Below are 72,089 nucleotides of genomic sequence, written 5' to 3' on the forward strand. Positions count from 1 at the left end.
CAGTGAGCACTTCCTGCCTTGAGTTTGGGCCTAACGACTCCAGAGTCGTCCTTAAACCAAGGCATGGGTATGTACCTAAATTGCTCTCCACTCCGTTCAGAGCACAGGTCATTTCGCTATCTGCTCTTCCTTTGTCTGAGGATGAAGGAGACGAGAATCTACTCTGTCCAGTCAGGGCTCTTAGAGTTTACATATATAAATTTACGATAATTTTGGCTTCAGTATTCTCGAGAAAAGGAGTTTTCCCATAGCGCAAGCTAGCCTTACGCAATACTCGTTCTCTTCTCTCAGGGAACCGAGGTTACGTTTAGTAACCAAGACTTTTTTTGCTGCTAATTTATATGAATTATAATATCATAATGTCTTAAATTTAATTGTCAGTTAATATTAAACTTTGCATTAAAATTTATATAAATGTATACATGTAAATACAAGCTTTAATACATAATATTTTATATATATTAATTGACCAAGCTTGCATGTTTTCTTCTGAGCTCTTTGTGAACCTATATAAGTTAAATTCAGTTGATTCATTTGCACTGAAATTGTAGATATTTTCAGCTGCCTTCTCAAACTTTTGCTGCCGCAGCAGTATTTCTTCCTCCTTTGTAAATGTTTGTAAAAAGTTCATGCTACACTTTAAAATGATCTCCTCTTCTTCAATTGAGCCAGTTCTTGTGAGAAGTGAATCTTGTGGAAAAGTGCCACATTTAATTTGGGTTGGAGCCCAACAGGGCCGAGCTCTCCCTCTCTCCGACATCCAAATGGCACCCTCATGGAGATTAGATATTTCAGTTTCACAGTGTTGACAAATCTGCCACTTCTGGCTTGAAACATCCAACTCCTTCATTTTTGATCTACCTCAACATCTCTTTTCAGAATCAAAGTGCTTTTTGATAAACAATACCAGGAGCACACATCCTTGTTGAGCATCAGTGCTGTAGGTGTTGGAAGTGAATTTTCCCAGCATCACGAGCTGCTGCCTGTCTGTCAGGAAGTTGATTATCAAATGATATGGAGTTGTGTACAGAGAGCTGGCTTATTTTTTGTCAGGATATCAGTTTCAGACTTGCTTCCCCAACACTGTTCATCCACGGGTCATTGACATGTTCTTACTATATCAGTTATATCAATATAGCCTGATGTCACATTAAAAGGAAGTAAAGACTATTTGCTGCAACCTTTTATTAATTGGAATAATGATTAATTTCTCACACTGCACTTTTACTCTCCTGTTTATTTTCTATTTAACTCTTTTAAAGTGTTTTTAAATGTATTCTTATATAGTCTTTTTATATTGCCCTAAGTTGCTTTGTCAATAATGAGCTCTGCTCCAGGGTCTCTGCTGCATCCCTTTCGCTCAGGATGTATGATGAGATGCGCTCCGGTTCACTTGCAATGCAATTGACCGCGCGGGCGCCTCCATGATTATTATTGTCTGTTATATTTGCTTCTTATTTATTTAACTTAATTGGTTGATGAAAAATGTATTAAAATTAAGATACAATTTATACAAAACGAAATTCACTTTAAAGAAAGGCTTTCTACAAAACAAAACGTAATGAAGTGGTCAAAATCATGTCTGACTCGCTCCATGTCTCTCGATATATATTGCGCATCCTATCTTACTCGTGCTGTTCACTTTTCATAAATCAACATAAATGGAAAAAAAATAACATTAATATTTAAACAAATATGAAACTAAATGCGCTTACCTATTTAATGGCTACAACAGTATAGTAGGCCTACAGACTCTATTTGTACAAATTGCTGCACATTCATTTAATTCTGAATTTTGCACACACAAGTTGAAAGGCATTTGTTCAAATCAAGTTCACGGATAATTGTGCATGCATTTATTAATCATTATGATACTAAAATCATAACAAAGTAGGCTATGCTATGTACAAAAAATCAGATGAGCACAGAATATGAATGCAACGTTTAATTACACGTTAAGACTTCGCACGACGGTGTAATTTACTTCCGGGTAAAGATAGGATCAGTCAAATGAAATACAATAAACGTACAAATAAATATTACAAATTAAAAAACGATCGGAAATGTCGTCCATTTTTCTAATAGGCTAGGCTACTATTATTTGATGACAACAACATTTGGAAAACAAAATACAGCCATTTCTGCTTTTTTTCTTTTAAACAAAAAACCAAGCTGCACCGGTCCGTGTACTTTTTGTTCATTTCATTTCCTGTTTGGAATGGAATAATGAGAAATGAAAACCAGCTTGTTTATTCGTTTTTTAGTTTAGTTTAAAAAACGAAAAATTAGATTTTGGCTCGATTTTTCATTTTTCGTTTGTGGTTTACAAATCGGTTTATGGGTTCAATATTTCATTTGCACATGTGGGCGGTGCTTAAACGGCCCTTTCATCTGATTGGTCAAAACGCTCCGCCTTCAGTAAGCTACCAGCTTTTTTTTCTGTCAGGCAGAATAAGAGTCAGTACGAGTGCGGCACTGACAAATGCACTTTAATAAAATAATGTCTGAAACCACCACTCACTGTTAACTACGCACAATATTTGAAGCAGAAATATGTTGCTGGTCACGTAATTCGTGCTGCTGCAAGCAACCCCAATAATGTGAGCCACGGTATAGCCTATGACAGATTATTTTAGCATAATGTATTTCCCATTGATAAATACAGCGCAAATAGATCCGTCTTTTTGGATAAAAGGGAAGTGGAAATAAAAATCAATAATAGGCTGAACTGTACCATGATAATAGCCTATGTCCGTAACATGTAGCCTACCACTCTCGTCTTTTATATAGCCTAGGCTATAAATAATTTTGAAAATTGAATAGAAATAAAATTTATATTTATGAATGTAAGCATGTGTAGCCTACTCAGTTCACATGAAAAGAAAGAGACAGAAAATAGAGAAGCTAGAATCAGTGAACGTAGGCCTACATTAATACTGACAAAAATTACCAGGTTTGGGATTAATTAAAATCATGTAAATTGAAGAGCACGGCATAGGCTACCTTTAAAATGTTATTAGTTTTATTATAAAACTAATACAATTTTATTACATACTGAGTTTTCTTTATTATGTTGGCTTAAGAAAGCCAGCATATTTGAACATTATTATTATTATTTATTATTATTATGAGAAATTGACTCCACCTAGAACTTTAATGCTTCACCAAATTCAGCTCAGACCTTCAGACTGGTCTGACTCGCTTATATCTTTTCTAACTGGTCAGACTTACTTTCCCAAAAAATCCCTTGACTTGCGTTATCTGAGCAGTGAAGGCCGTAATACTTAATGCTGTCCACTAGAGGGGGCGACAGGATAATAAGTGTTTTCTACTCTCTCCCTGTTTGCATCAGTTTAAATGACAAATAAATGCATGAATTTCATTCATAAATAGGCCATATCTGTGTATCCGCTCTCTAGTTTATTTTAAGATATTGTTATTCACACTGGTTTTTGCATTTAATGTTTGTCCATCTGGAACTTTTATTTGCCATGAGCTCTATATTTTAAGATGTAGCCTACTAAAAAATAAAAATAAAAACATTTTTTTATTATTGTTGCATTGTTGTGTGTAATACTTACAGTAGGCTACCTTATGCCTCTGAATCTATGCCTGCCTTTCTACCCTCATATCAATATCAAATTTATTTCTAGAACACAGTTCCAGAGGGATTTAATGTTTTTTGGCTTTTAGTATGAATATGTTTGCCTTACTGTTATCCATAAGCTACTGTAGTGTGCACCAAAACAAGGGCAAAATTCACATTTAGAAGACCAAACCCAACGTTGAAAATGAAAATCAGTTTCAAGTACAGTAAAATCAGATACTCAGTGAAGTAAAGTACAGATACTCAGAAAGTGTACTTAAGTACAGTACTCAAGTAAATGTACTTTGTTACTGTCCACCTCTGGATGTTTTACACAATAAGGATTGGGTTGTTGGGTTTTCATGTTTAATGGGAACTTTAGACATAATGATTTCTATACTGTACAAACTGTGTTATCCCCTAACTCTAATGTAACAGTTATGGGTATGTCATCTACGGACATCTAATATTATGGACATATTATCATGGTACAGTTCAGCCTATTACTGATTTTTATTTCCACTTCCTTTTTATCCAAAGAGATATCTGAACTATTTGCACTGTATTTATCAATGGGAAATACATCATGCTAAAATAATCTGTCATAGGCTATACCGTGGCTCACATTATTGGGGTTGCTTGCAGCAGCACGAATTACGTGACCAGCAACATATTTCTGCTTCAAATATTGTGCGTAGTTAACAGTGAGTGGTGGTTTCAGACATTGTTTTATTAAAGTGCATTTGTCAGTGCCGCACTCATACTGACTCTTATTCTGCCTGACAGAAAGAAAAGCTCGTAGCCTACTGAAAGCGGAGCGTTTTGACCAATCAGATGAAAGGGGCGTTTCAGCACCGCCCACATGTGCAAATGAAATATTGAACCCATAAACCGATTTGTAAACCACAAACGAAAAATGAAAAATCGAGCCAAAATCTAATTTTTCGTTTTTGAAACTAAACTAAAAAACGAATAAACGAGCTGGTTTTCATTTCTCGTTATTCCATTCCAAACAGGAAATGAAATGAACAAAAAGTACACAGACCTGCACCCTTTTTTATTTATTTCATCTTTCATTCCGAAATAGAATAATGAATGAACGAAAAAGTACACGGACCCGATGTGCATTTGAAATCAGGGTATCTTCCGTCCATTTAATTTACTATTTGAAATGAAATAAGCAGAAACGAGAAGCGGCGCCTTTATTCGTTTTTCCGTTTTTTCCAAAAAACGAAAAAACGAGATTTCGGCTTGATTTTTCGTTTTTTAGTTCACAGGCTTCAAAATTCGTTTTGCACATGTGGACGGTCATGAAATTGCATTTGAGCATTTGAATTATCATTTGTGCAGCCATTTTGAGAGTTTGATTTATTATTTAATATTTTGACTATTTAATTTATCATTTGAACAGTTGTTTTGAGACTTTGATTTATTATTTGATCTTTTTAAGCATTTTAATTGTAATTTTAATTATGTTAGGAAAAAACTTCCATACAGCCGTGCGTGATTTTTCCAAACCAGTTAAGCGCAAACCACGCCCTGCAGCGTGGACTCGCGTCGCTTTTGGATTGGCAATATGACGTCATAAGGCGGCGCCACGCTCCTGTATCTGATGCGAGTCGCCTAAAAGAAAGGTATGTGGCTTTTATGGTTTTAAAACGTTTTAAAATAAATGTAACCCCCTTAGACAACTTAGTATTTTTTTCCAATAACTGTGAGAAATGAATAAATTCCTTTACAAATGAGTGAATGCATATTATTGAGCGTTATTTTTATTAGTAAAGCCCATAGGCACAACAAGAGAAAAGGTGCGTCTCAATTTGCTCTCTATATCCTGAATCAGCTGTCACTGGCAAGAAGTGATGGAGCAACAGAGCTTTTGAAACTCCAAGTTAGTGGAATGACTTGTTTTCACCTTTTATACATACTTAACTGCAGACACTGAAATGACACACTGTGTGGTACAGTACAAATATTGTAAGTGTCCTTTATTTTACAGTAAAGAACCACAATTGTCTCTTATGAGTCCTTGTTGGCAACCCTTAAAATGATTCACCCACTAATTGTCTACTAAATGTGATCCACTAATCATTAAACACCAAATGAAAATCATAAGGAACAAAGTTAAGTTTCTGTACAGTTTGTCTTTATTAATTGTTAATGTTCAAAAAAGTTTTCAGGCCATTATCTATCACCCTTACTGACTCCCTTACCAGTGCGCTGACTATTGAACTAGGGACCTGATTGAGACGCACCCAGAGGTTTAGTCTGGATTTATTTTTCTTGCTGTTAATTATTTTTATCTTTAACATGACAGATTGTCCAAACACACAGAAAAACTCCTGTTGAAGCGACTGAGATCCATGTGACACACTATTATAACGATGGCGTTCATTAAAGAGGAGAGTGAAGATATAAAGATTGAAGAAATATTCAGAGTGAAACATGAAGATACTGAGGAACAATCAGGTTGGTTTCATTCTCAAAGCAGTGGGTTACAAACAATGTTGGCAAATAGCTAGAGGGCTTTTCTCGTGTCTGTGTTTACCTTAATTTAATTTAATGTAAGAGCAGATACAGCCATTTGTAACTTAAATGTGTCAAGGCTTCTGGCCTCATCCACTTCCGAATATTGTAGCTGTACAAAAACCCACCGTTATGCTGATTGATAATTGTTATTTGTTTTCATATTTAAATTATTATCATAATCATAAACGCACTGGTTTGTAGTGCATTTGGTTATTCTTCCAGTTGTTTACCTATTTGGCTAATGAATCAAGTTCACGCATTTTCACAGAAAATAGCTTATTTCTGTGTTGCGAAATAAGGCCCTAATTATACTTCAGCTGCCCATGTTCCACAACGGTGCGTGTACAACAGCGTATGCACAAGGTGAATGTTGAAAAAAACAGTTGTACTGCGCATCCATGCTCATTCAAACAGTTTTCTTTTGAAAGCTGTGCGGTTACGACTGTGTGCGAGACGAAGAGGAACGCAGTAAATGAAGAATACCTGGGCATTAAGATGGATTGTGAAGCTGAGACGATGCTAGACATTAAATGTAGAATTTTTATTGTTCTTTTTTCTTATGGAACAGTGTTTGAGAAAAAAGCTTAACGTGGCTTAATGTTCTAAAACAACAACCAGTTCCAATGAAAATACACACCTTATTAATAAAGCATACTTTGTACAGACAAGCAGAAGCCCAGAATATGAACACAGTGAGCTAAATTGCACATTAAGCATTTTCTCTGAACCAGTGGTGTAGAGTAACAAAGTACGAATAAGTTTTCGTATTTTTCTTTTTTTTCTAACTTATTTTTACTTTGAGTATTTTAATTTTGGAGCTTTTACTTCACTACATTTTCAAATCAAATGAATACTTTTTATTCTGACAAATCTCCTATTGTTTCTCATGTCACTAACATGCGCAACACTGCACACACACTCAAGCTCACACACTGTAAATGTTAAAATAGTGGCTAAATTACTCTCTTTTGTGTTTCGCCTCCCTCCGCCATTTTACACTAGTGCGAGTAGCAGGTATGTGACGAATGACATCAGAGAAACGTCAGTAGGCTGTTACAATTATGGTCTATTACTGCATAGATGTTGAATCGTCCACGTCCTCATCGTGATGCAATGATGCAACGATTAGTTTCAACACCCTTCACAGTAAATTTCCCGGTGTTAAATTAAAACCGCTCGGTGTTCATATGGGAACCACCAGCAGGGTGTTAAAAGTAACACTGAAGCAGTGTTAGAGTTAATTAGATAATTAAGTGATTAATTGAGTGATGATTGTTCGATTATTGAAGGCAACTGATGATAACAAGTAGGGGTGGGAATCTCTAGTAACTCACGATTCGATTCGATTACGATTCAGAGGGTAACGATTATCGATGCATTTTTTGTTGTTGTGACTACTTGGTACTTTTAAAGCAAAGTATTTATGATGACCCATAAAGAATTTACTTCCAATACTTCCTATATTCATTTTATTAATAAAATAAATAGAAAGGATTTGGCAAGTCAACTGTAAAGGTTACATTTGCCAGCATATGTCTCAACATTGCAAAGAACCAACAGGAAAATAAATGTGTGCCTGTACTAGCAGCATACTTGTAGCAAACTCATAAACAGTTTTCGTTAAAAAATATAGAAGTATGTACCAGCAGCTCTCATACAAACATAATGCTTGTGGACTTGCGCATATTCTGAATAATTAGTAACATACAAATCCACTTTTATACACAACTAAATAATAAAGAGTTATGACTTGAAATGTTTGCTGTATACAACAATCAAAAACAGCTTATACAAAAAAGTGAATGAACATCTGCAGAGAGCACAGTCAAAATGTAACTTTTTGTGACTGGCATTGCACTGATACACACTGTGACTGTAGGGCAGTATAACGTACGTATAACAGATCAGTTTACAGCATATTGATGTGAAAACTAAACAATACAGAAAGCAGCTCTCATACAAAAAATACTAAATAGGTCACAATGAAATTGGCAATTTTTCATACGTTAGCTTTTAACGAAGAGGGTGCCGTTCGAATTTGGCGCTCAGACATCATGCATCTCTGTTATGTGCGCGTCTCTGTTATGTGCACGCCACAGACTGTCCGCGCACTGCACGTCCGCTTTAGAGTTACGCCTTTTGCGTTCTGTCAATATTAAGTTATTAGAGAAAAAAACTGAAAATAGATTTTTGACATTTGTGAATCGATTCAGAATCGTCCACGCCTGCATCGCGATGCATCTAAGAATCGATTTTTTCCCCCCACACTAACAAGCAGAATCACTGAAGGAAAGAGAAACAAAAGAACTACAACTGACTTACAGACACAGCCTTTAGATGAAAGCAACTGAAGACATGAAATCTCTCTTATTACAAACCAGTTTGACCTTATTTCTGCCATTCATCTACAGAAGATGTTTTTGAGAATTAACAGTTTTAGATGTCGATGTTTTATTGAAAATGTTTGGTCATCATTATGGTGATCAGTGTTCCTTTAGTTGGGCAGTTTGACTCTTTTATATTTATTTATGTTAGTCATTGTCTTTGTAACAGTGTTTACCAAAACACTTTATTTGTTGCAAAGGAAGCCATAAACAAAGATTATCAGGTGATATATATATATCATCATCATAAAGAAAAACGTTTGACAAATGCCATCACTGACCAAAAGAGATCACTTGTTATTAATAGATTTTTACCACTTATAGTTTTTTTTGCCAAAGATTCTGAATTTTAATTGCTAAATACATTGCGAAAAAAGAAAATGTAGAGACACACACACTAACATCAAGAATCAGCTTATGAATCTCAACAATGGTGACATGCTTCATGCTGCAATGCATGCTGGGACAATTAGTTTATAATATGGTGGCTCCCAGCATGCATTGTCTATTAAAATGTCTATTGTTAAAATAGGCAGGTGTATGTAATCTTAGGATCTCAACTGTATATTTTGGTCTGTATTATTGCAGTATTATTATTTTTCCATGTATGTAGCACTAATATCAATAATAATCGCTGCAAACTGCTATGTTGTGCAGTTTGGTCCTGTTGTGAGGAAATGTAAAACCGAATGTCATTAGCATAGTGTGAAATTGAATGATAATGTTCATATAATAATCATACTTTTGTTTGATGAGATGTCTCATCGTTTACACAAGCAAGGTGGTTAAGATCAGAGAAATGAGACCTAAACCATGCAAATGTTTGTCGACAAATGCCTATGTTGTCGAAAGATCCAATAGCATGTTGTTGATTGCATGTTTGATGGTAAACAGGGGTTAACTTGTCTTTTTTTTTTGCTTTAGACCTGATGACACTGAAAGAGGAGAGTCAAGAACTGAATGAAATCGAAGAGAAATATCAATATGAGAAGAATGATGTCAAAAATAGAGAAAAATCCATACAGACTAAAATGAGTTTCTCACAAGAAAGAGCTCCGAAGACAGGAACTGGAAGCTTTTTCACCTGCTTTCAGTGTGGAAAGAGTTTCAAACAACATGACAGCCTTCGAGCCCACATGGGAATTCACAATGGAGAGAAGCCTTACAAATGCCAACAGTGTGAAAAGAGTTACAAACAAAAATATAACCTTCTACTCCACATGAGAATTCACAGTGGAGAGAAGCTTTTCACCTGCCAACAGTGTGGAAAGAGTTACAATCAAAAATATAACCTTCTACTCCACATGAGAATTCACAATGGAGAGAAGCTTTTCACCTGCCAAAAGTGTGGAAAGAGTTTCAATCAAGAACATGACCTTGGACTCCACATGAGAATTCACAATGCAGAGAAGCCTTACAAATGTGAACAGTGTGAAAAAAGTTACAAACAAAAAAATAACCTTGTACTCCACATGAGAATTCACAATGGAGAGAAGCTTTTCACCTGCCAACAGTGTGGAAAGAGTTACAATCAAAAACAAGACCTTGGACTCCACATGATAATTCACAATGGAGAGAAGCCTTACAAATGTGAACAGTGTGAAAAAAGTTTTACTTACAAAGGACGCCTTAATTCCCACATGAGAACTCACACTAGAGAGAAGCCTTTCGCATGTGACCAGTGTGGAAAGAGTTTCAAAATTAAAGTAAGCCTGGAAAACCACATGAGGATTCACTCAGGGGACAACCGTTTTACATGTAAACAGTGTGAAAAGAGTTTCTGCAATAAAAATAGCCTAACGGGGCACATGATGCTTCACACTGGAGAGAAGCCTTACGAATGCAAAGAGTGCGGCAAAAGTTTCACACATAAATCATCCCTTGTTTTTCACATGAGAAGACACACTGGAGAAAGCCCGTTCACCTGCGAACAGTGTGGGAAGAGCTTTGCACAAAAAGGAACTCTTCAGATTCACATGAGAATTCACACTGGAGAAACACCGTTCACATGTGATCAGTGTGGGAAGAGTTTCAATAATAAATCATCCTTTCTTACACACATGAGAGTTCACACTGGCGAAGCACCATTCACATGTGATCAGTGTGGAAAGGGTTTTAATTATAAATCAACCCTTAATGCACACATTACAGTTCACACTCGAGAGAAGCCTTACACCTGCGAACTGTGTGGGAAGAGCTTCAGACGAAAACAAAATCTTAAGAATCACATGACAATTCACACAGGAGAGAAGCCATTCATATGTGTTGAGTGTGGAAAACGTTTTATGTATTACCGTGGCCTTAATTTACATATGGAGATTCACTCAGGAGAGCAATGTTCTCATTGTGAAAGAAGATTCCCAGACAAGAAACGCCTTGACAAGCACATAATAATTCACACTGGTGAGAAGTGCCAGCAGTGTGGAAAGACTTTCAGATTTAAAGGATACCTTAAGGTTCACATGAGAATTCACACTGGAGAGAAGCCTTTCACATGCTCTCACTGTGGAAAGAGTTTCAATCAGAACACAAGCCTTCAGGTTCACATGAGACGTCACACTGGAGAGAAACCTTATAGATGTGTTCAGTGCAAGAAGAGTTTCACATATCAAGTATACCTGAAGCGCCATTTGCAAACTCATTCTAGAAAGAAATCGCAAGGCTCTAAATGTGACAAAAAGTCTACAAAAGTCTACAAAAGTCTGAAGTCTACAAAAAGGAGCAATTTCAAAAATCACCTGCACATTCACTCTGAAGAAAGACTATTTGAATGTGATAAGTGTAATAAAAATTTTTTGCCATCACACTTACAGATACATCTGAAAAGTCATGCAGATGTCAGACGTTATTTTTGTTCTTTGTGTGGAAAGAGATTTAAATGGCTTGGTCATTTAAAATGGCACCAGAAAACACGTATCTGTGTGAAACTAAGGCTACGTTCACGTAACAGCTGAATGAGGGACAGATATAATAGTGTACATTCATGACCATTTGCATTCTTCACCTCTTTATAACTTTGCCTTGAGACTTTTTTTTGGTCTTGTATATATGAACTCCTGTGGCTGCACCTCATCATCTACTTTAATATAGTTTAGTTGCTCTGAAACTTTTTTTATCCTAAGGCACACAATTGTGAATCTTTTGACTGTCTAGAGAGTCCGCAAATATTTATGCCTAGTTAATTTTTCTTTATAAATCCCTGTGTGTAGAAAATTGCATACACACATTTCTATGCCCGTTTTGTGCATATGTAATGTTTATACATCAGGCCCCTGCACCAGAGCAGATTTTATTCTGGGTTAAAGATCGCAAACCAAAACTGGACCAATCAGCTGTGAGCAAAGTGACAAATCTGATGCAGTAAAGACCCTACCCCTGTTTCTCCCGCTCCAAATTAAAAACAGTTTCTAGTGAAAGAATTTAGAGACAAAATTGTTAGTTTTTGCTGCTGATTTATATGAATTGTAATATCATAATGTCTTTAGAATTAATTTAATTGTCAGTTAATATTAAACTTTGCATTAAAATTTATATAAATGTATACATGTAAATACAAGCTTTAATACATAATATTATATATATATATTAATTGACCAAGCTTGCATGTTTTCTTCTGAGCTCTTTGTGAACCTATATGTTAAATTCAGTTGATTCATTTGCACTGAAATTGTAGATATTTTCAGTTGCCTTCTCAAACTTTTGCTGCCGTAGCAGTATTTCTCCCTCATTTGTACTGTAAATGTTTGTAAAAAGTTCATGCTACACTTTAAAATGATCTCCTCTTCTTCAATTGAGCCAGTTTTTGTGAGAATTGAATCTTGGTTGGAGCCCAACAGGGCCGAGCTCTCCCTCTCTCCGACATCCAAATGGCACCCTCATGGAGATTAGATATTTCAGTTTCACAGTGTTGACAAATCTGCCACTTCTGGCTTGAAACATCCAACTCCTTCATTTTTGATCTACTTCAACATCTCTTTTCAGAATCAAAGTGTTTTTTGATAAACCATACCAGGAGCACACATCCTTGTTGAGCGCCAGTGATGTAGGTGTTGGAAGTGAATTTTCCCAGCATCACGAGCTGCTGCCTGTCTGTCAGGAAGTTGATTATCAAATGATATGGAGTTGTGTACAGAGAGCTGGCTTATTTTTTGTCAGGATATCAGTTTCAGACTTGCTTCCCCAACACTGTTCATCCACGGGTCATTGACATGTTTTTATCAGTATATCAATATAGCCTGATGTCACATTAAAAGAAAGTACTATTTGCTGCAACCTTTCGTTAATTGGAATAATGATTAATTTCTTACACTGCACATTTACTCTCCTGTTTATTTTCTATTTAACTCTTTTAAAGTGTTTTTAAATGTCTTCTTATACAGTATAGTCTTTTTATATTGCCCTATGTTGCTTTTATGTTTTATGTAAAGCACTTTGAATTGCCTTGTTGTTGAAATGTGCTATACAAATAAACTCGCCTTGCGAGTCAAGTCCAAGTCAAAAACTCATATTTTCATATCATAATAATGATCTAAAGAGTAAAAGATATTTGCGGCTTTAATACCAAACTATAAGGTTGCACGTTTCATGTTTACCCCCTTGAATTCAGATATTTAAGAGTTTAAGGGCACAGAGAAACATTTGCTATGGATCTTTAATTAAAAATAAAATAAAAAAATTCTGACTGCTGATGTAGTTTCTGCACCCATTAGACAGAATCCCACTCACAAAGAATTCAACTCTGAAATCATCTAACATGTTTTATTTTATTGTATTATGTGTATGTCTATGCACGGTCTATGCAGCCGTATGTGTTTTTGGATTGCCTGATTTTCCAAACCAGTTAAGCGCAAACCACGCCCCGCAGCGATGACTCGCGTCGCTCGCGTCGCTTTTGGATTGGCAATATGACGTCATAAGGCGGTGCCACGCTCCTGCATCTAAAGCGAGTTGCCTAAAAGAAAGGTCTGTGGCTTTTATGGTTTTAAAACGTTTTAAAATAAATGTAACCCCCTCAGACAATATAGTATGTTTTTACAATAACTGTGAGGAATGAATCAATTCCTTTACAAATGAGTGAATAAATATTGAACATTATTGAGCTTATTTTTATTAGTAAAGCGCATAGGCACAATAAGAGAAAAGGTGCGTCTCAATTTGCTCTCTATATTCTGAATCAGTTTATCGTGAACGTGAATCAAGACACTGGCAAGTAGTGATGGAGCAACAGAGCTTTTGAAACTCCAAGTTAGTGGAATGACTTGTTTTCACCATTTAAACATACTTAACTGCAGACACTGAAATGACACTGTGTGGTACAGTACAGATATTGTAAGTGTCCTTTATTTTACAATAAAGAACCACAATTGTCTCTTATGAGTCCTTGGCAGCCCTTAAAATGATTCACTCAATAATTATCTATTAAATGTGATCCACTAATCATTAAATACCAAATGAAAATCATAAGGAACAAAGTTAAGTGTCTGTACAGTTTGTCTTTATTAATTGTTAATGCTAGTTTTCAGGCCATTATCTTTCACCCTGACTGACTCCCTTACCAGTGCGCTGACTATTGAACTAGGGACCTGATTGAGACGCACCCAGAGGTTTAGTTTGGATTTATTTTTCTTGCTGTTAATTATTTTCATCTTTAACATGACAGATTGTCCAAACACACAGAAAAACTCCTGTTGAAGCGACTGAGATCCATGTGACACACTATTATAACGATGGCGTTCATTAAAGAGGAGAGTGAAGATATAAAGATTGAAGAAATATTCAGAGTGAAACATGAAGGTACTGAGGAACAATCAGGTTGGTTTCATTCTCAAAGCAGTGGGTTACAAACAATGTTGGCAAATAGACGCTAGAGGGCTTTTCTCGTGTCTGTATTTACCTTATTTTTAACGTAAGAGCAGATACTGCCATTTGTAACTTAAATGTGTCAAGGCTTCTGGTCTCATCCACTTCCGAATATTGTAGCTGTACAAAAACCCGCCGTTGTGCTGATTGATATTACAAACTGTTATTTGTTTTCATAAACACACTGGTTTGTAGTGCAAATTATTTTACCATTTACTGCATTCAGTTATTCTTCCAGTTGTTTACCTATTTGGCTAATGAATTAAAAGTTCACTCATTTTCACAGAAAATAGCTTATTTCTGTGTTGCGAAATAAGGCCCTATTTATATTTCAACTGTCCATGTTCCACAACGGTGCATGTACAACAGCGTATGCACAAGGTGAATGTTGAAAAAAACAGTTGTACTGCGCATCCTTGCTCATTCAAACAGTTTTCTTTTGAAAGCTGTGCGGATACAACTGTGTGCGAGACGAAGAGGAACGCAGTAAATGATGAATACCTGGGCATTAAGATGGATTGTGAAGCTGAGACGATGCTAGACATTAAATGTAGAATTTTTATTGTTCTTTTTTCTTATGGAACAGTGTTATCAAAAAATCAATTCTGCTTGTATTAATGAGTGAAAACATTATGTATCTGATGCTTTTCTAAGACATTCTATGAATTTTAATGTGAAAAAAGCTTAACGTGGCTTAATGTTCTAAAACAACAACCAGTTCCAATGAAAATACACACCTTATTAATAAAGCATACTTTGTACAGACAAGCAGAAGCCCAGAATATGAACACAGTGAGCTAAATTGCACATTAAGCATTTTCTCTGAACCAGTGGTGTAGAGTAACAAAGTACGAATATATAATTACTAAGTAGCTTTTTTTTCTAACTTATTTTTACTTTGAGTATTTTAGTTTTGGAGCTTTTACTTCACTACATTTTCAAATCAAATGAATACTTTTTATTCTGACAAATCTCCTCTTGTTTCTCATGTCACTAATATGCGCAAGACACACTCAAGCTCACACACTGTAAATGTTAAAATAGTGGCTAAATTACTCTCTTTTTTGTTTCGCCTCCCTCCACCATTTTACACTAGTGCGAGTAGCAGGTATGTGACGAATGAAGAATTTATTAGAGTTAATTAGATAATTAAGTGATTAATTGAGTGATGATTGTTTGATTATTGAAGACACCTGATGATAACAAGCAGAATCACTGAAGGAAAGAGAAACAAAAGAACTACAACTGACTTCCAGATACAGCCTTAGATGAAAGCAACTGGAAAGACATGAAATCTCTCTTATTACAAACCAGTTTGACCTATGTTGAACTAGTTTGCTATGTTGTGCAGTTTGGTCCTGTTGTGAGGAAATGTAAAACCGAATGTCATTAGCATAGTGTGAAATTTAATGATAATGTTCATATAATAATCATACTTTTGTTTTATGAGATGTCTTATTGTTTACACAAGCAAGGTGGTTAAGATCAGAGAAATGAGACCTCAACCATGCTAATGTTTGTCGACAAATGCCTATGTTGTCGAAAGATCCAATAGCATGTTGTTGATTTTGATGGTAAACTGGGGTTAACTTGTCTTTTTTTTGCTTTAGACCTGATGACACTGAAAGAGGAGAGTCAAGAACTGAATGAAATCGAAGAGAAATATCAATATCAGCAGCATGATGTCAAAAATAGAGAAAAATCCATAGAGACTAAAATGAGTTTCTCACAAGAAAGAGCTCCGAAGACAGGAACTGGAAGCTTTTTCTCCTGCTTTCAGTGTGGAAAGAGTTTCAAACAACATGACAGCCTTCGAGCCCACATGGGAATACACAATGGAGAGAAGCCTTACAAATGCCAACAGTGTGAAAAGAGTTACAAACAAAAATATAACCTTCTACTCCACATGAGAATTCACAGTGGAGAGAAGCTTTTCACCTGCCAACAGTGTGGAAAGAGTTACAATCAAAAACATGACCTTGGACTCCACATGAGAATTCACAATGGAGAGAAGCCTTACAAATGTGAACAGTGTGGAAAGAGTTTCAAAATTAAAGCAAGCCTTAAAAACCACATGAGGATTCACTCAGGGGACAACCGTTTTACATGTAATCAGTGTGAAAAGAGTTTCTGCAATAAAAATAGCCTTACGAGACACATGATACTTCACACTGGAGAGAAGCCTTACAAATGCGAAGAGTGCGGCCAATATTTCACACATAAATCATCCCTCGTTTCGCACATGAGAAGACACACTGGAGAAAGCCCGTTCACCTGCGAACAGTGTGGGAAGAGCTTTGCACAAAAAGGAACTCTTCAGATTCACATGAGAATTCACACTGGAGAAACACCATTCACATGTGATCAGTGTGGGAAGAGTTTCAATCATAAATCAACCTTTCTTACACACATGAGAGTTCACACTGGCGAAGCACCATTCACATGTGAACAGTGTGGAAAGGGTTTTAATTATAAATCAACCCTTAATGCACACATTACAGTTCACACTCGAGAGAAGCCTTACACCTGCGAACTGTGTGGGAAGAGCTTCAGACGAAAAGAAAATCTTAAGAATCACATGACAATTCACACAGGAGAGAAGCCATTCATATGTGTTGAGTGTGGAAAACGTTTTATTTATTACCGTGGTCTTAATTTACACATGAAGATTCACTCAGGAGAGCAATGTCCTCATTGTGAAAGAAGATTCCCAGACAAGAAACGCCTTGACAAGCACATAATAATTCACACTGGTGAGAAGTGCCAGCAGTGTGGAAAGACTTTCAGATTTAAAGGATACCTTAAGGTTCACATGAGAATTCACACTGGAGAGAAGCCTTTCACATGCTCTCACTGTGGAAAGAGTTTCAATTGGAACACAAGCCTTCAGGTTCACATGAGACGTCACACTGGAGAGAAACCTTATAGATGTGTTCAGTGCAAGAAGAGTTTCACATATCAAGTATACCTGAAGCGTCATTTGCAAACTCATTCTAGAAAGAAATTGAAAGGCTCTAAATGTGACAAAAAGTCTACAAAAGTCTACAAAAGTCTGAAGTCTACAAAAAGGAGCAATTTCAAAAATCACCTGCACATTCACTCTGAAGAAAGACTATTTGAATGTGATAAGTGTAATAAAATTTTTATTTTGCCATCACACTTACAGATACATCTGAAAAGTCATGCAGATGTCAGACGTTATTTTTGTTCTTTGTGTGGAAAGAGATTTAAATGGCTTGGTCATTTAAAATGGCATCAGAAAACACGTATCTGTGTGAAACTAAGGCTACGTTCACGTAACAGCTGAATGAGGGACAGATATAATAGTGTACATTCATGACCATTTGCATTCTTCACCTCTTTATAACTTTGCCTTGAGACTTTTTTTTGGTCTTGTATATATGAACTCCCGTGGCTGCACCTCAACATCTTTAATATAGTTTAGTTGCTCTGAAACTTTTTTGTGCTAAGGCACACAATTGTGAATCTTTTTATTTTCATAATACAATGATGAGCTCATGATGAAGAAAAACTTGTTGAAAATGAATTCAGAAAATGAACCACAGTCCTCGCTGTAGTTACAACATTAAATCACAGCATGCCACGGGAAATGTGTTCAAAAGCATCCACTACAAATACTAAAATTAAAGTTCATTAAAAAAAATTGTTTACTTCTGGATAATGATTTCATATAATTTCAGTGCTTAACTCCTTTAATAATAGTGATATATTTCATCTAAATGTGGAAATGGAAAGGTTCAAATGGAAAACTGAGTTTAAAATTATTCTTTCTTTCTTCGCTCCATCAATAAAAGAGTGTGTGTACTGTCTAGAGAGTCCGCAAATATTTATGCCTAGTTAATTTTTCTTTATAAATCCCTGTGTGTAGAAAATTGCATACACACATTTCTATGCCCGTTTTGTGCATAACATTTATATGATTTATACATCAGGCCCCTGCACCAGAGCAGATTTTATTCTGGGTTAAAGATCGCAAACCAAAACTGGACCAATCAGCTGTGAGCAAAGTGACAAATCTGATGCAGTAAAGACCCTCCCCCTGTTTCTTCTGCTCCAAAATAAAAACAGTTTCTAGTGAAAGAATTTAGAGACAGAATTGTTCGTTTTTGCTGCTAATTCATATGAACTAGCTCATAATCTCAGCTCGTAACTCATAATGTCTTCAGAATTAATTTAATTGACAGTTAATATTAAACTTTGCATTAACATTAATATAAATTTATACATGTAAATACAAGCTTTAATATATATTTAATATATATTAAATGTCCAAGCTTGGATGTTTTCTTCTGTGCTTTTTGTGAACCTATATAAGTTAAATTCAGTTGCTACATTTATTATGATCTCTTCTTCTTCAACAAAGAAGTGAATTGAGCCAGTTCTTGTGAGAAGTGAATCTTGTGGAAAAGTGAGATATCGTTGGAATCGGTATAAGCCAAGGAATATAATGACATAAAGAAATCATTTTTGCAAAAAAAGTATATCTCTGGAACACTAGGTGGCGCTCTGTTCAAATTTCTCATGTACGTTCAGGACATTGTGTCGATGATCCATACAAAATTTTGTGAAGATAATGTCAAATAGTTTAAAAGTTATACAGAATTCAAAATGGTGGACACGTGGTACATCCCATCCTGACAAAATCGGTATCCACGGATTCGGCATGACGCAAGGAATCCATAGATACCACATTTATGATTCTGACAAACTGTTCAAAAGTTATTGGCCAAAATAGCCATTTTTCATATCTCATGACCCGTAGGTTATGCTGTTCCCAACTTTGGCATGGAACCTATCACCTACCAATTTTCGTTTCGATTGATCAAACTTTGGCCGAGATACAGCCTTTTAACCAATTTTGGGTGGACCTCATTAAGTTTACAACTTTTGAACAAAGATGAATTAAAAAAAAATCTGTTCAGTCATTTCTGTGCGGCTCAGTCCAAAGATCATTTGAGCAAATTTTGGACAAAATTGAAAAAAATGTAAAGGTGGAGTAGCGAAAAAACTGCATACTGTACTTTTCAAAATGGCCACTACTGTAATGGGCAGAGTCTTAATGTAAGCTATTGATTGTGATCACCATGATGAGAGGAATCAGGTGTACTAAGTTTCATTTTTATAGATCAAAGGGTTCAAAAGTTATAACCATTTCAATGTTGAATTTTTTTAACTGGTGGTGGCGCTATAGAGTTGGTCCTAGAGACTAAAAAATTGGTCCAATTATTATTCATTACCATCACTAGACGTGTACCAAATTTAATCTTTTTTGATTGGCTTGATGGCCTTTCAGGGCTTGGCCCCTAATAAGAAAACTAACGGATACAATAGGGGCTATCCCCTTCGGGGCTTGGCCCCTAATAATAATAATAATAATAAGAAAACTAACGGATACAATAGGGGCTACGCCCTTTCAGGGCTTGGCCCCAAAATATGCATTTACATATACTCAGATGGCAAAAATGTAATAAGAGTACTGAATTATACATATATAAAAACAGTAATTGGTATGCTAGCTATTTAAGGAGGAGATAGCCTGAGGGAAAGAACTGTTTTTATACTTAAATGTTCTAGTGCACAGAGATCTGTAATGTCTGAGTGCAGAAGTGCAAACAGGCTGTTAAGAAGGTGTGTGATGATGATTCATGCCCGTTTCTTCACTCTGCAGATGTACAAGTCCTATAGGTTTGGCAGGTGCACACACCAATTATCCTGTCATGTCTGTTGTTCAACCTCTTGTTTGTATGGTGTGGATGAGGCCAATGACTGTAGTGTCTGCAAACTTCAAGAGTTTGACAAAGGTGTCAGAGCAGTAGAGGGAGAAGAGCATTGGGAAGAGCACACATCCTTGTTGAGCACCAGTTCTGTAGGTGTTGGAAGTGAATTTTCCCAGCCTCACGAGCTGCTGCCTGTCTGTCTGTCTGTCTGTCAGGAAGCTGATTATCAAATGACATATGGAGTTGTGTACAGAGAGCTGGCTTATTTTTGTCAGGCCCAGTTTCAGACTAGCTTCACTATCTAAAAAAGTTTACCAAAAGTTTACAGTGTTTTCGATTGCTAAATGACAGTGAGCACAACTGGAGCGACATGTGCAAAACTACAAAACTACAGTCTGCACTACCAACAGTCACCTGAGCTAAACAGTTCACATCACCTGCAAAACTCATTCCAAGCAACACAACTCTTAACACATGGCTCAAAACAGGCTCAGTGCAGCCAAACACTATGCACAACCCTCACTGAGATAACACACACCGTCACTCAGAACACACTGAGAGTAAAAACACTAGCATCAAACACCAGTACAGAAAATACAAACTTTTCATCTTTACAGTTTGAACAATTTCAGTGACTTCATACAAAGTAATATTTTCTTCAAAGAAAAGAGTGACATTCTTTCACATGATTTATTTAAATTTTAAGAACATAATTCTTTAAAGTAAATGAAAATTAGCAGTTTGCTTCAATAGTCTGTAGTAATTTACAGAATTACAGTAATGAGAAAAAAAGGTAGAAAATGGAAGCTTTAGCTAAGTTCTGCCAGGAAGACTCAATCACTACGTCACTTATTACCTTATTACCTTCACCTCTATCCAATCACGTCTTTATACTTTCTGTATAAAAGATAGGTACTTACACATGTTTGAGTTCGCAGATGCCAACGCGACAACAACCTCCACCCTCCCCACCACCACCAGGATGGTCCTGTCCATACCTTCTAAGGGGGTCGGCTGCGCCCCTGCCTTCGTCTTCAGGCAGGAGATGCAGATCCGCTACCCTCGGATTACGAGCTATGGACGGGGCCTACGCTAAAGAACTTTACAATGCTTGCCGGGCTTTCAATAAATATATGCTTTGTTACATCACTTTATCTCCCGAGTCTTTCTGGTAGAACTTAAAGTATATACTGTAATTTGAACAAATAATTGAGGGGCTAATCCTGCCTCTCTCTAGCATCAGGCCACAGGTTTTCATCAACATCACATCTAATGTTCTCTCTTGCCATGCACCTGGGGAAGAACCTTCTGGAGTGCCTTATCCATCCCTGGCTTTCTGAGCTCTACCTATATATATATATATATATATATATATATATATATATATATATATATATATATATGTGTGTGTGTGTGTGTGTGTGTGTGTGTGTGTGTGTGTGTGTTCACTAACAAGTCTAAAACAAGACACCTGCTTAGCCTTTCAGCTGAAATTGCAATCAGCAGTGTTTGAAAGGCACAAGGCTGAAATCTATTCTGTTTTGAATGTGTAGTTCACAGTTTTGACAGCAGTGTGTTAGCATTTGAACAGGTTGTGCAGGTTGTGGTTAAAGGGATAATTCACCCAAAAATGAAAATTCTATCATCGTTTACTCACTCTCAAGTTGTTCCAAACCTGTATGAGTTTCTTTGTTCTGCTGAACACAAAGGAAGATATTTGGAAGAATGTTTGTAACCAAACAGATCTCGGTCCCCATTGACTACCATAGTATATTTTTTTCCTACTATGGAAGTCAATGGGGGCCGAGATCTGTTTGATTACAAACATTCTTCCAAATATCTTCCTTTGTGTTCAGCAGAACGAAGAAACTCATACAGGTTTGGAACAACTTGAGGGTAAGTAAACGATGACAGAATTTTCATTTTTGGGTGAACTATCCCTTTAAAGTCATGGGATAAGTGTGAAGAGTTTTGAAAACTGTGTTCAAGCAATGAAAAACGAACTAGAGTTTGGTCCACATGAACTGCTGCTGTGCAGACTGTAGTTAGAGTTTTGCACATGTGACTCCAGTTGTGCCCACTGTCATTTAGCAATCGAAAAAACTGTAATAAAAAATGTATTATACTTTATGTATTGTTCTTGTAGGGCCCGCCCGATCTGCCCAACGATGGTGCGGATGAGCGGATGAAGGTTTCTGCACATTCTTTTTAGTGCGGCAAAGTAATTTAATTCCAATTAAACTGTTAGCTGACTCCATTTTATCATAACTCAAATTTAGGTTAGAATGCCAATTGATTATTGACAATAATCTAACAATTTATCTAGTTTTGATTATTTTATTTACCTCCTTATTGAAATTACACTTGTTCATTTGGATTCCTTTAACACTTTAAGCTTGTCAGTTTCGGTCATTAGACAGAGCCGGTTGACTAATATTCTAGACAGCCGCACTCTACTTACTCATTAGAATATATAATTTAGTCCCCATAGATCTGAACACACTTAATTTAGATAAGACTATATCTAACCAGAGGTCATGACCATTACCATAGAGCCAAGCTGACCAACTTAACTTCCTCTAATGGTAACTTTATATTAAGCATATCGTGGTTTTCCACATAAACTTAGTAAGAATAATATTACAATAATTAGAGGTTGAGGCTCACCCCTATTTAGATTGGTCTAACACCCAGTTGTTCTAAATGGAAAACCCATTATTAGCCTCTACAGTCTAAGTATACATGACTAATGCCAATGTGTTAGTCAGAGCTCTAAAACATCAGTCTTCAGTCTCTTCTCCACCTAAGCTGTATTTTAGCCTGTTAACTAACCTGAGCGTAGATTTGTGGTGTTAAGGAATTCAAGCAATCTACTAGAGTTAATTATTTCAAAGTAAGAATAAATTCAAATGTTACAATTTATTAATATTCAGGTAAATGTATCATGCCAATTACATAATCAATTCAAAGATAATCAATACAAAACATCAAATGCTCAGAAATACAGAAAAAAACAACATAATACATAAAAATACATAATGCTGAGTGTCTGGATTACATCTAGGGCTGATCTGACTACAAATCACGCCTTGAGCCTCCTGCAATATTTAGCTAATAGCTAATTTTCAGAAATGTCCTTTGATTTCTCAAAGAGTATACCTTCTCTAAGCCAGAAGGCTTGACTCCAGTCTTACATACTCGCTGAACTACAGTGATTGAATGCACTGCCACCATTTTTCACTGTCCCCATATATTTGTGTGTGTGCATATTTTTAAACATTTTATATGAGCCAAAAAATTATACATGTCAAGTTAGACCTAATCTTAAGTTAGACCTTAACTTGTAGATAACGCCTGAAGCTTTTATGTATCGGCCCTGCTTTAGCCCATTTTGTGAGTAACATGGAAACAATCAAAAAGTATAAGATGTGGGTTAATGTATATTTTAATATTCTTTAGAAAATTTTATAGGTTTATTTATGCAAAATGGATGTTTGTTTAGAAGTTGTCGGATACATTATAAGATTGACAAAGATACATTATATGTATTTTCAGATACCCTCTAGTCAGTAGAAAAAGTGCTAAGTGCTTCCTGAGCAGCACTCAAACGATCCCGGCGCTCTCGTAGGTCTTTGCGCCTTCTGCTGACTTCAGAGTCCTCAAACAGGAGCTCATGCACATTTGCCCCATCCAGTAAACACAACATGTCAATAGACAAGAGCTCAGCAGTCTGCGTCAACATGAAAAATGAGATCATCATAGGCAGTTGGTCAGCCATTCGCTGCACCACAATCTGAAAGAAGAATAGAGATACTAAGTTACTTCCACATACACATACACTGCACTGCTATTTGTTTCTGATAACTAAGAATATCTACCTCATAATACGCCTCCAGCATATTACTGTACTTGCATTTTTTGTCAAAGAAGGGTAACTGATCTTCTGAAAACTTCTCATTCGTAATCTCATTCAAGACCTTCAAGTAGATGGGATCTTGAGTGTAGACCCTGTTTTCCATTTCAAACTGCTCTGAGATCCTCTGCTCCATCTTTTCTTGCTGGGTTAACTGAATGTTGTTGATTTTGTCCTATGGGCAAAATGAAAAAATCAAATGAAAAAGTAGAGAGGAAAGAGAACTTGATTAAACTGGAAACTGAATTGGATCCACCAATTAGAAGCAATAATTACCTTAGCAGTGTTTTGAAGGACAGAGAAGTTTCTGAAACACTGATTCACCACGTCAGTCAAATGTGTGATGATGATGTCTTCAGGAGAAATACATCAAGTCAAGAAGACAAACAGCCACATTTGTTAAAACTATTAATGTCATTAAATTGGTGATCTAATCTTTTGGTTTTAAAATGGAGGCTCTCCACAATAACCATAAAGTATTTTGTGATGGTACCTTTGATGGTATTGAGTAATTCAACGGCTGGCTTCTTAAGTTTGGCCACATGTTTTTGCAGAACCGACTCAAACACTCTGTAGTTACTGAATCCGAGCAGTTCCCTCCCTCTGTTTTTCTGGCTCAACTCTTTTGAATTGCTGACTTGTTTGGAAACAAAATGGGTTTCTTATGAAATTAACTGACTTTTTCATTTTTATCAGAACTCTAATAAAACAACAACAACAGTGAATTCAAAGTTGTTGCATGTTGTAAATAAACTGACAGGATGTTTTTGTGCTGTTAAGATGATCATTCCACTTCTTGAATTCAGCCCGAAGCTGGACAAACAAATTTTCCTCACTCATCTGTTCCCCTGATGATAAAGAGTTGATTTGATCAATGAATCTTTTTAGGGTCTGTGAAGAAAAAAAAAATGTTTCATTAGCCTTTTACAATATCATTATACAGCAAAAGTGAATCTTCTGAGGAGGTAAAAGAGGTATTATCTGAACAGAGAACATTTTCAGGGGCTGTTCACACAAGGCACGAGACAAAGCATAGTGGATTTAAACAGAATGAACCTTGCTTTATAAACATTTACTTCTTTTAGCTTGATGTTAATGTAATTGCAAAAAATATTATTCACAATTCTGATTTAATATTTTCTTATTCTTTTTTTTCTAAGAAACACACAAAAATGTATCTCGCAATTTTGACTTTTTTCTGTATTCTGTGTTTTTATCTTTTTAAAGGGCTGCTAATTTTATGGATGAAAAGATCTGTCTGTTTCACAATATGCATATTAATAAATGTTTGCATTCCATTTCATAGGGTTCCAGCATCTTGAACCCCTAATCATAATTATCCTAAGCAAGAAGATGTAATGACTGGAGGTCCTACTTCAGTGAGGAACTGTTTGGCTCCCTTAAGATCTTCTGGTGGTCCAGTCTCGTACTCCTTAAGCTCATTCTTCACATCCCACAACTGTTTTTTAATCTGCTGATTGAGCTGTGGCAGCCATTTCTGACAAAGATAGGAAAGAAACAATTTGGTTATAGTTTCTCACAAACCACAAATGCAGTTCACCAAATTTAGGACTTTTAGTTTGAGACATTTAAAAACTTACTTTGATATGATCAACAAGATTCTGAGTCAGCTTGACAGCAAGACATTCAATAGTCGCTTTACCCTCACTCAATTTTTTTGGAGGCGGTAAGAGGTCTCTGTAGTAGAACAAGAGAAAGCACTTAGTTTAGATGGGGTTTACTTTAGCTCATTTAGCCTACTGTACCTTGGCAAACAGGTATTCTTGAAAAAATAATAATGGACAAAGTGAACATCACAAAAATCTAACATTAATAAAAGTGTCACAGTGTCTGGTTTATGTTCATTGGGTCACCACTAGATGTCCTCCTTCCTCACGGTGTCCAGCACACTCTCGTACTACATTCCCCATGATTCTTGTCTTTTCATTGCACTCAGCTGTCCCTTATCACTCATCATTGCATACAGCTGTTTCTCGTCACATTGTTTGTACCTGTCTATAAATACCCTGTCTGTTTTAGTCCTTGTCACGGAGTCATTGTTGTATGTCTCTTACACTTCTTAAAGTCTGTTTCCTGGTTTGAGTTTGTTTTGTTCCTTGTTTGTTTATTTTGTTATTGGACTGCTAACATGGATTTTGACCCCTGCATGGATGATGACGAATTGGATTGCCCTACAAATAAAATTGTTGTATTTGGATCCACCTGTTTCTCTCCCTTTCCTTGGTGTGTGGATCGTGACAAAAAGTTAGGGTTAGGGGTTTTTTTTGGTTTTGGGGGAGTTATACCACATGACATTTTCCAATCTGAACTAACTTTGCCTTGTCACATAAAGGTGAAATATATGAGACTTAGTAACCTTGATACAGTCTGAAGGGTCTGCAAGGCTTCTTTCTGTGATACTTTTTTTTCATGCCATATGGCCATATGATTTTGTGTATAAACTTTTTTCCAAGAATATTAATAAGCAGTGAAGCTTTAAGTTTTACTAAAAGAATGATTGAATGAATGAATGAATGAGACATTTATATAGCGCTTTCATGTGTACTACTGTAGACCTAAAGCGCTTTTACAATCATATCAAGGGATCTCTCCTCAACCACCACCAGTGTGCAGCATCCACTTGGATGATGCGACGGCAGCCACAGTACAACGGCGCCAGAGCGCTCACCACACACCAGATATAGGTGGAGAGAGGAGAGAGAGTGATAGAGCCAATTCAATATTAAGGGGATTATTAGGAGGCCATGATTGGTAAGGGCCAATGGTGGAATGTGGCCAGGACACCGGGGTTACACCCCTACTCTTTGCGAGAAATGCCATGGGATTTTTAATGACCACAGAGAGTCAGGACCTCGGTTTTACGTCTCATCCGAAGGACGGGAAGAAGCCAAAGAAGTTTTACTAAAAGATTATGCCAAACTATTTAAGGTTTTCTTTTCAGCAATTTCATTCTTAAGTGTGTTTTCTTTCTTACTTATTATAGGACAGTTGTCACCCTGAATGTTTTTTTTTGTTGTTGTTGTTTTTGTTACTTCTTTGTTACTTACTTTATGCACCTCAAAACATCAAATAAATTTGAATTCAGAAATGACATGCTAAAAGTTTAATTATATATTTTTTAGACTGTAACCTGAAACAGTCATGGTTTTGGAAGAAATCACTCTCTATTTGTGTCGCCTCTTCCAGGGGAATTTTCTCATTGATCTGCTGTTGTCCTCTACACTTCACCATGATGTAACCTTTGCGGAGAGGAATCACTTTGTTGTGGACAATAGCCAGAATGTCCTTCTCTGTTCCCTTGTCTATGAGATCTGGCTTGGTCAAAATGGCTGTAAGAATGAAAAAATGTTTTTTGTCAAAAGTCCATTTGATGATTTGAAGTCCTCAAATCCTCAAAGATATTTAATGTTATGTTTTGTGCGGATCATCCGCTTCGTTACCGAGAGTTCTTCTGCCCTCAGGATCTACTTCTTGTGCCATTTTTAATGCTTCTGTTGTTGCAATGTCAGTGTTACAAGGAACCACTACCAGGTTTATAGTCTCTTGCTTCTCAATATATTTCATAATCAGATGTTTGATCTGCAAGACATGAAGACATATAGTTTTAAAACTGGATGTCTATGGCACTGAAATGTGGTGTGCAAAATCAGATTATGCTGCTCACCTGGTTTCCAATATCTTGGGGTTGTCCTTTTACTGGGACTCTGGCAATTCCAGGTAGATCGATCAGTGTGAGGTCACACACATCTGGTGACATGACCTCTAAAGTGATGAGCTCATCACATATTCCTACCCCCTTTCCTGCCAGCTCATTCTGGGCTGTACAACACACACACTGCAAAATTAACTGTGTTTATAAAAAATATGTCCTTTAGAGCTGCATGAGCCTGAGTACTGAATAAAATGTTTAAATAAAATCATAATCAAAAGTATCAATAAAAAATAAATAGTTCAATGTAATTTTAATGTTAAAAATTAAAAACACTATTTTACCCAATAATTATATACTCTGCATTTCTCTTAATATTAGCTTGGCAATATGCTAATGGAAATGTGAATCAATTCCTCTGCAATGATTCATATACTGTATACTGTATATATACGTTCTACCAAAGACTTTATATACATAAAGGAGGTTCCCTTTCGTGGTCACTACGAGTTACGTTGTGACGACAAATGGGGTTTCACCTAAAAAGCCTCACCTCTTCGAGAATTAAAACGAGCCATTGACAAAGAAATGCCATGGGTCTGCGGAATTTGCATAGCATAACTATGCCTCACCTTGTGGATATTAAGTACGCTGGCGACATGCAGATATGTTTTCGCTTCGGAGCCAAGTGTTTCACTTCGCTCCACAAGCCATCCTGAGATCATCGATCATCTCTCTCTAAGGTGTTGGTGTGACGGCGAGTGCCAGCGAGTGCACATTCCCTACTGATCTGTGCAGTGATCTGCCAGTGTTTGTGTGTTCATCTCCCTGGTCGTTTCAACACTCTGTGGTAGACATTTCCTCTCACAAAAGAGCTTGCGCGTGGCATGTCTTTTTAAAGACATGTGGCCAGGGTGACCTGAGGGTGACGGTGTGGAACATAGCGTTGACAATTCCTTCTCGGCCCACACCCCCCTCTCCAGCGTTGCAACCCGCGAGCAGTCCATTTGATTTTGTGGCTTCGTCTTTGGATGCCCCGCAGATTTCAATGGACGATTCTGTCTGTTGCAGCATCACAAGGTGTGCAGGAGTCCTCGGGAGATGACGATTTGGCTGTGCTGCCACCTTCGGGTATGCCAGCACTGCCCAAGTCGGATCCTGAGTTGACTGCCATGCTTTCCCGGGCAGCCACAGCCATTGGGTTAGAGTGGAGCCCTCTGTCCTGCCCAGTGCGTTCGTGGCTGGACGATTGTTTTTTGGGTGCGGCCGCCAATCCCCGTCGGCGTCCTGACACATGTGGCTCAACCTGGCCGATATGAGAGAGGCCGAGCGTACCCAGTTCCTTGACACTCCCATATCCCAGGCTGGCCTCGAGGTCGAGGACTTTGCCCAAAACTTCTCAACCGCCCAGAAGCAGACTGAGGCTATCAAACATATTCTGCCCAAAAACGGCTGGGTGGAGGCAGCAGCGGGCCGTCGGCACAGAATTCTCAGCCTACTCCTTCCCCCGGTGGAGGGCTTGGTTTTCCCACCACCGCTGCTCGTCCCACAATGAGCAGCACCCTAAAGTGGTTAAATAAAGAACTGACATACCCATCTCTGAGCACACAGAGTTCTCGGACGACAGTGCCGGCCGCCCACGGGCCTCGCCACTCTCGCCCCCCTCTGTCACAGAGTTCTCGGACGACAGTGCGTGCCGCCCACATGTCTCCCCACTCTCGTCCCCCTCTGTCACAGAGTTCTCGGATAACAGTGTGCGCCGCTCATGAGCCTCACCACTCCAGCCCCCCTCTGTCTCTAGACCCCTGTCAGAGCAAGGCCTGTGGGGGCTGGTCCTTCCCTGGCCTCCTCTGGCAAAATGCGGCTAATGACCGTGCCCCCACACCGGACCGCTATGCCACCCACGTCTGGGCCGGTCATTCTGCCTTGCTGCACCCCCAAGGGCACGTCTGTGGTTCGCATGACGCCGCTGGTACAGTTCTTGGGAGCCTGGCTAGAGCTTCCCAAGCAGTGTCGCTGGCTTGCGAGAACTATCAGGCTCGGCTATGCGATTCAGTTCACATGGTCTCCTCCCCGCTTCAGGGGAGTCCACTTCACTATGGTAGGTGGCAATGCCCCTGTCATGAGAGCGGAGATTGCCACCCTACTGGCGAAGGGTGCGATCTAAACTGTCCCTCCAGCCGAAATGAGGTTCGCATCCTGAACTATCTCCATGACAGGCTGATTCTAGCTCACAGGGACCTAGTGCTCCGGCACTTAGCCCATCTGGGCCTTCGGGTCAACTGGGAAAAGAGCAAACTTTAATCCGTAATCTCTTTCTCGGTATGGAAATCGACTCGTTGGCGTCTGCGTACACACAGTCACTGCTGACTTGCCTGAGACAGTTTGAGGGCAAGAGTGCGGTCCCACTGAAACTATTTCAGAGGCTCCTGGGGCATATGGCAGCCACAGCAACGCCGCTCGGATTGCTTCATATGAGGCCGCTTCAGCTCTGGCTTTGCGATCGAGTCCCGAAGTGGGCATGGCAACACGGCACGCTCTGAGTACCAGTGACTCTGACCTGCCATCAGACCTTCACCCCGTAGACGAACCTCAGTTTTCTATGGGCCGGAGTGCCCTTAGAATGAGTTTCCAGGCATGTTGTTGTCTCAACAGAACAGATGCCTCCAAAACAGGCTGGGGTGCCATGTGCAATGTGCATGCTGCCGCGGGCTTCTGGATAGGACCCCAGCACCTGTTGCATGTTAATTGCCTCGAATTGCTGGCAGTACGTCTCGACCTGCACCACTTCCATGCGCTGCTCAAGGGTCAGCATGTACTAGTCTGAACAGGGAATACCGCAACAGTAGCGTACATCAACCGACAAGGTGGTCTGCGCTCCTGCCGTATGTCACAACTCGCCCTCCACCTCCTCCTATGGAGTCAGAAGCATCTGAGGTCGTTTCGAGCCATTTTTATCCTGTGAGACCTGAACTGTGCAGCTGACGAGCTCTCACGGCTTCAGCCTCTCCCTGGAGAATGAAGACTCCATCTCCGGACGGTCCAGCTGATTTGGGATCAGTTCGGGGATGCACAGGTAGACCTGTTTTCCTCACACGACTTGTCCCATTGCGACCTGTTTTACTCCCTGACCGAGTGTACGCTTGGCACGGACGCACTGGCTCACAGCTGGCTGCGGGGCCTCCGCAAGTATGCGTTTCCCCCAGTGAGCCTTCTTGCACAGACCCTGTGCAAGATCAGGGAGGACAAGGAACAGGTCATTTTGGTTGCCCCTCACTGGCACAACCGGCCCTGGTTCCCCGAACTAGTACTCCTCGCAACAGCACCTCTCTGGCCAATCCCTCTGAGGAAGGACCTCCTTTCTGAGTGACAGGGCACCCTATGGAACCCTTGTCCTGATCTTTGGAACCTCCACGTGTGGCTCCTGGATGGGACAAGGCAGGTTTGAGTACCCTACCACCAGCAGTGGTGGCTACCATCACTTCCGCTAGAGCATCGTCTATGAGACATGCCTAAGCGTTGAAGTGGAACCTCTTCGTCACCTGGTGGTCCTCTCGCCAAGAAGACCCCAGGAAATGCCAGATCAGTGTCGTGCTTTCTTTCCTGCAAGAGGGGTTGGAGCGAAGGCTGTCTCCCTCCACCCTGAAAGTGTACATTGCCGCACATCACGACGCAGTTGAAGGTAAGTCCGTGGGAAAGCATGACCTGTTCATCAGGTTCCTGAGAGGAGCGTGGAGACTGAATCCTCCTCGCCCTCCTCTCGTACCCTCTTGGGACCTCTCAGTGGTTCTAACTGCCCTGCAGAGTGCTCCCTTTGAGCCTCTGCAATCAGTGGAGCTTAAGTGGAGCTTAAGTTCCAGTCAATGAAGACAGCGCTCCTGGTTGCATTTGCCTCAATCAAGAGGGTAGGGGACCTGCAGGCATTTTCCGTTGACGAAGCGTGTCTGGAATTCGGGCTGGCCTACTCTCATGTGATCCTGAGACCCCGGTCTGGATATGTGCCCTTCGCTTGCTCGCCATTCATCTCCACGAACGGGATCCGTGCGATATTCTCCTCAGGTGAGCCTAATAAGCCCTGAGTTTCCTCCAGCGCTGTTGACGTCAACGCCAGAGTTATGCCAACGGCAGCTTTCGTGTTGACCAGGTGCCTCCATGTGCATGGTTCCCCCTCAGGGCGACCCCTACGTTGTGTATTTCCACTGTAAAGCCTCTCTGAGCATATGTCTTTCCCTCGGCAAGCCACCTTGTCAACCCTGGGGTTGAAATATTCCAGGGCTATGCAAATTCCGCAGACCCATGGCATTTCTTTGCTATGGCTCGTTTTAATTCTCGAAGAGGAGAGGCTTTCTAGGCGAAACCCCATTTGTTGTCACGACGTAACGTCTCCGTTCCCTTCTCAGGGAATGAGGGTTACATACATAACCGAGACGTTCACTCCTATTACTTATGAATGGGAGAAAGTGCAACACGCAATATGGCGGAATGAGTCCCGCCTTTTAAGGAAAAGAGTCAATCGGCGATTGGTAAAGTCATTGCGTCACTGCAGCTGCCATTAGAAGATCCAATTGCTATAGAAACGGTCAGTGTTATGAGACGCGTGCTTAGGAATCCACATGCGCATTAGCTTGGTCCAGAATCGTAAGCTTTGCAAAAAGTTTTGGAGATTTTCCCATTTAAAGAGATATGATTTGCATTTAAGGGACATGTCCTCAGACTCATAATTATGTGTTTCTATGGCAACACTTTCAATGCCAAAATGAATTACAGCAGTCAGGGGGTAAAGCAGTAATTTGGTCGAAGTCGAAGTTCTACGAGTTTCTACGAGGACAGGTGCCTTTTACAAGTCGGAATCTCGTAATTATGATATGGCGTACATGCACCTATAGCCCTTCATATAACAGGATATTGCTACTGTATGTAATATAAGTTCTGTGCAGTTATATGATGAACTGGAATAATACATTTAAATGACATGAATCAGCATCCAAGACAACAGCCATCAATTTTATAAGACAAAACAAATTTTTATATTTATTTACTGATTGTGACTGCAGCTTGAGAATTTGATCTCTATATTATGTTCTAATAACTCTGAAAAAAAAGGAGTTTTCCTGCAGATTTACTAACCTGCTGCAACATGTTCTTCAACTAATGAAGGATCTCCAAATTCAAATTTCTTCAAATCATAAGATGGATATGCTACCTTTCCATTTGCCAATTTGCCGGCTTTAATAGGACCTGCAAAATTTCATAATTTAAATTCAGTTGTAAGATTGATAATTTCGAATCAGTTGCAAAAAAAAAAGCATCAAGTTAAGAACGCAAAAGAGACTGCAAGCAGTTTATAAACCTGCAACAAATGACGGATCCACAAATTCAGTCCTCTTTTTACGGTAGGATAGAACAGCCTTCCATTTGGCTCCACCAGTTACCTTCTTCAGCCTCAGCTCTAGTGGACATCTGGTGACAATTCCTATAACAAACATAGTCCAGTTAGCAACCAAGAAAACTGACAGCGGAAAATGGTGTGACAACAGTGCATGTGATGACAAAAGTAATCATTCTTTAATTCGATAACGATAGTGATAAAGATGTCTAAAAATATATGTATGTATGTTAATGAATAGCAGAGTCCAAACCACAACTATATGGATATTAACAGCACAGAGAAAATATATCATTGGAATCACTTTCAGAATGTTTTTTTTTTTTCAGCTGATAAACTATAAAAACTTTGAAAGCCAATCAGAATCCATTATGGACATTTTTGTCTTTTTCAGTTTTGCTTTTTTGATCACTTTGCCTGTAATACTAACTGCATAAAATGTGGCACAGGTGTGTATTTTTATTGGATTTTTACTATTTCACTAGCCTGGCTCAGCCCTCCTACGTACTTCCACTCAATTTTCATTTTCCTTCAGTACGTTGTGTGGTATGTGGTATATTTGCAGGTTTTCTACGGCCCAATTGGTTATGGCAGATCCAGAGTGGCTCTGGGCCCGGTTCCCCGATAACGCTCACTCTTAGCGCGCTAAGAAGACTCGAAAGATATATCTTAGCAAAGTTGTTTATGTTCCTAAGTGTGTTCCCCGAACCATACCTTAGGAAGCTGCTTAAGATATACCTTCTTACGTGCGACGTTACCCGGCGCTGTCCGTGGCGATGGTGCTGAATTGGTTGATATCGATGGCTCGAGAATCAATTATTCTCTCGTGCAGGGGCTGTTTATGTGAGAAAGCGGTGATCTTTATAAAAGAAGCACTTCAGAAATAGTTGAAATTGCATTTATTAGGACTCATGGGATATTATAAAAAATAATCCAAACTATAATAGCCTATAATAGCCTAGCCTATCATATACTGCTGCCATAATAACCATTTCAAATTTGTACGTGCTTTCTTCTCTTTCCCATTTTTGTTCGCTGAGGTGGAGCTGCGATGAAATATTGTTCTTGGAAATACTTTCCAGCATTTCAGTAATAAAAGTGTAGGCCTACATCTCGGTGCTCGGCAGTGATCAAAAAGGGTTTAAACAGTGGATTTTTAATCTCTTCTTGTAAACTCAGAGATGTGGATTTAGACGGCAATTAAATTACCACACGACCTGTTTGTCAAAAAACAGAAGGTACTAATTTGGCCAGGGATTTTTACGTGGGTTGGGTGAGAAAAAACACTGATATTATGGATTCGGACGGCACTAAAATCACTGACTCACCCCTATAAATGTTTAAAATACCATACAAGCCCATGAGAAACAATATTAGCGTCCGAACAGGACTTAACTGACAGTAGCCTATGCTTTCACTGGCCTTTAAAAGCGCTTTTTAATTAAATTAATAATATAATTAAAAATCTAACAACAATCAGTGTAATGACAATTTTATTCTTTGTATGAAAACACTTTAATTAGCCTAATTGAACACTGTCTGGGTGTATTAAAACTTCAGAATTATATTCGTATAGACCTGCAAAAGTGATAAGGTAAAGCTAAGAGTGGTCCAGACCAACCTTACGAAAGTGTGACTTACAAAAGATATACTTAGCGTACGAACGTTTCTGGAACCGTGCCATAATGTTAAGAGAGAGGTTAAGGAATAGGTTAAGAACTACTTAGCGATAAGAACGTTTTGGGGAACCGGGCCCTGGGCAGATCCAATAGATTTAAACTAAAACAGAGTACCCGCCTTCAAGGAAGTTAACGCTTCTCAATGGAGAGTGGCCAGACTCTCTTGTACAAGAGTCTGGTAGGACCCATAGACAGTAAAAGAAATGGACACAGCGACCCCATTGGATTCAACAGAGAAAAGTGAAGTAAATTAGAAGCACTCACTTCCTGATGACTGAGCGTACTGCGCAGACTCAAACTGAGCTTGAAAACATACAGTAGATGTGAAGTGAGCAACCTGTCTGTCTTCTAGTAGCTGTGCCACGAGAAATTTGAATCATTACCTTCTGAAACTTGCAGAGATGGAGATCGTGAGTAGGAGGTGTCCATGAGCTAGGAGCAGGAGCAACTTTTGCTAAGTATTCTGATTAATTATTTTGTCATTTTGCCTCCACGTCCCCTGATTGCCCGCGAGCTTCTCCTCCTGTCTATACAGTAATTTCTCTACTGTGCGACAGAGAGGCACGTGGTTATGATGCAATTGTTAGCCTATTTTTACAAAAACTGCTTCTACGGGGCCATAACGTAAGATACAAGGTAATGGAGCCTTTTATACATTTTCGTGTTTCTTTAGAAATAAATAATGGACAAATGGAGTCTTTAAAATGGAGTCTCAGATGTGAAGTTATTCACTGTCAAAGTGACGCCAAAATGAATGGGAGTCAATGGAATGCTAACAGCAGGTGATGGTCTGCTAATCAATGATTGCCCCCATCTAGGTACACAATCCTCTCAGCGCCTTTTGGACAAAATTGCAATTTTTAATCACAGTGCCATTTAACTAGCCTGGCAAGCCAGACCTACATCAAGATGTTGGGTCTGACAACTCACCATAGACACGCTCAATCCGAGGGGCGGGATAAACGGCTGTCTTTCAAATTCCCTCTGCACGCAATAGGACAACGCTTCAACCAACCAGAGCGTTTTCCCAACAGCAGAGCTTGTTGATAGATTCAACTTTTGCCATATCTGGCCAGCAAAAGTACGAACACATCTTCTTTTTTTTAAGAATGACTTAAGTGCTGTTCTATGCTCTTTTCTCAAAGAAAAACTTAACTCCAAGTCCTCCAGAGTCGTGGAAAAAGCCGATTCGAAAGATGTTCGCCAGCAGCCGCCATTCTTTGTTTTCAAGTGGCAGGTAACCGTTGCAACTCTGTCGTCATATGTTAAGCCCGCCCCGCCTACTCTATACACGACGTGATTGGCCTGACCCAATTTAGGTTTTTGCAGCTAGAATTTTGTCAATTTGTTGACAATAAAACACACATAATGATAATTTTAAAGCAAAACCTTAAAACAGAGTTGACATTGATGGTAACAGAGTTGATATCAATAACAGAGTTGACCACCTGTAGTTAAAAGACCAAAAACAGCATCTTCTGCCAGACTCCAGAAACCATTTTAAATGTAGAAACAACTATTTAATCCTAACAAATACTTATGAATTGCAAATTTTCCATGAACTTGAATATAAACTGCATGTTTCTCATGCATTATACTGATCTAGTAACCACTTTACCTTTACACCTGCTTGTTGATGCAAATATCTGAATAAGTGGTTTGTTGCTGCCAGACCAACTTTCTGCAGTGACATGCAGATGGTAGGGTCAGACTTTGGCATAAACAATTTGAACTCATGGATCCATCATACCTTGCTGGAAGTGCAATAGAGCAAAATTGGAGAGTTGTAGGCTACCTAAAATGTTCATTGTGTTTATATGAATTTCCCATTTCAAAGGGGAGTAAACCAGTCCTCACCGGTTCCTCTTGGTAATGCAACTCCAGACAGCGCTTCCAACACAGAGCTTTTCCCAGAACTCTGGTCTCCGATCACTGCAATAGTCGGTAATGCCAAGTCCTTCTGAATGCCAAATGACCGCAGAGTGTCGATTAGATCAATGTATGGACGAATGCTCTCCTCTAAATAACTGTGAACTGCTCCCTTCATTTGCTGACTGTAAAGACAAAAACGTACATTTGTATGTAAACAAATCTCATTATTGCACAGTATTAATTCAGTTTTTAGGCATTAATTCAGCTTAATGCTACATGTTTTCTTTCTTCAAAAATATTTTGTTTCTAATATATTGGAAATAATCTTATTAGTGAATGAATGAGGCATTTATAGAGCGCTTTCATATGTACTACTGTACACCCAAAGCGCTTTACAATCCAGTCAGGGGATCTCTCCTTAACCACTACTAGTGGTCATCTGAGGGCACTATGCCCTTTGTAATATCTTATCTGGGAGCAAAATGCAGCTTGGACAAGATCATTTCAATACTTAAAATAATAAATGTAAACATTATTGTACACTTGTTAAGATATATTATTGTTTGGAGTTTTTAAAATTAATATTTAAATGATTATGAACATAAGCATTAAAAACCAAATCAACATTTATTGTATTATTATACCATCAATTAAGCCACAAAGCTGGCATGGACGTATGTATAATTCAAATATAAAGTTATCATAATTGGCATAAGTAATCCTTTCAGTTTAAAATATTTTAGCTGAGCCCCCAGCATGTGTGTTTTTTAAGCTGACTGATATTTTAGAACGTATCACCTTATTATTTCCATGGCGACGCGTCATGCTTGTCACATAACACAGCACCCTTTTCACAGACTGTGATGACGCGGTTTAATGGACATCTACTAAATTGTAAATCCTGAAAAGTTTTTTTTAAATTATTAATATTATTTTTTTTATCATGTAGCCTACTTTTATAACACTACAAGAAACTAGTTAAAGGTGCTGTGAGGGTGTTTTTAACAGAGCGGCTATGGGAGGGATGGTCAAATTTACGTCTTTCTCTCTTCTGACTGGCGTTATCAATCTCTCTCTATTTTTTCCTTTTTTTGAGAGTTTGGAAAACACTATTGTGGAGTTTTTCTTTTGCTATTTGAGCAAATGGGAACATAGTTAAATAAACTTAATGGTCTCTCATTCAACACTATAAAAGTTTAACTTTCCGTTTTTGCGAAACCCGGAAATGTGAAAATAGCGCCAACGTGCGAAAACACATTTGAATTTAGCAGTTGATCATGTGATGCACTGAAAGTTTCAATCACACCAGTGTGATCGTACGCTCCAGATACAGTACAGGGCCTGTCCAAATACCCACACTTGTGGTCTTATATACTTTACCCACTTTGTGGGGCAGAGTTTGCAATGCAAATCTTGTACGGCAATGTGCATTGGCTCATTTAGTTACGTTTGAAGTTGATTGGGCTCTCAGGCGAGATCCCAATTGTTTTGATATTGTTAATAAACTGGACTTGGGTTCTCAACAAGCTTGCCTCAGTGGACTATAAAACGTTACAATAAGTGTGTCTGTGTCCCAACAGGTAATAAAAAGTTATACACTTGCAGTCTTTACGCCTACATGAACACTTGGGCTAAATACAGGAAATGCATACTGTAAGTAGACAGGTGGTCAAGTGTGAGTATTTGGACAGGCTCATAGATCATATTTACAACTGGGCCATCTATGATTTTTAACAGGAATGAATGCAAGGCTGTGAGGGATAGACATTCATCCCTTCAGAGGGTTGTGTTATTTAATGTGTTTTTGGATAGTTCTAAATTGTTTTAAAACACTGCAAAAATATATTTAACAATAGAAGTGCCAGAATTCCATAACTACTAGAACTGCCACAGCGGTCATTTTGACCGCTAGATTCCAAACTCTATATTTTTAATGATAAATACCCAATTGAGAGATTAATGCATTTATTGTATTAGGATGTCTTTTAAAAACAAAACAACACCAAACTGTACATTTAAACAAGTTTAATTATACATCTATAAATAATATCCGTAGATGTCCTGAACAAAATGACGGAGCAGCCTATGTTTTCATGTTTACACTGTTCGATCACGCCAGCGCCTTACACACACCATATTCCAACATTGCAATCTTGACATCGCAGCCTGTTCATTATAGCCATAATAAAATAGAATAATAAAATAGTCAATCTAACATATAAAAATTCCACTGCTCTGTTTATATAGTCAGTACTACAATTCGTAGCCTACCATTTTGCGCATGTGAAGAGGATGATTTTTTTTGTCGATATTGGAACGTGAGTGAAGTACAAAGCCTATAATAAAGAATAGTTTACCATCCAAATACATCGCAAATGTTGAAACATTTTGATTCTAATTAGAGAGTTAAGTGAGCCCAATGCTGCTTACTTTCACTTTCGCTTGAAAGTAGCCTATTTCATTTTGGCTTGTTTATAGTTATTTCTTCATTCTTGTTCTGTTCTGAATATCATTACATTTGAATGATTTGTTGTGGAATATGTTTTGTGTATTTTGTACCACATTTTATTGTTGTGTATATTGGTATATGTGTAATAATACCGCAAAATTCAGTGTGGTCAATCTGACCGTCTATGGCCGAAATAGGTAAATATGTTCATTTTTTTTTTGCCTTATGTGTAATTTATATGAAAAACATTTTAAATGAAAATACAGACACTTTTAGGAAAAGTCAGGTACCAGCAGGATTTTTTTTTTTTCAACAAAGTTATTGCAGATATAAAATTCAAAACGGTCAAAATGACCGACATGGCAGTTCTAGTGTTAAGTAGACAAAATTTAAGTAGTCAAAAACTCCAGAAAAAATAAGCTGCGGAAAATTATAAGTGATCTACAGCAGATGCCACTGAAAAAAAACGGTAAGTCTATTCCTCACAGCCTCGTTTTTATACCTGCACTATAAAAAATTTCTAACCTCTCCAAGTCAAAAATTTCTAGTGACTGGTCACATCTAAATTTTTAAATTGGCCCAAGTGCAATTCTTGTTGCAATAGTCTGTTAACATTGGCTCAATGAGAAATAATACGTCAGACTAATTGAAAAATGTAGATGTTATCAGTCACTAGAAATTTTTGACTTGGGGATGTATTTTATTTTTTTTTTACAGTGTGTCATGGCGCTTCTCTGAATAAGGTCTATAGTACACTCAAGTGACCTGCCCTAATAAACTTACAATTTTTTTTTCTTTTTTTTTTTTTTACATCTAGATAACAAGAAAATAACAAGACATAACAGCTTGTACAAATATAAGAAGAATAAAAAAAATAAAAAATCAGTTTTAGTTTAATAATAAGCAAATAAAATATACTAACCTTTCATTTTGAGAACTATCACTATCTTCTTCATCATAAGTATTTCTTCGAACTGGAGAAGAGAATAAAGTAAGTAAGTCTGAATTGGACATTTTCTGGATAAACAAGGAAAAAATGTAAAAGTCAGTTCTAAGAAAAGATAATGTTCTAGATGCTAGATGTTCTAGTTTTAGATGCCTCTTATAAATTGTATAATTTAGGTTTCAGCCAAACAGAGCATTTGTGGTGATGCTGAAGAGAAACCAAAAAGAGTTGAAATCTATATTTCAGACTGAATTTATAGTGAAACACACCCATGTTAAGAATGCAAATGCAAGCAGACACAGGTAGAACACGTGACAGATAGTTGAGTTATATTGCACACTTTGAACCCTCTGGTGCTGTTCAGTCATTTTTGACCGAAAGGTTTTACATTTTGTCTCTTTAGAATTTTCACTTCATCAGAATGGTACGAAACTTGATAAAGGTTTTGACAATTGCTGAGTGAACAAATCATGACATGATTCGAAAAGATTAAATGGTCCTGAAAACAATATTCACACTTGTATTTGTTCGAGGTCAACAATGACTATTGGAATTGAATGGGAGATGTATTTCATCTAGTGGATATCAACTTCAAATTTGGAACACAGGTTGTTTAGATCTAACAATATCTCATTTATTTCATCTACGGTCACCAATCTTTGCACATAATGAAGTTTTATGTAACAAAGTTCGGGAGGAGCATGTTCAGGTAATCATCCAATCAGCACAAGAAGAAACCAGTATAAATAAAGCCTTCCCTTACCTCCTGTCTCATGACAATTTTCTCAGCATCCCGCCACCACCCCATCACCTCACATTCGGCTGGGTTCCGAATTCGGCCGAATTCCGAGCTCGGAGCCCTCCCCCCGGACAGCAAGCCAAATACGCATTATAATTTTATATCAGATTTCATTAACATGTGAACTCGTGAATATAAATCTCATCAAGCCGGACAACTTTCACACCACAGACATTAGCTCCGCCCAACAGGAAATCTACCATTTATTTTTTTTTTTTAATGGCATGCTGTGGAATTTCAAATACTCCTCCTAGGGTATTTTGTGACTGCCTCTATTTAAAGCTCTATTTATACCTAATGTCATATTGTTTTTGTTTAGTAGACTAATGTTCAGATTTTGTAAATCACTGAAATAAACATGTGATCTTTATTAGAAGATTAGAAAAACTTGATTCTCAGTTTATTCAGAATCGTGCAGCTATAAGGCATACAATTCACGATTGTAACTGTTTTAGGTGTAATTATTTTAATATAATTTGAGACATAAGTGCATTTTGAACCTAAACCTCACAACGTCCGAAAATAGCAGTCCTTTTTCAACAATAATTACATTTTAAGTCACATTAAATCTGCCTATGCTGTGCCTCAAAAGCACTGATGCCAAGCCCTATTTTACCTATTTGTGCACTTTGCCCTTAGCCTGGCAAGCCAGGCCTACATCAAGGCAACTCACCATTGGCACGGCTCAATCCGAGGGGCGGGATAAACGGTTGTCTCTCAAAATCCCTCTGCACGCAATAGGATAGCACTTCAACCAATCAGAGCAACAAAGAAGGCTAGTTGGTATATTAAACTTTTGCCGTATCCAGTCGGCAAAACTCCGAACACATCTTCCTTTTTTAAAATTGACTTAAATGCCATTCTGTGCTCTTTTCTCAAAGAAAAGCTTAACTCCAAGTCCTCCAGAGTCGCAGCTAAAGCCGATTCGAAAGACCGCTGTTTGCCAGCAGCAGCATCCATTCTTTGTTTTCAAGTAGCAGGGAACCGTCGCAACTCTGTCGTCATTATGTTAAGCCCGCCGCGCCTACTCTATACACGATGTGATTGGCCTGACTTTGGTTTTTCCAGCTCAAAAGTCAACGGAGAGTTGCTAGACCACACTGGTCACAATAAATTTTGCTGCCGCTAGGGTTCGTCTAGATTTCTAGGCTACTTTGCCCTGGCTATGAATTGGAATATAGTGTGAGGGCCCCTGTGTCCCCCTGTGACTAGGAGACCCCTTTTTTAAATTATGATTTCAAGGGCAGATTGATTAAATAAAATGTATAAATATTTTTGATCCTGTTCCTCGAACAATATCTTATGACCTCAAAACAATTAAAATAGTGCATGACGTAAGCTAATACATTTTCGTCACATAACCAATATATAGTAGGAAACAGGTTTTCTGATGCAATAAATTTAATTTCTATCATGACAACTCTCTGGATATTTTTAGCATGGTAAGGGTTATGACAATGTTAATGTATATGGTCTTGGTGGAATAGATCTGCTACGCTGATTATTGCTGTTGTTGTAGATTATTGCTGCTGCAGAGCAGGTACAGGAATTTGCTACTGCCAATACACATGGAATATGTCTGCCTCAGTCAAGTCACTTTCCATAGAAGCCTCACACCAGCCAACTGGATTGGGAAACCTTGTGGAGTAACATTTTCTGATGGAAGTGACAAGAGCTGGAGCTGTGGTGTCCTTCAGGTGGGAGACAGAAAAAGGTGTCCAAATTCGATTGGTTGAGTCCAAAGCAAAGCTGTCACAATTAACAAAAAAAGTAAAAGCTGCAATATGTGGTGCAGTCTTCGCAGCAAGACTCAGAAGATACATTGAAAGGCACAGTCAACTAGAGATCGATCGATGGTTCCATCTACTGGACAGCCAAACTGTGTTAGGAGCAATCCAAAGAGACAGTTATGGTTACCAGACCTTTTTTGCAAACAGAGTTGGAGATATTCAGAAAGTCAGGTCTGCTGAAGACTGGTGGATCCCGGGAGATCTGAACGTGGCTGACATCATATCAAGGGTAGCGACCCCAGACGACCTCAAGGAAGATTCTGTGTGGCAGAACGGACCAGAGTTTTTGAGGCAACCTATAGAAGAATGGCCGAAAAAATCAGCCAAATAAGTTGCTGCATGTACTAAAGAAAGCATAGACAAGCTCCAAAGAAAGTCCTTTTCTGCAGCACTGACCAGAGCACAGACTAAAAGAAATCAAAACAGTGCCAAATGCTACAATCTCCAGTAAAAGGTGAGGAGGGAAAAGACAGTTTTTTTGCAGAATCTGCAAAATAACCCAGATAAAAAAGAACCAGAGTCTGGAGTTCTGAGAGCACCAGCTTGCTCTGCAGTAACAGAGCTCATTGAAACCACAAAGTTCAGTAGCCTGACGAAGCAGGTCAGAGTCATTGCCTGGATATGGAGAGCTGCAATGAAATGGAAGATGGTATTGAAAAAGAATTTAACCTCAGGTAAGCCAAACTGGGATGAATTTCCTTGAACAGAGGATGTGAGGTCTGGAGTCAAACATGCTGTACTTACTGTTGGAGAGTGAGAAGATGCATTGAGAGATCTCTTACTTGTGACTCAGGGGGGCATAACTTTCCAAGACACCACTCTCAACAGACTTGCTGTGTTCAGAGATGAAGATATAGGACTCTTTGTTTGTGGAGGAAGGTTCCAAATCTTTGATAAGGAAGAAACGGCAGTACCCATTCTACCATATGAAGCATGGATATCCACTCTTTTAGTTCGAGAAGCCCACAGTGTGAACCATGAAGAAATAGCAGGTACTCTCCTACGGATGAGAAAGAAGGCTTGGGTGATAAAAGGCTGAAAATTAGCAAAAAGAGTTGTTGACAACTGTGTAGCATGTAGAAAAGCAAGAACAAGAAAGTGTCAGCAGATCATGGGTGACCTTTCACCAGAGTGAACGACACCAGCAAGACCATATGAATACACAACAGACTTATTTGGACCTTATGAAGTGAAGGATGAGGTAAAGAAGAAAGTAAGGCTGAAGGTATGGGGGATTGTCTTCTGTTGAATGGCATCCAGAGCTATGCACACAGATGTTGTGAGTGACCAGTCAACTGAAAGTTTCTTCCTGGCCTACCAAAGATTCACTGCATTGAGAGGGCATCCAAGAAAGCTGTGGTCTGACCCTGGAAAAAACTTTGTGGGAGCCAGACCTGCCCTGAAGGAACTTTGCTTGTTGGAAATTCCATCCAGCAGACTCGCCCCACAGGAACGGACCTGCAGAAGCAGCTGTTCGCATTGTGAAACAGGCCTTGCATAACCTAGGAGGACACCCTCCCATCAAGTTCATGCTCGTCAATGCGTGTTCACCAGATTTTCTGTGAACGCGCCCATCTCTTCAGCATCAAAGCATAATTTTATTTTCCTTGCTTGTTTTGGACCTCCTAGCTCTGTTTGTTTACTGAGGAATTGGAAGCTTATTAGTAGATTTTCTCTCCGCCATCACGCTTCATACAACACCAACACACCTGCGAACTTCAGGCGTGTGCATGTGATATTGTAACGTGTGCGGGGGAGGATCTGTGGCTTGCACGAACTGTGATTGACAGTCAGATCTCACACAGCCCTGCGCTGATTGGACCAGAAGAACCGGGAGCGGTGGATTTTTGCAAAAAAAATAACAGGCTCCAGGTGGAGGTAGAAGCACAGGTTTTTTCTAAAACTGGCTGATTTATGTTGTTCTGTCGGAGTATAGTGTTGGTTTCAGTGAATATGATCAAAAAATATTGCCGACTTCAGCTTTAAATTATGTTGATGTAAAATATAAACTTTGAAGTTGTAAAATGTCAGTATTGTGTTTCCGCTTATATTTGATGGAATTTGCTACAGTACTGATTACAGTACTGATTACAGTACTGATCATAAGCTTTGTATGATTTGTGTTGAAAGGTGTGTTCTAAGTTTGTTAACATTTATCATTTATAATTTGTCAAGGCATTTGATTTAGTTGATTATACTGTTGTTAATATGGTGATGTGAATGAGATGTTAAAGGGGGGGGGGGGTGAAATGCTCATTTTCACTAAATCTCCTGTTAATCTTAAGTACCTATAGAGTAGTATTGCATCCTTCATATCTCCAAAAAGTATTTAGTTTTATTATATTTATAAAAGAAAGATAGGCTGTACCGAGTCTTCTAAAGCTAAAGCTGTGCTACGCGCCGAGCTAACGACACACAGAGACATTTGAAGCAGTTTTCACTTTGGTGACATTGACTTCCCTAAAGCCGAGCACAGCGCTTAGATGAGGTACTGCTTTCGCTCTCTTCTCTCTCTGGTCTACGAGTGCGCGCGCGCCCGCGCTAATCCGGAAGTAGGTGCCCTTAGGACCCATATAAGGAACTTACGCCCCAGCTGACGTCACACAGGCCCATACTCGAAAAAAACTTTCCAAAACTTGTGACAAACCGGAAGGACAATTTTTGCCACAGAAATACTCCTTCAAACAAATTTAATTTTTGAAACGTTGTCCATGTTTAGCATGGGAATCCAACTCTTTAACAGCTGAAAAAACTCAGTATGCATGAAATAGCATTTCACCCCCCCCTTTAAATGTTAGTTTAAATAATATCTTTATTTATAATAATGTATATTTGTTTTGTTTCAATCTATCTTTTAAAGATTATCAACCTACTGCAACTACTGCTTCTACTATTGCTTCTGCCAATACCTCTGCAAACAGAAGTAAATAAAAAACAGTAAGGGACCGTTCGGTATTTATGGAAGGGGCCACCGGAGGAAAATAGGGGAGGGTCATGTCTTTTTATTCTTTTTTGAGGGGAGGGTCATCCAACTTTTTTTAGTCTAGGGGGAGGGTCACCCAACTTTTATATTCATGAAAACAGCAACATTTCAAAGTGGCTTGTTTGGTGCTATTTTTTTCCATTTAGCTCCATGTTGATCTCGCGTTATCAGCCCCCCTTCGATATCAGATGGGTCTGACCCAACAAAAATCCAGTTTGGCGCTGTTTGACAGTGCGCGCGCACTTCAGTTCGCGCTTAGAAAAAGTGCATCATGTTAGAACAGAATGCCAAAGAAATGTTTACCCGGCAGAGCTTTAAAGCACGAGCAAATAATGAACTTTTGTTAAGTGCACAGTGTCCTGTGAGTGTAACTCTACCGCTGCATTAGGCTATGTGATGTGAATGTACGTCGAGTTTTACAGTTGGGACTGAGGCGCCAGATCTGCAGATAGAATGTGCGCTGTAGGGCGATACTGCATATTTTAGTTTCCATTCTTATTTTGTTTCCACGATGTGTAAGATGTAGGGCTACCACATCTTTAAATTACTATTAGTATTATTTAAGTTAACATAAAATACATAGACCTACACCACAAAAACTAGTTGAGGATAAATTCGTTAAAATTGGGCGATTCCAGTGTTATGGTCGTGACATTTGCAGTCAAAACTTAAAATAAAAATTCTCAGAAAATGCATTTAATACCAATATTTTGAAACGTCTGAAAGGAGTCAAGACATTAGACAAATATCAGTCTACACATGAGTTTTATATTTAATATGAGGGAAATACACATGTGACGTGACACAAAAAATCTTTAACTTTTAGGTGGCAAAATATTTTTTAGTAATTCTATAAATTACACTGTGCAAACCAAAAGATATATACCCACCGGATAAATAAAGATCGGCCTCCACAGAACATAAAATATTATATATATATATTTTTTTTTTCCGTGTTCGCATTTACGTGAAAAAAAATAAAATGTTACGGACGTGACAGTTCTCCATTACGGACATGACTCCTCTGAAGCAACTTTAAAAATTTCACAGAAACCTCAAACAGAAAGCACAAAGCCTTTCTTTAAAGTGAATTTCGTTTTTTTATTAATTTTATCTTAATTTTAATCAATCTTTCATCTGGATTTAATAAATAAGAAGTAGTCTAAATATAGTAGAAAATAGATAATCATGACACGGAGGCGCGGGCGAGTGAACTGGATCTTGTCTCATAAATGAACCGAAACTCAGCGTAAGATAGGCTATGCTACTTGCCTCACAGACCGGAGAAATATATAGAAAGCTTGAAATGTCTACTTTTAAACAGAACAATTCATAACGAAAGAAAACAGACTGCTTTCTCCTTATGAAATGTGCATTTCTCTCTGGCGCGTTCTGAGAAGATCGCGACACATCGTCAACTTCATCTTTGCAGTAGACACAGAAAACACTTGTTTATTAATAAACAATTAAAATGTCTCCTTGCTATATTTGACATATTAATAATCATTACTTTTGCCGGTTCTTTGTGACAGCTTTTAGATGCTTTGTTGGCAGCGCCACCCACATGTTGAACGAGTCACACCGCATCAGCACCGAAAACATGATTTTTTTCAAATCTAAAATCAAAAATCGTGATACGAACCGAATCATAGGTTTGGTCTATCGTTACAGCCCTAGTAAGATGAGAAAGCAAGAGTTTATGGTTTAAAAAACAAACAAACAATGGCTATCTGAACATCTTTGCCAAGCGCAAGCTAGTACAGAATTAGGCTAATCAATAAATTATCGGGGAGGGTCATGCCTTTTTTCACAATTATTTTGGAGGGTCATAGAAAAAATTATTGCTGGCGAAGGGAGGGTCATGTCTTTTTTGACAACAGATCTCAAAACTCCTCTGGTGGCCCCTTAAATAAATAACGAACAGTCCCTAACGCTCAATAAGTTGTCCTCTTGCGTCCTTCATAATCCATCTCAAGTTTGGGCAGAGCTGAAACAAAATTCTGGAAAACTTGACAGTGTCCCAGAGCAGCCATGCCATTGATCCTGCAGTACGTCACATCCACCTTCTTCAGGGAACTCGCTCACTCGAAGACCCCATTCAGGACTTCCTAGGTACTGCTAATTTCTCTAAATTCCAAGACAATGCTCTCATTGACTTCTTTTGTTATGGACTCAAAAATCAGTTACAATCCACATTCATTTGTGATAGTCCTCAAGGATTACTGATCGAATTCCTAGAGTCTGCCCTTCAGTTGACTGGGTCCTCCTTCACTGTTGGGAAGGTTGAGGAGGACGTTTCCTCTAAAGAAAAATTTGGGGAGGGGGCAGTACATGCCAAGCTCCGGTGTCCACGGAGCTTAACCCACTACGATCACAAGCATGTCCAATTATGATGATCGTTAGTCCTGTACTATCACTACCTTCCAGGCCGGTTGTTCCCACACCACAGCCTGTTCACAACATGGCCGCCACACCAGAGTCTTCAGCCGCCATGGACGCCAAACCAGAGTCTTCAGCCACCATGGTACGCCACGCCAGAGGTTTCAGTGATCATGGACGTCCACATCATGGACATCAGCACTGCTGAAGTCGGTGCGAGCAGTTGGTAGGTTTGTCAGTGGTCCCACTGTTGCACTCCCTGTTACGACAATGGCTATTTTGTGTGCTTGGGCCGCACACTGCTCTCCAGCCCATGAGTCCGCTCCAGAGCCCACTTCAGCCTCAGAGCTCAGTCCTGTGATGATTCCAGCCCGCAAACTTCCTGTCTGCTCTGATATGACCACAGAGGTCGTCCATGGGATTTCAGTCTGCCCTGATGCGAACACAAAGGTTGAGAATAGTGTGACTGGGTTGAAGGTTGAACAGGTCTGAAGGGAGACATTGGCTTCAATTATATATTTTTTTAAATTTATCTCATATTGTGCCCTTCTTTCTGGTCAACATCTTCATGCACAACACTTTCTGCTGCTGATGTGACTGCCATTTCTGACATAGGATGCTTGTCAATGTTTAAGTGGACACATCAAATATTATATTTATTACAAAGCTATGAGTTATCATGATTTTGGTAAGTATATATTTACTGATACCATGATAATTTTAATTTAAAAAAAATTGTAGATTAAATTTTAATTAAAATGATTCATAAATGAAGTGAATAACTCAACCCTGTCACAAGTTGACAAAACTTTCATGGTGAGGACTCAATGTGCAGAAGTAAATGTGCTCACATTCACAAAATGAAGTTTTATGTAACAAAGTTCGGGAGGAGCATGTTCAGGTAATCATCCAATCAGCACAAGAAGAAGCCAGTATAAATAAAGCCTTCTGTAAATGTTTTAAATGATATTGCTCAGAATTTAATATCCCTAAGCGAATTTTACTTTATAATGTTCACATGGCTTTTATTGTGAAGACAGTGATGTGGTTTCCTTTTCATGCGCAATTTGCGCATGCGTCTATTCAATGAAGAAATGAGAAGGAAAGTGAAACGCTACTGTTTGTTTACTGGAAGAAAGTTACTGATCAAAAAGGAATCGTTTTCCATCCTTTAATTCAGCATCTAGCTGGAAGGCGAACAGGTATTTTGTGGAGTTTGTGTTGTTTAATTTTCAGATAATTTGTAAATGTATTTCCTGAATGTTATCAAGTTCCAGAGTTAGCTAGCATGCTAGCGCTAGCGCGTGCTATGCTCATCCTATGTACCAGCAAGTTAAAAGTGAAACATGTTAATATTAAGTGAATGATTTTATGTTTTATGTCATGATTTCAGCTCTTACGGTGTGTCTATGGTTACACTGTGAATAAATGGGTTGGAATACCCCACCATAGCCCATCAGTTATGATCATTGAGTGCATCGTCTGAATAAATTCCGGCTGGAATGCTACAGTAAGAGCTTATCCCCCCTGCATCATCCTGCTGCCACTCTGCACCACGGAACCACAAGGACAAGTCACGGGGCTGTGTTGCTATTCGTCTGGTGTTGATGACAACGGACATTTCATGGAGCAACTCGGCACCATTCTACGGGTCTTGTAGACAAAGGGACTTTATGATCATTGTGCAGCTGGCTTAATGGTTTGATGTGACGGTCAGACAAGGTATGGAACATTTCATTTAATCAATAAGGAACAATTCATCTTCAACAAGAACATTGACTCTCATCGGTAGCGGTTAAAGAAGAAAAGGATGTCAATTACTGAGGACATTTACTGATTTAAGACACTACGGACATAAAGTAAAATAAGTGAAGTGACTGTTTATTTGCATCTACCATCACTACTGTTCAGTTCCCAACTATCCTTTCTATTCACCATACAAAAAAGGGTTTAATGTGTAATGGTACAATCTTAATGGTAAATTCATTTCTTATCTAGAAAAAGAGGTTGATATTACAATGTCCGTCAGTAACAGATGGCAGCTTACGTTTATTAAGTTATTTTCTTCCGAGCTCTGTGTTATCTGCTCTTATGTCAGTTTGGTATAAAGAAAAAAAAAAAAAAAAGGGCAAAAACTCTCTTTTCCTTCGCTTATGTAGTCTACAAGTTAAAGTAAAAACAAACAGTTCATTAACTAAGGTCTATTATGGAAGAACTAAATATGAAGGAAATGGAAAATTCATCTTCACAAACAGATCTAGAGAATCAAATAGACAGCCTGCAGAAGAAAATCAGAAAGCTTAAAGCTTCTCTTGAGAATACACTAGAGACTACCGAGATAGACCATTTAAAGAAGGAAATTCAAAACAAAGAAGAAACACTGAGTAGTTTACAAAGGGAACTTAGAGAAGGCCTCCGACGCTCAACCCGAGCAAAGATCCCAACTCCAAAAATGCTCGAAATGCAACAAGAAGAGACAAGGAAAAAGGAAAGAAAATTCATCTCAACATACGAAAGATGGAAGATTCGAGCCCGAGAGTCAAGAGAGCAGCTCAAGTCGGATATCAGTAAAGGTGAGCTGGCGTCTTTGATGGACACTTTAGAGAAGGAGAAAGAGGCTGTGTTAAACACTTACCTTGAAATACGAAACCACAACACACCTACACCAGAATTAAGACGCCATGTTGATAGTTGTGAGGCAGTTACAGCAGAAATTATGAGAGTTAGCTATGAGAGAATGTCAGGCATCGATGGAGATTATGATGCAGACCAAGTACAACGACGCCTCAAAGAGCTATTGAAGAGCAGCTATGCACGCTCCATCTATGGATCCACTGCTTCTCGAGTGTCCAAATCAGTCCGCAGTCATGAAAGCACCACCTTAACACTCAAACGGATGGATGCTGCGGCAGAGCTAGCGGCTAAAGAAGTTGAGTTTGAAGGCTTGCTGGAAGTAGAGAAACAAAGGGAGAAAATAGAGGATCAACAAAGGCAAATAGAGGAAGGACAAAGGAAAATGGAAGTAGAAAAGCGCAGACTAGAACGCCTTCAGGCAGAAAAGGATTTAAAGGCTGCTCGGGCCAGACTGCTAGTCTACAGCCAGGGAGCATCACAGGAAGGCAGTGTCCATTCTTCTAATAGTTCAGTAGAAAATCCACCTGGCCTCCCTACTATCAGCCATCAAACTCCCAACGTCACAGCATCATCACCTGATGTAAACATGTCATCCCTTGCCCGAGCCTTGCAAGATAGTATGGCTTTAAATAGACTTCCAGTGCCAGAGCCATCGGTTTTCAACGGTGACCCCATCCAGTATATTGAGTGGAAAACCTCTTTCATGTCACTCATTGACACAAAGGCCATCTCCCCAGCTGACAAACTTTATTATTTAAGGAAGTATGTTGGCGGCCCTGCTCGTAAGACACTGGAAGGAACTTTCTATAGAAACGACAGCGAGGCTTATAAGGATGCATGGAACAAACTGGATGACAGATATGGCCAAGCCTTTATTATACAGAGAGCCTTCAGAGACAAGCTTGCTGATTGGCCAAAAATCCAACCAAGGGATTCAGAAGGATTAAGAGACTTTTCAGACTTCTTAAACGCCTGTCAAGATGCAATGAAACATGTAAAGAGCCTCAAAATACTGAACGACTGTGAAGAGAATAAGAAGCTAGTCCGCAAACTACCGGAGTGGACCGCGTCTCACTGGAACAGGAAGGCTACGGAAGCCTTAAGAAAGAACAAAGAATTCCCCAGCTTCCAAGACTTTGCCACGTTTATGGCGATGGAGGCAGAGATTGCTTGCAATCCGATCACCTCAGCTTATGCCCTCCGCAACTCCGAGTCGAGCACTACAAAGCAAAGCAACAGGGATCCTAAAAGGAACAAGGCAAGCGTTCTGAGTACTCAGACTGAGGCAGACGGTGACAAGTTTCAGCCAGTGAACGGTAAGGAAAGGCTGACTTGCGCCTTCTGTCAAAACAATCAGCACAGGCTACATGGATGCCCCAAGTTCATCGCTAAAACCCTGGAGGAGCGACGAGAATTTGTCAGACAACATAAGCTCTGCTATGGCTGTACCAAACCTGGCCATAGTGCAAAGGACTGCCGACATCGACATTCATGCAACACTTGTAAGGGCAAACATCCCACTTGTTTGCACGACAACAACTATGTAAAGAGGGAAAGGGCCCCACCTCAGGAAAACACTGGCCCAATAGAAGCTGCTGCGACTTCAATGTCAGTGAATACTGAGCAGTCTACCAACACATCAATGATTGTGCCTGTATGGTTGTCAAAAAATGATGCAGGAACGGAAAAACTGGTCTACGCCCTGCTGGACTCCCAAAGTGACACAACATTTATCGACCAGGAAGTGAGCAATGCTCTAAAGGTGGAGTCCTGTCCAGTTAAGCTCAAGTTAACGACCATGATTGGACGCAACGTGATGGTGAAAAGCCAAAGGGTCTCAGGGCTTCGTGTGCGAGGTTATCGCTCCTCCCTCCTCATCGACCTTCCTCCCATTTACACCAAGGATTGTATCCCGGTAAACCGCGCCCATATTCCAACATGCGAGACAGCCAGAAAATGGAATCATCTCTCCAAAGTCATAGATGAAATTCCACCACTACAGGATTGTGAGGTTGGTCTGTTAATAGGATATAACTGTGCACAGGCAATGGCACCAAGAGACGTAATATCAGGAGGAAATGAAGAGCCTTATGCAGTTCGAACCGACTTAGGATGGAGTATAGTGGGGTGCTCTTCACCACCCCTTGACACTCCAAGTATAGCGGGACACTGTTTCAGGGTTGTTGTCAAGGAGCTCCCACCAGTCACCCCTGCAGATGCCATTCGCATTCTGGAGTCTGACTTTAAGGATGACAAAGAAGATGGCAAACCAGTGTCTCAGGAAGACATCCTGTTTTTGGACAAACTCAAGAACGGCATCAAGAAAAACAGCCAAGGTCATTATGAGATGCCGCTACCTTTTAAGGAGAGACCCACCTTACCCGACAACAAACAGCTCGCCGTCATGCGTCTGAGCCATCTCAAGAGGAAGTTGTTAAGGGACGAAAGGTACAAAGAACAGTACATCAGGTTCATGGAGGAAGTCATAGAAAAGGGTGAGGCAGTGGAGGTTTGTGATGAAGGGAAGGAGGGAGAAAAATGGTACATACCTCATCACGGCGTATACCACACCAAGAAGCCAGACAAACTACGTGTGGTATTTGACTGCTCTGCCAAGTACAAGGGAACCAGTCTGAATGATCATCTGCTTACTGGACCTGACTTGATGAACAATCTCAACGGTGTCCTCCTTCGCTTCAGGCTGCACTCCACTGCACTGATGTGCGACATAGAAAAAATGTTTCACCAATTCCAAGTAAGAGAGTTGGATCAGGACTACCTGCGTTTCCTTTGGTGGAAGAAAGGAGATCTCAGTGCACAGCCCAGAGAATACCGGATGAAGGTGCATATCTTTGGCGCGGCCTCATCACCTGGTTGCGCGAACTATGGCTTGAAACACCTGGCCACAGAGAACAGAGACCTCTATCCGCTAGGTTCCCAGTTCATTATGACAGATTTTTACGTTGACGATGGGGTCGCAAGTACAGACAGTACAGAGAAGGCCATTCAGCTGGCCGAAGAAGCCAGAAAACTTTGTGCCCTAGGTGGTCTTAGGCTCCACAAGTTTGTGTCCAACAACCGAGCTGTCTTGGAAAGCATACCACCCTCCGAACGTGCATCAGACATGAAAGACCTCAACCTTACCTTTGATGACCTACCTTCAGAAAGAACATTGGGTATCCAATGGAACGTCGAATCAGACTGCCTGAAGTTCAGTGTCAATCTCAAGGACCAGCCTGCGACGCGTCGAGGTATTCTGTCCATGGTTGCTTCCTTGTATGACCCCTTAGGGTTTGTAGCCCCATTCTTGCTCATCGGAAAGGGAGTGCTGCAGGAAATGTGCCGACGTGGAGCGGGCTGGGATGACCCTCTGGCTAATGAACTTCGTCCACGGTGGGAGAGATGGAAAAATGACCTTGCCAACCTTGAGAGGATAAACATACCTCGGAGTTATGCACCCGCAGACTTCGGAAAGGTTACTAAACGGGAGTTACATCACTTCTCTGATGCCAGCATGACTGGATATGGACAGTGTTCATATCTAAGACTTAGAAACAATGAAGGAAGCATCCACTGTGCCCTAGTCATGGCAAAATCTCGGGTTGCTCCAACGAAGATCATCACAATCCCAAGATTAGAGTTAACAGCTGCAGTCATCTCAGTGAAAACCAGCAATGTTCTGAAGGAGGAGCTTGGATACACTGACATGGAGGAGTATTTCTGGACCGATTCCAAGGTTGTTTTAGGATACATTAACAACGAGGCTCGGCGTTTCCACACGTTCGTGGCCAACCGTATCCAGAAAATACACCTCAACACAACTCAAAGGCAATGGAGATACGTCCCTACTGACCAAAATCCGGCGGATCATGCTTCTAGAGGCCTCTCCATCAATGAGCTGATATCATCAGATTGGTTTACTGGCCCAGCATTTTTATGGGAAAAGGAAATCGGCCTCTCGGAAGAAGTAATCTCAGAACTGCCAGTGGGAGATCCGGAAGTGAAGGGAGCCCAGACCCTAAGCACTGAAACTAGAGAGCAAAACTCTCTGACGGATCGGCTGTCAGGATTCTCATCCTGGTCTCGGGCTGTCCGTGCAGTGGCGCGCATCCTTCGATGGATCAACAAGGATAAATCAAATGGTCTTTCAACAGTAAAAGAAAGAGAGGACGCAGAGTGCCTCATCATCAAAGACCTACAGAAACAAACTTATTCAGAGGAACTGAAGCTGCTGAAGAAAGGCGGTCGGCTACCACTACACAATAAGCTACATCGCTTTAACATCTTCCTGGACAAGGATGGTGTAATCAAGGTGGGAGGACGACTCTGTGATGCAAATCTCCCTTATGCAGTCAAACACCCTTCGATCATTCCGAAGGAACATCACATCACAAAGATGATCATTGCACACTGTCATGACAATGCTAAACATCAGGGCAAGGGAATGACCATCAACACGATCAGGACAAAGGGTTACTGGATATCAGGGATCGGTCGGGCGGTGGCATCTCATCTTCGCCAATGTGTCATTTGTCGAAAGCTCCGGAGACATACAGAAGAGCAAAAAATGGCCGATCTCCCTCGAGAGCGTGTGGACCCATCTCCACCCTTTACATACTGTGGAATGGACTGCTTCGGACCCTTTTTCAGCAAGCAAGGACGCAGTGAGCGCAAGAGATATGGCCTTCTCTTTACCTGCTTCTCATCTAGAGCAATTCATATTGAAATGCTGGAGGACCTGTCAACCGACTCCTTCATAAATGGACTTCGCTGTTTCATTGCTTTACGTGGGGCTGTGCGGCAGATTAAATCTGATCAAGGCACCAATTTCCTAGGAGCCAAAAATGAACTGAGGAAAGCTCTCAAGGAAGTAGATGGTGACAAACTGGCAAACTATCTCTCAGAGAATCAGTGTGACTTCATCATGAATGCTCCCGGTTCAAGCCACGCTGGTGGAGTGTGGGAGCGTCAAATTAGAACGGTCAGGAGTGTCCTCAACTCGACCCTCGCGCTCTCTCCTGGAGGCCTCCCAGATGCTTCCCTCCGAGCATTCTTCTATGAAGCAATGACGATAGTTAACAGCCGTCCACTCACTGTTGAAAACCTCAACGATCCCAACAGTCTTGAGCCACTTACCCCTAACCACCTACTTACCATGAAGTCTACCTTGGCCCTTCCCCCCCCTGGCAAGTTCATCAGAGAGGACATGTATGCGAAAAAGAGATGGCGCCACGTTCAATACTTGGCCGAGCAGTTCTGGAGCCGTTGGCGAAAAGAGTATTTGTCCAACATTGCCCTCAGACAATGCTGGCACACCCCAAAGAGAAACCTACAGATGGGAGATATAGTCATGATGAAAGATGAAGACTTGCCGAGAAATGAGTGGAGGTTGGGCAGAGTCGTAGAAACGACAATGGACCGAGATGGACTGGTTAGGAGAGTAAAGATATGTCTCGGTGACAGAAAACTCAGCAAAAATGGTGAACGTCTCACCAAGCAGTCAGTGCTTGAACGTCCAGTACAGAAACTGGTGTTGTTACTAGATAGTGACTAATTAGTTATTTGTGTGCATACCTTGCCCCCTTGAGAAATGTTTTAATTTTATTTTTGAAATTTCTGACACTCCTTGCATACCATTTTTCTGGATATTGGTCATTTTGTGTTTGCAAATCATTGGTGTTCACTCTTCCCACGATCATTAAGCTGTGATATTTGAGACACCAATAATTTGGTGGGAGTGTAAATGTTTTAAATGATATTGCTCAGAATTTAATATCCCTAAGCGAATTTTACTTTATAATGTTCACATGGCTTTTATTGTGAAGACAGTGATGTGGTTTCCTTTTCATGCGCAATTTGCGCATGCGTCTATTCAATGAAGAAATGAGAAGGAAAGTGAAACGCTACTGTTTGTTTACTGGAAGAAAGTTACTGATCAAAAAGGAATCGTTTTCCATCCTTTAATTCAGCATCTAGCTGGAAGGCGAACAGGTATTTTGTGGAGTTTGTGTTGTTTAATTTTCAGATAATTTGTAAATGTATTTCCTGAATGTTATCAAGTTCCAGAGTTAGCTAGCATGCTAGCGCTAGCGCGTGCTATGCTCATCCTATGTACCAGCAAGTTAAAAGTGAAACATGTTAATATTAAGTGAATGATTTTATGTTTTATGTCATGATTTCAGCTCTTACGGTGTGTCTATGGTTACACTGTGAATAAATGGGTTGGAATACCCCACCATAGCCCATCAGTTATGATCATTGAGTGCATCGTCTGAATAAATTCCGGCTGGAATGCTACACCTTCCCTTACCTCCTGTCTCATGAGAAATTTCTCAGCATCCCCCCACCACCCCATCACCTCACATTCAGATGGGCCTGCTCATAGATACCTATGATCTATACATTCATAGGGGGGAGTACTCTGGGGTCGGGCCGAATTCCGAGCTCGGAGCCCTCCCCCCGGACAGCAAGCCAAATACGCATTATAATATTACATCAGATTTCATTAACATGTGAACTCGTGAAATAAAACAAAAACAAACAAAAACTACCCTGAGGGGGGAACATAAGACTAGCAGCAAAACTTGACCATATCTGACTGGCAAACACACAGAGGGCACAGAGGGCATATGTTCAATGGTGTACATATGACGATGATCTGGCACAGGACTGCAAACACAAGGAGAATAAATAGGGAGTGTTGAGAAAATTATCTATTTAGTGGTGAGACTGCAATGAGAAGGACATTCACATACAGACTTCAGAGTTTTCTGCTGCAAAGGGCAACCCCGCCAACGCCCGCCTACTGCATTTTTATACATCACTCACACTTCAGTCTGCTGTTTTCCTGTTATGTTAATTGAGAAAGAAGATCTATACAAAACAAAGAGAGAAAAACATCTCTCATTCTCTAGACCCAAGATAGACATCTTCAGCTCACATTTGGACACAGTAAACAGTAATTTTCCACTAAACTATTGTCTGTTGTCATGCAACATACATTACATGAAGTAAAATTAATTGCTATAACACTCCTTTCTTTTGATTATTATTAATCAACCTAAAAGTATTTAACATTCTTTCTTATTCATTAGACATGTTAACACGAAATTATTTCAAAACATTCATGTAAAATGGATGACTGCTGTTTTTAACCCTGTTTACATGTCATCATCCGCAGAACAATAGCTGTCACTACCAAACTTTCTTTCATGGGGCCCTCCTGGCACCCATGGTTGTCTTGGATATATGTCAGGAAAATTACTGTCGTTATTCAGTCTGATCATTTTATCACCAACTAAGTTGGACACTGTCATTTTGATTATTTTCCAAATTCAAGGCTAACACACATGAATATTAAAATTATCAGAATAACACATACAATCTTATCTCCCATATATGCAGCCTTTTTATTTAACCCAGTAATCCATGCCCAGCTCCATACAGTGTATATTATCTCCATTTTCCTAACCATATTTTGATAGGTTTACAGTGATATGGTTTTACTTGCTTGCTTGCTCTCTGCCTTCCCACCTTATGCGCTGCACAGGTGTGGCACCGTTTCTTTCTGCCACAACAGTAACCCAGGCCAGGATAGGTAGCCAAATTCATCCATGGCCACTACTTTATTGGGCATATTTTGCCCAGTGGGCCCACTTAATAAATTTAGATACAGCTGTTTTTATATTGGAATGATTAATTTGTTTTTGGTGTCTCACCAAACACCATATCTCAGTCTCTCACACACACTTTCACACCCGCCTCTGGCCAGTGCATCACACTTTTTTTTGTCTGCCTCAGCAGCTTGTGAATTGAATGGGGAACGAATGTATATATTAGCAGTGGAATACCACCAAGTCTGAAAGGGTAACAAAACTTTGCAGACAACAGAAGCTACTGAATGCAATACGCATTCCCCTTGCGACAGTGTCTAAACATTAGGATATCAATATTCCGATGTCAGTCACCATGAGTTTGGGTTTAACACTGCGAACGTAAACCTTCCAAAAATCAAGTAAATTGAATGTTTGAAAAATGGATCCATGGCCAAAAAAAAATTTCTATCTCATACCCCTGGTAATGACAGCATTTGTGATTTCAAATTTAGATTATTTTAGATTATTATTTGTTTCTTTCTATTGAATCTAGAAAATGACCTTTAAATGAAATAGAGTGATCAATATTGTTGTTTTTCTAACCATAATTTTCTCTTTGGACACCTTGTGCCCTATTTCCCTTTTCTTTTTCAGAGAACTCTGCATAGTCAATAAACTATTTATTTCTTTACCACTTGTTGGTTGATGTAATAACCCTAACTATGCCAAATCCATCCCTAGTTTTAACTGATTGGTGAGTCAAGATGCCACTTCTGTTAATAAACTTTCTTTTCCTTCAATAAGATGCAAAGTAAGGCTGGACTGGTACCTATTGAAAGCAGATTCAGAATGTTAGTTTAACAGAGAATACAAAAAACTGCTGTGAGACAAGTGAATAATCAAAGTAACCACGTTTATATAACAATGAACACATTTTGAAGTGGTCTCTAGTGATCATTAAAAATGCTGTAAGGGAGGGGATGGAAGTCTTTTTGTGCGGATTGTCATTCAGTTGAACTTGTTGGGCTGATGCATTAGATCATCAGCCTGTGATGGCACTCGAAGGCCTGGTGTTGTGGTGTATGGGCTCTGTTGCTTCTCTCCTCAGTCTGGCTTTTGATCCATCCTGATACAAAATTGCATAATGCATGGCAAAGTTATACTTGAAAAGTCTCAAGTGAATTTTTCACCTTTTCCTGCAGTGAATCAGTGTCTATCCATGCTGACCCCTCTAAGAAGTGTCAACTTCCTATTTCAGGAGCTGAACGCCCATCAGCCACTTCCTCTTTTTCTTTCAGTAGTCGTCTTATTGAAGACTCAGAGAACCGCAAAAATCAAATTCTGGTTAAACACAGCAGTTCTCCATTCAATTAATAAGCCAATGTTTTTTTTTTTCAGAAAAAAGCAAGCAGATTCTTCCTTGGAAATGCAGGAAAAAGCAATAAAATAATCAAATTAATATAGATTATGTATAATAAAATGGTAATTCCTTGTCTATTGTCTTAGAAACTAGAAACTAAAATTACTGTGAGATGTCTGTTATGTGCCTGTTCAAATCAAAATTTCTTATTCAACACAATGCACAAAAGTTATCAAAAGTCAAGTTCATAATCTTAGAATCTCTGCAATGGATCAACCTTTTCACACTGTCTCCCAGGAATAAAGGGGTACAAATTCTAGACGTCTTCAGATACAGAGTATAATATTTAAGCATGTGCAGTTAAAATCATACTATTTATTCATCACTTTTAGAGTGCCCATTTCTTGATTTAATGTAACCCATCTAAGCCAATACATGAATCAAAAACCCATATAATTTTAACAATTTCAGAAATTATTTATTTATTTCATAAATATCAGGATATTGATTGTTAACAGTTTTCAGAGCTGCTTACAGCGTTTGCTCTCTTCTGTCTCATTGTTTGTATCAGGACTGATCCATTTACTCAGTTTGTCAGCCATATTTCCCTATAAATGGGACTGTTCCAATTGTCAGGACAAAATTTCTCCAGACCCCATGTCTCTCTGTGTCACTTATCCTTGGGACGTCCCTGTTTCCCCCCTTCTTTCCTACAAACCAGCACAGATTCAGCTAAATAAGGAGCTTATAATTAAAAATTTTGACACAATTTGATATTTTATTGCATAATGTTTTCTAAACTATTGTAATTAATTGTGAATCATCTGTGATTGTATATACATTGTTGTGATTGATTGCGACTAGACTTTTTGAAGAACCTGGTAAGAATAAATAATCAAATAGATAAAAAAAAAATGTATTTCTAGAAAATATTCACATCTTTAAAATTGCACTGTAAATGTCACTCTTTACATGGTCGTCTTCTGGCCTTTGCGCTGGCTGCAGGACTTCGGATCGTACTACACAAGTTTTATACATGACCATTCAGCACATTATAAGCATCTAAATAATTATATTCCCTTAGTTTCTCTTTAATCTCGGTTTCTCTATCAGGTAAGTGTAGATGATGTCAGGCCACTCAACCGGAGGTTGTGTTAACGTTAATCCTGTCAGATCGTCCATCCATTGAGTAAACGTGTACTGGCTAGCTAATCTGATTCCGTACGTTAAAGGGGTCATATAATGGTACATGCACTTTTACAAGTTGATTGCACTGAAATGTCTGTTGGCAGTGCCTGTACACAACCATCCTATCATGATTAAAATCCATCCAGTGGTTTTGTTTTAATCTCCTTATATGTTTGACCATCTATGAAATCAAGCCGTTCGATATTGTGACGTCATAAGATCGTACGCCCCTCCTGCGATTGTGATTGACAGCCGTGTTTCAACACAAGACCCGCCCTGAGCAAGCTGTGACAGCCGTCGTCATAGTAGTCCGCCATCCCTGCTGAAAAATCCAGCTAAAACCAGCCTAAGCTGGTTGGCTGGTTTTAGCTGGTTTAAGCTGGAAGTAGCTGGTTTTAGCTGGTCTCCCAGCCTGGCTTAGCTGGTTTTAGCTGGTCTCCCAGCCTGGCCTAGCTGGTCAAGCTGGTCTCCCAGCCTGGCTTAGCTGGTTTAAGCTGGTCTCCCAGCCTGGCCTAGCTGGTCAAGCTGGTCTCCCAGCCTGGCTTAGCTGGTTTTAGCTGGTCTCCCAGCCTGGCCTAGCTGGTCAAGCTGGTCTCCCAGCCTGGCTTAGCTGGTTTTAGCTGGTCTCCCAGCCTGGCCTAGCTGGTCAAGCTGGTCTCCCAGCCTGGCTTTGCTGATTTTAGCTGGTCTCCCAGCCTGGCTTAGCTGGTCAAGCTGGTCTCCCAGCCTGGCTTATAGCTTATTTTAGCTGGTCTCCCAGCCTTTCCTAGCTGGTCAAGCTGGTTTCCCAGCCTGGACAATTTGGTGGTCAGCTGGTTTTAGCTGGTCTCCCAGCCTAGCCAAGCTGATGAACATCTCACAATATTATATATATATATATATATATATATATATATATATATATATATATATAATTATGTATAATAATAATAATAATAATTCACACACACACACACACACACACACACAATAAGTTAATATAGACGAAGTTGATTATAATATACACTAGTTAATTATTGGAACCGTCTGGAACCCAGATTTTTTGTTTGTTTGTTTGCTTGCCATTTAGTAATATAACGCAATTATTAGTATTCTAACGCAACTTATCATTATATAAATGTAAATTGAATTTTTCAAAAATAAAATAAAAAACTTTTAATACTTCTGTCACTGTCACAATTTTTTTTACTCGCCTGCCATAAACCTGGCATATTGCACATGAATGGGTCATATAACTACACAATGAGTTTTAAATTCATGATTTAATATTAATGATTTTTTAATTCTAGATGTTTATTTAAATGCTGCGTGACTTTGAAGTGTTTTAATGTGCGTGCGCGTGAACATTCGAACATTCGCATTCAAACACTGGAGCGAGCGCGCTGTGCGCGCGAGAGCAGATGGAAACGGAAACGTCATCAACTGACACACAGCAAAACTCTTGTCTCTCGCTGTTGTTTTCACTGCTTTCAGGTGAGTTTAGTCAACAAATTCACACAAATAATACATACAAACGTCCCTGACACCTTTATTACGTGTAATTGACACGCTCCTGTTGAATATTTACTTTATAGAAATGGTTTTGTGTCTTCGAAAAAGTCCGTTAGCATCTCAACCAGTTTCAGAAGAGGTAAGTTAGGCCTAACTTACGTTAAGGCTAACTATAGTCTGACTGGAGCTCTTGTTTATAAAAGTTTGGTGGTTTAACCACATCTTTGTGTAGATAACAGTTTTTGATAGTTTTGTTTTGCTGGTAATTTGTCAATGGGTGATTGGAAGTAAGCTAATTTATTTAACCTAAAAGAATGCACTGCACTGTTAATCAGTGACGTCACTTACAAATAGTGATTTAAAAAAAGTGATTTCAGGAGCAACAGGAAAAAAACCTCTACAACAAAGGGTGAATTATTCATTTCATATGCATCAATTTATATTAATATATAATTAATTATTATCTTAATATATTATCTAAATATATAATTTTTTCTCTTTTCTGCAGTTCACCTCTGCTCTGGCTTGGTTTCTTGTAATAAACCCTATTGTAAATCCTATGTAACAGTGTTGGCTCTGTGAAATTGCATGTTATGTTCCTACTGTAGATCATCATGCTGAAGGCCTGCTGCATCCCCGTCCAAGAAAATCTCCATGGCTATGAACCATATGATTAGTAAGCAAAACCACCTCAAACATACAATGCACTTACTGTCCAAAAGTTTGGGGTCTGTAAGATTTATGCTTTTGAAAGAAGTCTCACATTTTAAAATCATTAACCCCAGGATTTTTCAGTGTGATTGTCCTTGAGAAGCCTGTAGGCTAAATAATAGGCGACAAATATAATGGTATAATGGTCGTAGTAACAATTATTTATTTAACTATTATGATAACAGGATATCATGGTCATTGGTATATTTTATTTTATTTTATTTCTCTAGGTCTGTTTTGAGTTATGTTGGCCAGTGAGACAGACACCATACTCAGGGGTATTTATTTATTTGTATGTATTTTTTACTGATAAATACTGAAATTCTTTTTACTTTTAAATGCTAAATATGGTTCAGGCACGCAAGTTATTTTTCACAGATATCTGGCCAGCTTACTCATGGCTCATACTCTTAGCCTTTAAAATGTTTGAATTGATATCCCCAATGCAATATCAGGGGCTAAAGATATCATTAGAGTTCTTAAACTTATGGCTATGCTCTTGTTATCAGATGAAATAATCCCTAGCGTTTGGCCCTGTGATTCTTCAGGACAAGATCTTGATGCGGTCACCTTGACAAGGTGAGTTTCACAATAGCTGCCACTATCACAAATCAAGAGACTGAACACAACAGGCTTTCATCCATATGAACACACCTATATGTAGGCATGGGTACTGAAACATGAACATTAATGGGTACATTAATTATGAACTACAATTAATTTGCCTTGCCTAAATTCATAACGACATCACCACATAACCACACTTGCGACATCACCGACGTGCATATGAGATCCATTCACAAATTGTCAAGAGTGCTTGCTTTAACAGACGCATCATTTAGAGCCAAGATGAAGACGGCATCGTTGTTCGTCAGTATTTTGTTTCCATAGCACATTAACAAAACATTGAATGACACTAATAACACTAAAAACAATACAATTACAAAATATTAATGATAATAATATCACTAAAATTATATAGGCCTAATAAAAGTCTTTAGTTCAAGAACGCAGCACAACTCTGCCGTCTGTGAAATCAAAAGCAACTTCAAACTAGGGGTGTGCCCGACTATGGATTTTCATAGTCGAATCAGAATCGTCATGTCTTGCCTATAGTCGAATCATGTGTGTGGGGGTGGGGCTGGGGGCGGGGGCGGGGATTTAACATTTCAAAGCCACCATGTAGAGAAAATCACACAAAGATATAGAAGAAATTAAATTAGAACAGAATATACCTTTCTAATAAATAAAAATACAAAACGAAATAAATCAGAATCAAGTCACAAGATGAGGAGCAAATGTGTGCAAAATGCCTAAAGTGCAGGGGAACATATATTCAAAACACAAGCCACAAATAAAGATTAGATAACCCTGACAGATCAATAAATAAAATTAAAATAAAGAAACTTTTAAAATAACGATAGTAGCCAGAATTTTCAACTTTGTCTTTTTAACTGCAGAAACAACAATAAATGCTAAACTGGAGTGGCAGTCTTTTTAGCTAAAAATGTTCACACTCACAGCATTCAAAAATCAAATTAGAACCGGCTGAAAAGTTTTGAAATCACTTGTACCCTACCTGATCGAGAGAACAAATCCAATCTTTCACTCTGTCTGTGTCCGCTGGAGTCTTTTCAAATTGTGCACGCGGATAAAATACATTCTGACGTGAAACATGTTCGTTGGCCGGCAGAAGTGCGATCATGGTTTTCCTGATGCTAAATCCAGCCTTGGAGAATATCCTTTCTGATGGTGTACATCCACACTTTAAAGTTTCTTATCCCAGACATTGTTAAAAATGTAAATCCTTGCCGCCAAGACGCTCCTCTGTCGGTCACGGATTGAAAGTGAAACTTAAATCTGTCACGGGGTGTTTAAATTTATTCACGCACATTAAAAATATTTATTAAAAGCTTATTTCTTTGCACATTTTTATATACAGCATTATCATAATAGGCTGAATATTAATGTATTGACAGAAAACCGGTAGTTCTATGTGAAATCAGACATTGAGCGCCCTCATATAGCCAAAGTGGCATGATCCTCGTTTCATAACACCTCTGCGAAGATTCGACCGTGAGATCGGTAGTCGAATCAGGCTCCTCCAATCGAATCTTCGACTATTCGGGGTCACCCCTACTTCAAACATTTGTTTAACAAGTAATATTCTTCTTCTTCTGTGTCCGTAAATTTCCCGCTGACATGTTGAAATACTCTGAGTCAGATACAAGAATGATAAGGATCTTTTTTTTACTTTGCTAGCAAAATAGAAAACAATTCTCATATATAAAACAAACTAATAAACGAGTAAATAAGCAAGTTAATGATCAAATAAGTAAGCCCCGCCCCCTCACGATAATATCGCGTACCACCGATCTTACAGGCTGACGATAGGACGATATGAAAATGGAGCATATCGGCCAACACTAGTTAAGACCGACCGATATTTTTTTTTTACCTCTTCAAACATTTAATACAATTGCAATAAAATAACATTAGTTATTAAGTATTGTGAATATAAATTGCCTAGACCTACATACAAACACAAGCTACGTTTTTTAAATTAAAAACCTGTGGCACGTCATCTCTATGATTATGTTTACATCATTGGTTTACGCATGTCACACTACAGCCTGCAGGCTAAGTTCGCTTCGTTTCATTCACTGTCAATGGTTCGCGCTTGGTAATGATGCTGCGGCTTTACTCTAAAGATTATTTCATTTTTATATGTTGTTGAATATGGTTTATTAAAAAATAAACATGTGAGAGCGTGTTATAGGCTATATGTCATGTTATAGTCAGATATGATGACGCTACTGCAACACGCATCGCCGCAGATGAGCATCTATTCATCAAACCAACGTGCAAACTATCGCAAATCAAAGTGAAAGTCGCTGACGCTTAACACACAATCATCTTCATTAAATGTAAAGAAACTAAATGATCTTACCAGGGCTGTTTCTGCTTTCTCTTATTGCGGGCTTTGATTCAGAAATTTTAGCTGATGATCAATAAAATAATGTATCTCATATCTGTTGCTTTCGGTGACGTGCACTCCATTAAATCTGCAAATAGCAGGAATTTAAGATCGGATTTATATCCGAAAAAAAAAAAAAACACACACACATTGATGTAACCAGGTGTAAATGGAATCGTTTTGATAAATCAGACAGCAATCCGATCTGAGAAAACGCATGAAGTGCCCTGGTGTAAACAGCCCCTAGACATCGGTGAAAAACTAAATAGAGATGCATTGTTAATGTAACACATTGACATGTTTTTTTTTTTTCATAGGTATTACATTGCATGTTAATGCAATTAACTGTCATTTTGTGAATTCTAAAGTCAATTTAATTTATTTGTTTCCCTCTGAAAATCCACTTTAGTTGATATCTAGTGGCTTGAATACTAATCAACTATTACATAGTGAAACTCCTGTTGTGGATGCGCTCCTCCCAGGACAACACGCTGAAACCAAGCGTGCCGCACAAGCCCTGAAAAGTGAAGCCAAAACGTCTCGATCGCCCCCCGGTGACTGGTCCTAGTGTAGGTCATAAGCAGTGTTTGGAATAACGCCGTTTAAAAGAACGGCGTTAGGTAACGACGTTATTTTTTCAGTAACGGGGTAATCTAACTAATTACTTTTCCCGTCGTTACAACGCCGTTAACCATACTGGTCTTTAAATTCGTTGCGTTACTATGCATTGATTGAATAAACTGTGTAATCCGAACGCACCCCTGGCTCGCACAGATAGTGAGGAGGTGGGTTAATAACGAGTTAAGCGATTATGATTGGCTAAGGCAGAGTCATGTGTTTCATGGTAGCCAATCAGAGCCAGTGTTTTTACACACATGCCAGCACACGCGCCACAGAGAGAGAGAGAGAGAGAGAGAGAGAGAGAGAGGCGCGGGCGCGATCGAAAAGGCGCAAAGTGTTTACATTTGTGTGTGTGTGTGCGTGCGTGCGTTCGTGTGTGAGGTGCGGACGCAATCGAACCCTATGGTTCGAACAGTGGAAACATAAAAACATACTCCGTAATTTTGTTTATGGATATTCAAACTGCAAAGTGTTTAAGTTACTGCTAATTAAAATGTTAAGGAAAACAAATACAACGTTATTAATCTGAAATGTAGCAAATTAATTTTCAATTCATTCAGGTACAATTACCAAACATATCTCAAGGTCTTTTTGTCTTTTTATTAATTTAATTAATGAACTAAATATAAAACTATTGTCAGTGCACTACAAATAAACTGGTTCTATGCCTTTACTTTATTAATAAAACTTTTAATAAAAAGTTGAGAGCGGTTGATTTAATTTGCTAGAGTTAAATGCACTTTATATTGTAACTGTTTACTTTTCTTACAAAGATAATGCTTGAAGTGCAGGATAAACCTCTTGCTGTCTGTCGACATGCAATAAATATCGAAAGTTATGTACAAACACCTGTCTGTTCTACTCATTTCAACTGACTTGTGAAAACTGCTAAAAAAAAAAATCCAAATTCTTTGACATATAGCAACTTTTTTTTTTAACAGTAACGCAAATAGTTACTTTCCCTGGTAACGAGTTACTTTTATTTTATAGTAATTCAGTTACTAACTCAGTTACTTTTTGGAACAAGTAGTGAGTAACTATAACTAATTACTTTTTTAAAGTAACGTTCCCAACACTGGTCATAAGCCCCGCCTCCCCGTGTTATTCAACGGGACGTGAGACCAACTAAACAATTAAATACACTTCAAATATCTTTTTTCCAAAGGTGGTTTCTTTCATTTGCTGTTGTTTTTATCACGCTGGTGTAAGATCAAGTGTCTGTTTCAAAAATAAGTTGGTTTTTAGTTAGTTACGTGATGTGGTGGTGTAACGTCATGATTGACAGCTGTGATTGACAGGTTCTCTGAGTGAAGTAGTCACCGAAGCACCAACGGACATTTTGTCTGGATCTTCGGGGGACTGAGGAGATTGTATACTTTATTTTAACAAGCCTCTTGTCGTACTGCAATCAATTTTTAAAAAGTGTGCAGAATCCACTCTCCCTCAGTGCATTCGGCGAGAGTGAGGGCGGAGCGTTGATTACTTCCTGCTCACTACTGCGCAGGTCTGGTCCCGAGATCGCTACTGCGCGGGTCTGGTCCCGAGATCGCTACTGCGCAAACTCAAGCCCCAAGATGTCAGCGCCATATCGGGCTTCAGTTCTCATCAATGGAAGAGAGCGAAGGGGCATCGTCCATCTTTTTTTACAGTCTATGGCTGAAACACAGCAACTAATCCCAAAGAATTTACAACGTTTTTAATGCAATATTTTGCTCATTATAAAGTATGTATATATGGCAGTCCCAATCATAGTTATTAATGTTCTGCATTGAAGCTAATGATCATCACATATTGAGACTTTTAATTCGAAATCAAAGCTACAGCTAACACTGTCTGTAAAAGACAGACTTACAATCGGTTAAATGTACTGTTATGTTGCTGAAATATTGAAAAAAATCAACTTTAGAAAACATGGGTGGTGATGAAGTAAAAAGATCCAGCACATTTAGATGGTACAAACTTTTGAACTGACTGTATGCATATCCCACACAGCCTCATTTTTGATTCACTTGGAATTAAATATGGCATCTACCCAGACTAAAGTTGCTTGACACGTGCTGAAAGGTTCCACACAAATTGTTAAGATCTCACTGAAATGACTAGATATCTTTGTAGGAAAAAAAATACAGCTTCTTATTTGTAATATTGAGATCTTTAAAAAAAATGCAGCTCTGATGTGGTAGCCAAAGTAGGAGTAACGTCACAACATTTATAGCTACCAACTGGAATATATTCTGTATAAGTTTATTTTTTCTGTAGAACATAAAAGAAGATATTTTGAAGTGTTTTTTTTCATACAATTGAAGCTCATTTATGTTTTGTCTTGAAGATCCACATACAAACACTTTAAAGAGCAGAAGTGTGTCAGGAAAGGAGTGTCCCACGAATAAACACTCTGCAAAGCCTCCCCTGACACCATCCAAGCTGCAAGTTTTGAGAGGTAATCTGTTATTTAATTTATTCATTCATTCATTCATTCATTCATTCATTCATATACTTTATGTAGCCGTAGCCAATTTAGTAAAACGGTTTTACATTAGTTGATTACCTTTCTAAGTTTTACTAGTTGAAAAGTGACAAATTAATAATCTAAATTATTTATCTTTCAAGTCTGCTTCAGTGACTGGCTCAAACAAAAAGAACCCGAAAAAGGAGAAAGAGAAGCGGGAGAAGCAAGTGGGGTATTACATATCCCAAAAAATACAAGATGTCATAAAAAAAGAAAAGAAAAATGTAATGTAAAATGTATCTCTATAATTCTGTTATTGTTCTCCTTTAGTTACTATTATAGTTTTTAGCATTTTAATCATTTCAATTAATAATTTTGTACATTACTGTTAGCATATCAATGGGCTGTTTTAAGGGGCTGCAATATCAAATAAAAGGAATTTGTTTGAATTGTTTCCTGTGCTCCTGAAGATTATTTTAAGTATACTTGGAATTGTTTACATTATTTTTCCTGCCACTGTGTGTTGTGACAAATAGAGAAAGTAAAGATGAAAAACCGCACTCTCAGGTTCTATTTTCATACATTTATTATTACTATGTCCTCACAAACGCGTTTCGGCCTAAGCCATCATCAGTGTGTACTATGAAACACCGAAAAAATAGTTTTTTAAAAGAAACACATCGCAGGTGAACCTCATTCCGCAAATCATCAGCACCTTCAGGTGCATCAAGTTACCAACATTATGGAAACACCAGGAATAACACAACATACCATATGTAATGTCCATGTGACCCTTATGAACAAGTTATACAAGAAAAAAAAAAAAAAAAAAAATTATATATAAAAAATAATTTCAAATTACATGATTTCATAAACAATTCAAAGGCAATTCTTCATTTAGACCATTAGGGTATACTATTTGAACTGTATAAACAAATTAATTTCAAAATACATGGTAAATACATTTTTACATGATCTCAATGACAAATTACATGATTTCATAAAAAACAATTCAAAGGCAATTCTTCATTTAAACCATTAGGGTATACTGTTTGAAGTGTAAAAATCCAAAATGCCTCTCGCTGAAGAAGGTAACGCTCCCTATCTCCACCCCGTTGAAAAGGTTTAACTAACTCAATGCCTTGAAATTTCAAAGTACAGATATCATGTCCAAACTCATTAAAATGTCTCGCCACGGGTGACTTAATATCGTGATTGCGTATGTTACTTTTGTGTTCGTGTAATCTTGTTCTTAACTCTCTTTTTGTTTTACCAACATAACAAAGCCCACATGGGCATTTAAGCAAGTAAACAACAAAGGACGTACGGCAAGAAATTCTCCCTCTCACAGAATATGTCTTGCCGGTCCGTGGATGTGAAAAGGAATTACCCATAATCATCGCATTACAATTAATGCAACTCCTACAAGGGAAATTGCCCGGATCTAGGGCTGTAAGCCAATTGGTAGGCGAAGTGTAAGAATCAGCTCTAACCAGCATATCTCTCAAATTACGTGATCTCTTATAAGCAAAAAGCGGAGGGTTTTGAAAAGTCTGGCCGATCTGTGTGTCACTCGATAAAATATGCCAATGTTTATTCACTATTGATTTGATTTTGCCCGAAAGGGGAGAAAATGTCGTAGATAAGACAACTCGATTATCTGAAATGACTGTTTTTTTCTTAAAAAGTGATTCACGTTCAATACCACGTACCCTGTCCAAACTCGAGTCGAGATTCATATTATCGTAACCTTTTGAAAGGAACCGGTTATATACTACTTTCACCTGGTTTTCAAATTCTTCATCAGTACTACAAATCCTTCTTATACGCAAAAACTGACTATACGGGAGGCTTTTTTTCATAGATGGAGGGTGATAACTTTTAGAATGTAAAAAATTATTCTTATCTGTGGATTTACGATATACTGTCGTCTGAAGAGTCTGTCCAGTAGATCTAAAAACCTTAACATCAAGAAACGATATAGAAGACATACTGTATTCCAATGAAAATCGTATGGAGTCAAGTCTGGAATTTAAGAATTCGTGAAATTGATTAAGTTCTTCAACTGTTCCACTAAAAACGAAAAACACATCGTCAATATATCGAAACCAACACTTCAAACAGTGATGAAAAATGTTACTTGAAGAATACACAAAGTCTGCTTCAAATTTGCCCATGAACAAGTTTGCATAATTAGGGGCAAATGGAGAACCCATAGCCGTACCTTTCACTTGATGATAAAAACCGTTTTCAAATTTGAAATAGTTCATGGTCAGCACCGTATGTGCCAGATCCCATAAGAACTTTGTTGGAGGCTTGTCAACATCTCTAGATTTTAAATAATGTTCTAAAGCACATAAACCTAAATCATGTGGAATATTAGTATATAGGCTAGTTACATCCATAGTGCATAACAAATCATCATCTGATACATTGACATTCATCAGTTTACTCAAAAAATCAGTAGTGTCCCTTAAATATGAGGGTAATGTCCAGACAATTGGCTTAATGTGCCAGTCTACATACTGAGAGATAGGCTCAGTTAAGGACTGGCAACCGGCCACGATTGGACGGCCTGGAATAGTTCCCTCGCATTTTTTGTGGATTTTCGGCAAGGTGTAAAAAACCGGTCGTACTGGATGAGTTTGTAATAAAAAGTCAGATTCCTCCTTAGTGATGTAATTGTCTGATTCGCCACCAATCAAAGTTTTTTTTATCATATTAAAGAAGCGACTCGTGGGATCGCAACTCAGGGAGGAGTAGAATTCCTGGTCTCCAAGTTGATTAAAAATTTCATTACGATATGAATCTTTGTCTTGTATTACAACAGCACCACCTTTGTCGGCAGGCTTGATCACAATTGAAACGTCTTCACTAAGAGCCCCCAAAGCTTCACGTTCTCTGATCGAAAGGGTCGGGAAGAAATGTCGATCTCTTGTGAATAGGTGAAAAACATCCTGATCAACCAGCCGGCAAAAAGTCTGGACAGAAGGGTTTGATACAGGGGGCATAAATGTACTTTTAGGCCGGAAACGGCTCTTCTCCAAATGTACCTTAGGATGAGTTCTAACTATAGGCTGAACTGAAAGCAAAGGACTAGT

General features: G+C 38.9%; 5 protein-coding genes and 1 long non-coding RNA gene across 9 annotated transcripts in view; 5 read left to right on the top strand and 1 right to left on the bottom strand.

The window, feature by feature from the left end:
* The window catches only part of LOC311070489 (uncharacterized protein), a 13,207-nt gene extending 11,986 nt beyond the window's left edge, over positions 1-1,221 (top strand). Inside the window, exon 3 of the mRNA XM_084094369.1 lies at positions 1-1,221. This exon is cut by the window's left edge and continues 7,083 nt beyond it. The gene's annotated coding sequence lies outside the window, so the exon portion shown is untranslated.
* Positions 1,222-5,164: 3,943 nt separating this feature from the next.
* On the top strand, positions 5,165-12,271 carry LOC311070755 (uncharacterized protein). 2 transcript variants are annotated; one of them, XM_084094795.1, is made up of 3 exons: positions 5,165-5,220; positions 5,904-6,055; positions 9,424-12,271. In XM_084094795.1, the coding sequence occupies exons 2-3, from the start codon at positions 5,971-5,973 to the stop codon at positions 11,451-11,453; spliced, it is 2,115 nt and encodes a 704-aa protein (XP_083950921.1). In that variant the 5' UTR covers positions 5,165-5,220; positions 5,904-5,970; the 3' UTR covers positions 11,454-12,271. The 2 variants fall into 2 exon arrangements, with proteins under 2 accessions (XP_083950921.1, XP_083950922.1); XM_084094796.1 differs by lacking the exon at positions 5,165-5,220 and adding an exon at positions 5,356-5,477.
* Positions 12,272-13,393: 1,122 nt separating this feature from the next.
* Positions 13,394-18,188, top strand: LOC311070798 (uncharacterized protein). The gene is made up of 3 exons (XM_084094856.1): positions 13,394-13,461; positions 14,159-14,310; positions 15,969-18,188. The coding sequence occupies exons 2-3, from the start codon at positions 14,226-14,228 to the stop codon at positions 17,663-17,665; spliced, it is 1,782 nt and encodes a 593-aa protein (XP_083950982.1). The 5' UTR covers positions 13,394-13,461; positions 14,159-14,225; the 3' UTR covers positions 17,666-18,188.
* Positions 18,189-22,998: 4,810 nt separating this feature from the next.
* LOC311070491 (interferon-induced GTP-binding protein Mx3-like) lies at positions 22,999-40,271 on the bottom strand. The gene is made up of 14 exons (XM_084094371.1): positions 39,988-40,271; positions 36,602-36,798; positions 33,030-33,152; positions 32,807-32,917; positions 27,695-27,849; positions 27,471-27,609; positions 27,161-27,359; positions 25,611-25,707; positions 25,385-25,507; positions 24,768-24,900; positions 24,503-24,646; positions 24,286-24,362; positions 23,975-24,184; positions 22,999-23,889 (listed from the first exon to the last, which is right to left on the bottom strand). Exons 1-14 carry the CDS (start codon positions 40,077-40,079, stop codon positions 23,659-23,661), a joined length of 2,031 nt encoding a protein of 676 aa, XP_083950497.1. The 5' UTR covers positions 40,080-40,271; the 3' UTR covers positions 22,999-23,658.
* Positions 40,272-48,965: 8,694 nt separating this feature from the next.
* LOC311070934 (uncharacterized protein) lies at positions 48,966-56,896 on the top strand. 2 transcript variants are annotated; one of them, XR_014603728.1, is made up of 3 exons: positions 48,966-49,164; positions 49,356-56,587; positions 56,779-56,896. XR_014603728.1 is itself a non-coding variant. In XM_084095071.1 (2 exons), the coding sequence occupies exon 2, from the start codon at positions 50,169-50,171 to the stop codon at positions 56,148-56,150; it is 5,982 nt and encodes a 1,993-aa protein (XP_083951197.1). In that variant the 5' UTR covers positions 48,966-49,164; positions 49,356-50,168; the 3' UTR covers positions 56,151-56,759. The 2 variants fall into 2 exon arrangements, 1 of the variants encoding a protein (XP_083951197.1); XM_084095071.1 differs by lacking the exon at positions 56,779-56,896 and having other exon boundaries at positions 49,356-56,759.
* Positions 56,897-62,128: 5,232 nt separating this feature from the next.
* Positions 62,129-69,428, top strand: LOC311071209. 2 transcript variants are annotated; one of them, XR_014603789.1, is made up of 7 exons: positions 62,129-62,212; positions 62,314-62,369; positions 62,839-62,906; positions 63,172-63,219; positions 63,451-63,520; positions 68,869-68,979; positions 69,150-69,428. It is a non-coding gene; the product is annotated as an uncharacterized lncRNA (long non-coding RNA). The 2 variants fall into 2 exon arrangements; XR_014603790.1 differs by lacking the exon at positions 63,172-63,219 and having other exon boundaries at positions 62,130-62,212.
* The last annotated feature ends 2,661 nt before the right edge of the window (positions 69,429-72,089 follow it).

This window comes from Abramis brama (genome assembly GCF_963993115.1).
Source record: "Abramis brama genome assembly, chromosome: 20".
In the NCBI taxonomy this organism is placed as follows: Eukaryota; Metazoa; Chordata; class Actinopteri; order Cypriniformes; family Leuciscidae; genus Abramis; species Abramis brama.

Excerpts from the sequence above, each read along its gene's own strand:
- LOC311070755 (XM_084094795.1), top strand. The coding sequence starts at position 5,971 with ATGGCGTTCATTAAAGAGGAGAGTGAAGATATAAAGATTGAAGAAATA. Across the intron at positions 6,056-9,423 it reads AGATACTGAGGAACAATCAG|ACCTGATGACACTGAAAGAG; the intron begins GTTGGTTTCATT and ends TTTTTGCTTTAG.
- LOC311070798 (XM_084094856.1), top strand. The coding sequence starts at position 14,226 with ATGGCGTTCATTAAAGAGGAGAGTGAAGATATAAAGATTGAAGAAATA. Across the intron at positions 14,311-15,968 it reads AGGTACTGAGGAACAATCAG|ACCTGATGACACTGAAAGAG; the intron begins GTTGGTTTCATT and ends TTTTTGCTTTAG.
- LOC311070491 (XM_084094371.1), bottom strand. The coding sequence starts at position 40,079 with ATGTCCAATTCAGACTTACTTACTTTATTCTCTTCTCCAGTTCGAAGA. Across the intron at positions 33,153-36,601 it reads TGCATTACCAAGAGGAACCG|GAATTGTCACCAGATGTCCA; the intron begins GTGAGGACTGGT and ends TGTTTGTTATAG. Across the intron at positions 23,890-23,974 it reads TGCTGGAGGCGTATTATGAG|ATTGTGGTGCAGCGAATGGC; the intron begins GTAGATATTCTT and ends TTCTTCTTTCAG.
- LOC311070934 (XM_084095071.1), top strand. The coding sequence starts at position 50,169 with ATGGAAGAACTAAATATGAAGGAAATGGAAAATTCATCTTCACAAACA.